The sequence below is a fragment of the Cyclopterus lumpus genome, chromosome 7 (genome assembly GCF_009769545.1).
Source record: "Cyclopterus lumpus isolate fCycLum1 chromosome 7, fCycLum1.pri, whole genome shotgun sequence".
NCBI classification, from domain to species: Eukaryota; Metazoa; Chordata; class Actinopteri; order Perciformes; family Cyclopteridae; genus Cyclopterus; species Cyclopterus lumpus.
In genome coordinates, this window is record NC_046972.1 from 858397 (window position 1) to 930485 (window position 72089).

The window sequence follows — 72089 nt, forward strand, 5'->3', positions numbered from 1 at the left end:
TCTATATTTTCTGTCTGTCTGTCTGTCTCTCTGTATGTCTGTCTGTCTGTCTGTCTGTATATCTGTCTCTCTGTCTGTCTATATTTCTGTCTGTCTGTCTGTCTCTCTGTATGTCTGTCTGTATATCTGTCTCTCTGTATGTCTATATTTCTGTCTGTCTGTCTGTCTCTCTGTATGTCTCTCTGTCTGTCTATATTTCTGTCTGTCTGTCTGTCTCTCTGTATGTCTGTCTGTATATCTGTCTCTCTGTCTGTCTATATTTCTGTCTGTCTGTCTGTCTCTCTGTATGTCTGTCTGTATATCTGTCTCTCTGTATGTCTATATTTCTGTCTGTCTGTCTGTCTCTCTGTATGTCTGTCTGTATATCTGTCTCTCTGTCTGTCTGTCTGTCTGTCTCTCTGTCTGTCTGTATATCTGTCTCTCTGTATGTCTGTCTGTCTGTCTGTATGTCTGTATGTCTGTCTGTATGTCTGTATGTCTGTATGTCTGTCTGTCTGTCTGTATGTCTGTCTGTCTGTATGTCTGTATGTCTGTATGTCTGTCTGTCTGTATGTCTGTCTGTCTGTCTATCTGTCTCTCTATCTGTCTGTCTGTATATCTGTCTCTCTGTCTCTCTGTCTGTCTATATTTCTGTCGGTCTGTCTGTCTCTCTGTATGTCTGTCTGTCTGTCTGTATATCTGTCTCTCTGTCTGTCTATATTTCTGTCTGTCTGTCTATATTTCTGTCTGTCTGTCTGTCTGTATATCTGTCTCTCTGTATGTCTATATTTCTGTCTGTCTGTCTGTCTCTCTGTATGTCTGTCTGTCTGTCTGTATATCTGTCTCTCTGTCTGTCTATATTTCTGTCTGTCTGTCTGTCTCTCTGTATGTCTGTCTGTATATCTGTCTCTCTGTATGTCTATATTTCTGTCTGTCTGTCTGTCTCTCTGTATGTCTCTCTGTCTGTCTATATTTCTGTCTGTCTGTCTGTCTCTCTGTATGTCTGTCTGTATATCTGTCTCTCTGTCTGTCTATATTTCTGTCTGTCTGTCTGTCTCTCTGTATGTCTGTCTGTATATCTGTCTCTCTGTCTGTCTATATTTCTGTCTGTCTGTCTGTCTCTCTGTATGTCTGTCTGTATATCTGTCTCTCTGTATGTCTATATTTCTGTCTATCTGTCTGTCTATCTGTCTCTCTGTATGTCTGTCTGTCTATCTGTCTCTCTGTATGTCTGTCTGTCTATCTGTCTCTCTGTATGTCTGTCTGTATATCTGCCTCTCTGTATATCTGTCTCTCTGTATGTCTGTTTGTCAATATTTATAGTTCTTGCCCTTGTTATTCAGATGAGCCAAGACACTGCAGAGACACGAACACGAACCCGCTCCAAAGGAAGCCGGGGTCAGTATACACACACACACACACACACACACACACATACAAACACACACACACACACACACACACACTGATGAAGTGCATGTGTACATGTGGGCCCCCACGCGTACAAACATGGTATCTTGCTAAGATACTAGCTGCTCAACTGTAATTTTAGGTATAAAATGCACAACACATGTAATTCATGCTTCATAAGCTAGTTGCTGTGTTGACGTCAGTTCTGACAGATCTCTGTTTTGTTGACTTTGACAGACTTCTATTCTAGAATGTCAGGGTTGTCTAGCTGAATGATACTGTGTATCACACTGAGCTGAGACTCTGGTTTCAACATGTTTACTGTACAACACAGAAACATGTGTGTGCATACAGTACATGTTTCTGTGTTACACTTACTATTACAGTAGGATCACTTTCACCCTTGATCCTTCATGTCAAGATATAGACAATAAAATAAAGACCTTCGGTAGTTCAGTTGTACCTCTACAAAGAACATAACGTCATAGATATTCATGACATATACATGTATGTGTAGATTTTGATAATGATGGATCTTTCTTCATGTGTCGTCTCTAACGAACAAAGAAGTTATGATGAACATGACAATCAGTTTCAATCAGCAAGACATGGGCAAACGGTTATTATGCAAATTGTAAACAATTGTACTTACTCTTTTACACATGTGTGCCAAAACAAGTGCAATGGGCCTGAATAAAGGAGAAAGTATGATCTGTTGTGAACAACAAACACATTTAATCAGAGATATTACCTTATTGCTAATGAGAAAATGAACTATATTTTGAATCGGCGCCAAGCTAAAAGCCAATAGAGCCATCGTCCTCTTTGCTGGTTCATAATCCAGTTTGCAAGTGTTATACTCACCTCACGAAGAAGATTCATGACCTCTGTATGAACAAGGATGATTTTCCACGAGTAAAGCCTCCAGAAAATAAAAAGCTGCCTTTTTAAGCTGCAGGCTCTCGTTTGACTTTTATTTCTGCATTTCTTGATTCTCCTGTCACTTTTCTCTCAGTGTCGTCAGACCTCGTGGGACAAGAGATGAAGCAGGAGTTAAAGTGAGTGATTACATGCTTCACGTAACACGTCATGATGTATGAAGTGTGCCTCGTGTGTATGAAGTGTGTATTTGTCTTGCTGTGTGTAGCAGCTGTCCCACCCCTGGATGTGATGGTAAAGGCCACGTCAGTGGAAGATACTCTCGACATAGAAGGTAAGAACCTCACTGTATTGACCTAAACATCTGATCTGATCAGGGCAACTGCTGTATTGTCGACAACATATGTTATATGCTATATTTGATGTTATCATACAACAGAATTACATCTCACAATAACACTTTGGCCAGAATAACAACAAGAAGCCGGTGATTGTGCTGTTTTATATTAGCTTGTTAGCGGTTAGCATTCACGTATATACCCATCCTGCTCTCCTCAGCATCCTGGGATGCCCAATAGTGAAAAAAAGGAAGCTGGAGGAGGCTGAAGCTGAGGAGAACCAGTCTGCTCCCAAGAGGAGGAACCAGCCGGCCACAGAAGCAGGAGATGAAGGCTTCAATGCAGACAGTGATGCAGCAGAAGAGGAGGAAGTGCACAAAGAGGAGGAAGAGGAGGAAGATCTCAAAGAAAAGAAGAAAAACAAAACAAAATGCAGCCCAGAGTCAACAAAAAGTGAGTAAAATCCGACAAGAAAAGTTTCAGTGAAACATTGTGGAGGTCGGGCTGGAACAAGGGAAACGTGGGCCGGCTCTTTCCCTTTGTTTTATTCTAATCACTGTTAGATATCTTTGTGAATCTAAACCTAGACATATTTAATCAAAATCTATTAACTCACCTTAAAAATAGCAACGCTTATAGAAATGTTTAGCAGAACAATGTTGTTGTTGTTGTTGTTGTTCCTATGGTATCAACACCTCAGATAACTAAATTGTCCATAAGCGTGTTAACATGCTAACAATGACAATGTGTACATGCTGATGCAGTCCATGTTTAGCATGATAATAAAGGTTAGCTTGTTAGCATGCTAACAAGGCTACATGTTAATAAGCAGTAAATAGCACAGCTGGTCTGATGGGAATCCTCAAACTTAAGTATTGGACAAATACCAAGTCTGATGATGGTGCTAGATAGAAATGATCATCATTGGGTAACGCTGCCGTGGTAAACAAAAACATTGTACAAAAACTAGGTTAATGATAGGAAAGGGACTTATAGAAAGCTGAGATGCATCATCAGTCAGTTTACAGCACCCTGTTGGACTGTTAGAGGCACGAGTGCTTTTCATTGCAATAATAAAGTGCAGGGGAGAATAGACTCGTCTTTTCCAGTTCCTTGTTGATACGAGGACGTTTTAAGCTCACACTCAGGGAAAAGGATGGCTTGGACTGCATGTTACAGGGAGGAACTTATGGCATGTGAGAGTAGGAGCAGACTCACTGTCTTCACCTCATTAATGCTAAGTCAGATAAGGTCAACTACAAGGTCAGTCACAATGTGACCATATAAGGGTGACTAGGACAACACCAGGGTGACAATAACACATATCTATATTTGAATCCACAGCAGAATGCTCACTGGTGACAACAGAGGACACAGAAACAGCAGTCTGTCCTCCGGTGGAAGTCGGTGACAATGAAAGCTTCACTTCGGAGACTGAAAACGGCACGGAAACAGAGACAACTACAGAGGAAGTGAAGCCAGTAACAGACACTGATGAGCATCAGCAGGAGGAAACAGAGACCAAGGAGGAGGAGCAGCAGGAGGAAGGCCAGCTGGTGACAAAGGAGTCATCAGAGCAACCTGAAGAAGAAACAGGCGTCGCAGAGCTTAAAGAGACAAAAGAAGAGGAGGAAGAGGAAGGAGATGAAGAAAAGGAAGAGGAAGAGCAGCAGGAAAGGGAAGAGAATATTGTTGAAGAAAAGGTGACAGAAAGACATATGATAAGTCAGGAAAATTCTGATCACCAGTACTCCAGTGGAGATTACAACCATCAGGCCAAAGAATCAATAGAGGACAAGATTGAGAGGGAGGCACAGGAGGAGGAGGAAGAGGAGGAAGATGAGGGAGAGGAGAGGGAGATCCACCAAGAGATTGCCACTCCTTACACTTTGAGTCCACGCACTCAGGGGTCTGAGGCTGAGATGTCACTCAGGGAAGAAAAGTTTGAGGAAGAAGAGGAAGACGAAAGGGAGGAAGAGGAGGATGAGAGGCAGGGGAAGGAAGTAGGCAAGGTGGTGGAGGAGGAAGAGGAAGACCCAGACTCCAGCAAAGCCTCTCCGACGACAGTGGTTATAGAAGTCCGCTCAGAGGAGGATGATGACGAGGATGAGGAGGAGGAGGAGGAGGAGGAGGAAGAGGAAGAGGAAGAGGAAGAGGAGTATGAAGGAGATGAGCAGGATCGTGTCTCAGAGGGCTCAGGAATCACGGATGACTCCGAGAACTGGGATATGACCCGGGGGAACCTGGGGCTGCTAGAGCAGGCCATCGCCCTGAAGGCGGAGGAGGTGAAAGGGGGGCAGGAGGCCCGGAGCTCCCCGGACTACCAACCATACAGCACCTCCAGCAAGAGCTCCGAGCCGGCTGCTGTCGCCCGCCGCACCGCTCACTACAGCAAAGGTACTTCCTCTTCCTACTGACAACAGTTCAAATGGTCCTGTTTATTATATGGAATATAATGATTGGTAAATAAAATTCATTAGGTCTAAAAATTATATTCATCAACCAAATCCATTTATTTTGCGTAGAATTGTTCTTCTTTTGTTCTTCTAACTGAAATATAAATACTATAAAGGCTTTTGTGAAGCGGGCTCTTGACCTCTGACCTCACGATATGTGAATGAAAATGGGTTCTACGGGTACCCACGAGTCTCCCCTTTACAGACATCCCCTGAGGAAATACTTGTATATATGTGTTATTTTCAACCTGTACTAAAAGGGGTATTTTAATAATGACAGACATGGAATTACCTAAATTGTGTATGACTGGAGAGCTGAGCCTCTGATGATGTTCTCTGAGCAGTTTACACAATAAATGCTCGACAATTGCTGAAAAATGGAAATATTTGCAGAAACAAGGATTTTGTTTGGTCTTCCTCAAGTCCACATATGATATCTTTGGAGGCATTTAAAAATGGTTACAAATTATGTCAACCCAAAAAGTGCTGCAACAACTTAAGAGGTAATTTTCATCATACTATACTTTCATTATAATGTCCTAAGCCCTTATACACTTTACAATTTTCACAGTTTATTTAAATTAATTAATGAATTTCTATTTATGATTTATGTCCTAGAAGAACTTGACACACAGTGCTGAGCTTCATGTCAAATTCATCTTCCCAGATTTCCGATGATGCATATGTGTCATAATAAGTTGACCTTTTACTTTCCCATGAACACTCCCTTTCACCCATCCTAAAATGGGCAGAATGGTAATAGTGTTGACAGGATCAATGACATTAAAATGGCCCTTACATTAGATCATATGGGCCCCTGAACACCGCTCTTGTGGACAGTGATCTAAAAAATATTGTTCTTATTTCTACGTTATTTACCATGTGTGTGTTTTCACCTTCATGGGATGAAGTCATTAACAGAAAATACTACAAATAAATGCCTCGTGTTTGGTAAATGGTGGCAATGAAAATGCATTCAGAAGCCTATTAATGATGCATAAAAGGTATCGTTATTGATCGCATGTGTGACTCTGAGCCTGGTAGTACTCGGTCAGAACCAAATATTGAGGTACCTCCAACCCTGTTACTGCTTACTGGTGTGCTCCATCTAAATCACACCATCCTCTATTCAGAGAAAAAGGAGGTGAAGTGTCCGACCCCGGGGTGTGACGGGACCGGTCATGTGACCGGGCTGTACCCTCACCACCGCAGTCTCTCTGGATGTCCTCACAAAGACCGAATCCCTCCGGAGAGTGAGTACACGTTCCCTCTCGTGACACTGGAGACCACCAATGTCCACAGTCCCTAGATCTCTATTTGATGTGACAAACAGACCATTGTTTTATACATATTGTTGTGATATTTAACAGCTAGCTTGTTCTTACTATTACTACCAACATTAGTATTACTACCACTACTACTTCATTCTTTTTTCTGAGAAAACACTACACTAATACCTTTATTACCACTGCTTTATTGTAATGTTCTTCTTTGTACTGCTGGTGTGTGAAAGCTTATGCACACTGACCTGAGTATGTGTCTGCTGTGTGTCTGTAGTCCTGGCCATGCATGAGAACGTCTTGAAGTGTCCGACTCCTGGCTGCACGGGCCAAGGCCATGTCAACAGTAACCGCAACACACACCGCAGGTTAATGAAACACACAAGGACACACACACACACACACACACACACACACACACACACACACACACAGTAGAACACATGCACGTATGCTCGACAAGCACAACAAGTGTGGCAGATGTTTCTGTGTCTTCCAAAAGGCAAACATTTGGGACTTGAGAACATTTTGACATTTGTTTGTGATTATTATGAAGATTTTTCTCATAGTTTTGGATTTAGAAATCTTTGCATAATGTCACAGATTTCCATGTTACTACACAGTGTACAGAGGTTCTGTTTTTAATCGTGGTCTAACTGTAGTTGTTGAGGCCTTTGGAGTCAAATTCTGGACTAGGTAGAAAATGAACAGAATATTGAGTGAATCCCAAAAGAGACCCAATCTCACCTAATACTACTAATACATACTTACACGGCCTTTAGAAGGCTTATTAATAATTCAAACACCTGTCTGCATCTGAAATGTCTCCCTATTTCTGAGCGTTTTGTCCCATTAAATGCATTTGGATGTGTCCCGTGTCAGTCTGTCCGGCTGTCCCATCGCAGCAGCGACGAAGCTGAACAAGAGCCAGGACAAGCAGGTCCTTTTACAGGCTGCACCCAGCGAACCCTCCTCCAACTCGGACAGAGTGCTCAGGTGATTCATTGTTTTTCAATCCAGTGTTTTGAAGCATAGACGCACACAAGGTGACATCAACGAAATGCAGTTTGACGTTTTAGCTACGTCCGAGTCACCGTAGCGACGATGCATAACTTTAAGTGTCTCCTCCTCCAGGCCCATGTGCTTCGTGAAGCAGCTGGAGATCCCTCAGTACGGCAGCTACCGGCCCAACACGGTGACCACCACGCCTCGGGCTAACCTCGCCAAGGAGCTGGAGAAGTACTCCAAGGTGTCCTTTGACTATGCAAGCTTTGATGTCCAGGTGTTTGGAAAGCGTATGCTCATCCCAAAGACACCCAGCAGCACTGAAACATCACCCAAAGCCTTCAAATGTAAGATCCACTTCTATTAAATCTAATGTAGTTTTGTTCATGTGGGAACAGAAATGCTTGCTTCTGTCTGTGGATTACATTCTTTCATTAGTATCTTTCACACATGGCTGAATACAGATGTTACATTACAGGACTGGATGTTTTTTAGACAAGGATGTATCCATAAAAAAATATTTTTTCATTGAATTAAATAATCATGATGCCGAACTGCTTAATTCAAGCTCTCAAATCGAAAGGTTGTATCTCTCATTTGGATAACACAACGTCGTACCTGAGTCTCTCTGTTGTCCTCTTCTTCCTAATAATTTAAATAGATTGATCAATTCCTGGACAGTTTTTTATCAAGATTAAAAACCAACTAAAAAACTAGAAAACTGAATGATAACAAATAGACAATAAAGAAGCAGAAAGGGGAGAGGGTATCCTCGACACAGTAAAGAAATGACATCTTAAAAGACAACAGTGAGAAGATGAAGATGGTTGATTGGATGTCAAAATGATCCCATTGGATCTCATGCAGGTGTGTTTGGATTTTCTAAAGAAAGAAATGGATACTCCTTAGATTCTGCCCACTAATCACCACTGTACCTTAAATGTGTTTTAAATTACATTTACAGTTACACATTGTTGTCATTTCAGAGCATGAATTAGTTATTATTGTACTTAGAAATTAGTTTTTAGTTTTCTTCTGCTAGGCTCCGTACGTTACTGTTTGTTTATGACTCCTTTGCTGCCATAGGAGCAGATTCACTGTCTTCACCTCATTAATGCTAAGTCAGATAAGGTCAACTACAAGGTCAGTCACAATGTGACCATATAAGGGTGACTAGGACAACACCAGGGTGACAATAACACATATCTATATTTGAATCCACAGCAGAACATGCACAACATCCCGTCACTGGATGAAAACACATCTGATATTACTGTAACTACTAGAAGCCATATTTACCTATAACTTTATATATATATATATATATATATATATATATATATATATATATATATATATATATATATATTCATTCTGCTCCATTCCTCCACAGCTAAATCATTCCCTAAGGCCTCCTCTCCCAGTCACAGTGTGTCAGGAGGCTTTTCGATGAGCGCCTCGTCCTCCAGCAGTTATGACTATAGCCAAGATGCAGAGGCAGCCCACATGGCAGCGACAGCCATCCTCAACCTGTCCACCCGCTGCTGGGAGAGACCAGAGACCATCAGCACCAAGCCCAGAGAACCCAGCTCCAAGGTGCACCATGTAGACCAGCTGCACAGTGCAAGGCACCCCCATGCTCGTGGATATGTTGCTCACTTTATTTGAATCTGAACCCTGTAGGAGTCTGACATTGAAGTGGATGAGAATGGCACCTTGGACCTCAGCATGAAGAAGACCAAGAAGGAGGGCGTGCAGCCTCCAGAGCCTTCGTCGTCGTCCTCGTCATCCTCTCTACACGTCGGAGCCACACTGTCTCAGAGCCACACTCAGCCGGAGTGGGAGGAGCCGCTGGACTTCACCAAGTCAGGTGGAGTGAAAGAGGAAGACCATGAAGAGGTACACACTTGCAGAAATCACACCACTGAGAGAAGAAACAGGCACATATAAGTGGAGCCATGTTACCGGTGGGTTATCTTTCTCCAGGTGGAATTTACAGCTCCTTCATACACCTCTTCTGATGGTGAGGAAGAGGACCAGGAAAACCTGGAGGACAGGAAGTACCCCGGTGAGGTCACCACCGGCAGCTTCAAGGTCAAGTTTCCACCCAAAGACAGCAAAAAGGAGATTCTTATGTAAGTCACAACTCTTACGACACGTCCAATCAGCACATTGCACTAAGTGTGCATCATATCATGTCTGCCAGATGAACAGCCTTTGGCAGTTGCACAGCCTATTTACAGTCCTTTGATAGGTTCTTTCTATCCCACACACATTCCTCTGATAGGCTGCAGAATGTGTTAAGCTTAAAGCTGATTGGTGGAAGGTTGGTAGGTGAATGATCTGAACTCAGATGAGGATGGCAGCTTTCTTCTACAGTTTAGTGCTCTCATGTATGATTACAACATCTTGATTATGGAAGGGAAATGTTGCTATGCATTGCATTCAGTTGGAGAGTTTTATTTTAATGTGATGCCATCATTAAATGTAATGTTAAACATAATGTTGACATTGCACATTAATTAACAAGATCAAAACAAAAATGAGCATTTCATATCAAAAATGGTTGCTGGCCCCTGTATCCCTATAGAATAATACTATACATACAATATAAATGAATATAGAAACTTTAATGCCGCTTAAAATAACCTCCAGACCTTGAGATGTGGTCCAAGGATCTGAAGCCTGGTGACAGTCAACCACCACCACCTGTTCATCAGTCCAATAAACAATGAAGCAAACTTATGCCTCAATTGTATTTCTCTTAAACCTAATGCTATGTTCATGTCACTTGAGAGTTACTGTAAATGTCAGTTTCCAACTGGTAGACATCTGTGTGTCCTGGAGGCCTCAGCAGGGCGAGTGTTGCCCCAAGGGGATCCTCCCACACCAAGCGGCTGTCCCCAGACGACACAGACTAACAATTTGTGATTTATTGTAAAACTTTGCATAGGGGCCTCCACCGTCTAGGTAATAATTAACACTCTGTCACATTCCATGAGCCACGTTATGATATATTCATGTCAACATGAAACTAAATACAGGAGTCCAAATATCGACGAATAACAAAGTCCATTATTCTATAATGAAACCCAAATGTAATGAACATAAAGCACCGTATTTTTGACAGTATATGTTGAATCCTGATGTAAACTCTCAAATCTTTCCCACCTCTACCATCCAACCCATATGACATAAACACAGCATCTGGTTCAGAGTTGCCGTATTGGAGACAATGATGTTCAATATTGACTAGTTATATTCTTGTGGAATAAGTCAAAAAGTATAGTATAAGTAGAGTGTTTTTTCAGTATAAGCATCCTCTTCCAAGCCAATGGACTGATGTGTGAGTGTGTGTCTTGGCCGTAGATGTCCCACCCCAGGCTGCGATGGCAGTGGACACATCACTGGCAACTACGCCTCCCACCGAAGGTAAGACCTGCACTCTGACTCGGAGACAATAAGCGAAGTATGGTTGCTTTACAAATCCACGGCGCATTACACAGGTTTGCTGATTCTGACCGGAATCGTTTTAGAAGGAAAAAGGGGAGTGACTGGTAAATTTGATCCCATTTTTTCCAGTTGTTTGTGGAAACACTGGAAGAAATCTGCAAAATTACAAGCTCGACGGCCAATTTCTAATGAATATACTAATGTACTAATATAGTGACTGTAAGTGTTGGATCAAATAAGCCACAAGGAGGCCAAATGTGCAGCTGTGTTAAGTAAAATATGTTGGAAGTTGGAAAGCTGGTGGATAAGAGCATAGACTTCTGCTTGAGCCTGTAAAAGCCTCTCCCCATACATCATGGCCTGAACGGAGGCTGGCAGGTAGCAGAGATATGTTTAATATAATTTATGCACTACTTGTATTTCATATCTCAAATTAACCCCTCAAATTAATCATTCTTGCACTTGCTCACGCCTCCAAATTCTGCATGGACATGATTTATAGGCTTTGAGTCGAGTACAGTTCAAGCACCGGCATGACAGGCTGCTCTCTTGCATTTAACCCCTTTAAGAATACATCAGGAACATTCATTCAAAAATATACGTTCTTTCTAGATTTTATGATCTGCAACAAATAAGCCCTTTAAAAAAACTATTTTCACATTATTTGATATGATTGGTGTTCAGATGAAATGGGTCCAAGTCAAATAATCTACTGAAATGAAGTTGATGATGTGGCCTCTTCAGTGCTAATGAGAGGGTACCGCCCGGTCCATGAAGCCTCTGACATGCTGCCATTAGAACTAAAGAGGCAGCAACCATCTTCAGTGGATTGTCTTATTTACACCTGATATCATTCTGCCTGGATGACTGAGATGACTCTACACACACACACACACACACGTACATCGCTCATTATTTTACCTCTCCAACTACTCCACCACTGTAGAGATCAGATCCTAAGTAACTCGAGTCCTCCCTGTGTGTGTGCTGCCCAGTCCTGTCCTGGTTATGTAGTCCAGTTCAGGTTGTGGCTCTTTCCTTCACTCATACTCAGACACCCTGTTCTCAGTCTGGTTTTCTGACGCTCTCTCTCTAACCTATCTTCCAGTCTGTCAGGCTGTCCTCTTGCTGATAAATCACTTCGGACCCTCATGGCTGCCCACACAGCTGAACTAAAGTATGTCTGCTTTCTCCTGTCTCTCACCTCCAACATGTTCACTGAGCACTCAGTCTGCAGCTACAACTCTGTCCCTGCTCTCCTTTTAACACTAATATAAAATAGTCAGAATCAATCATAATGAAATCCAATAATAACAAAATCAAAACCCGAAAACAATGAGCCCTAATGATTTAGTGAGAAAAGCTGGTGTCTGCCTGCAGTCTGCTGATAATGTAGGCGTGTGGAGTGAAAGATGGTCTGTGTGTGTCTCAGGTGTCCCACTCCAGGTTGTGATGGATCAGGCCACATCACAGGAAACTACGCCTCACACAGAAGGTAGGAGCTCCTCTCACGTTCTGCTGTACCTTCATGTCACTCTGGCAGACAGATACTGTGATTGATCCTCTCGGTTCCTCTCTGCTAGTCTTTCCGGATGCCCTCGAGCCAAGAAAGGCGGGGTCAAAACAACCCCCACCAAGGATGACAAGGAAGACTCGGAGCTCTTGAGGTGAGCAGTAGAAGCTCATTGGCTCCTACAACCAAGCAAGGCCTATCTAACGTTAGAAGATTCAATTCAGTTTATTTTATATAGTCCAAAATCACAAATTACAAACTCCCCTCAGAAGGCTTTACAATCTGTACACATACGACATCCCTGACCTTTGACCTCACATCGAATCAGGAAAAACTCCCAAATAATAGAAAAAAACCTTTAACAGGGAAAAAAGGGAAGAAACCTTCTGTAGAGCAACAGAGGAGGATCCCTCTCCCCGGATGGACAGATGAATAGATGTCATGTGTACAGAATGAACAACATTACAAAGTTACATAAACACATTACATGAATATGACAATGTATGAATGGAACTCCAATCCATGAAACAGAAGGAGGTAGAGAGGAGGGGGCGGGGCATCAGCAGGGCCAACACGGGAGGCCGGTTCACCAGCATCAGACACCACCAGGTCCAATGGACCCTATGAGACGTGAAGTCACAACGACTCCGGGGAGGAAGCAGAGTTAATAAGGTGCAATGGAGAGATGTAAATTCATCCATAAGGAGAGAGAGAAGAGGAGATAGGTGCTCAGTGTATCCTAAAACATCCCCCAGCAGCCTATAAGCCTATAGCAGCATATCAAGGGGCTGGACCAGGGCAAACCTGATTCAGCCCTAACTATAACCACTATTAAAGAGGAAAGTCTTAAGTCTATTCTTAAATGAGGTGACTGTGTCTGCCTCCAGGACTGAAAGTGGAAGCTGGTTCCATAAAAGAGGAGCTTGATAACTGAAGGCTCTGGCTCCCATCCTACTTTTTAGGACTCTAGGAACCAAAAGTAGCCCCGCATTTAGTGAGCAGCTCTCTAGTGGGGCAATATGGTACTACAAGCTCCTTAAGATATGATGGTGCATCACCAATCAAGGCTTTGTAGGTGAGGAGAAGAATTTTAAATGTGATTCTTGATTTTACAGGGAGCCAGTGCAGATCAGCTAATACAGGAGTCATGTGATCTCTTTTCTTAGTTTTTGTGAGTACACGAGCTGCAGCATTCTGGATCAACTGGAGGGATTTAAGAGACTTATTAGAGCAGCCTGATAATAAGGAGTTGCAGTAATCTAGTCTGGAAGTAACAAACGCGTGAACCAGCTTTTCTGCATCTTTTTGGGACCAGATGTGTCTGATTTTTGAAATGTTACGTAGATGAAAAAATGCAGTCCTTGAGATTTGCTTAACGTGGGAGTTAAAGGACAAGTCTCGGTCAAAGATAACTAGAGATTCTTTACAGTGGTGTTGGATGCCAGGGCAATGCCATCTACAGAAACCACATCACCAGATAATTGATCTCTGAGGTGTTCAGGGCCAGTAAAATAACTTCAGTTTTGTCTGAGTTTAACATCAGGAAGTTGGAGGTAAGAAGATGGGGGATATAGATTATTAAGTGATTAACAACAGATGCTCACATTTCTTGCAACTTATTCTGGATATCCATACACCCTAGAGCAGTGGTTCTCAACCTTTTTTCAGTGATGTACCCCTTGTGAAATCTTTTTGCAGACAAGTAAACAGCCAAAATCATTTTTGGTGGAAAACAATATGTAATTGTGGTATCAGTGTCTGATTTAATATAGAATATATCAAATTAAGTGTATTTGATAGTGTATTAACTTACACGTATATTGTATTGAATATTTATTATATAACTATTTTTAAAGGATTTTGGAATGGATGCTAATTTTAAATAGACTTTTTAAAATCTCCCCTGGAGTGCCATCACGTACCCCCAGGGGTACACGTGCCCCCATTTGAGAACCACTGCCCTAGAGGAAGAACCCTAGTGTTCTGACCTTTCAGTCAACACCACCATCAGGATAAAGTGTGTACTCATACACGAAAAATACATCGAACAGGCAGGTTGTCATGACAACCCTCAGAACAAAGACAGATCACCGTCAAATATATTGAGCACATTTTTAATTTTAATTTTTTTTTTCAATTATCTGTTATATGTAATTTTTATTATCGGTAAAAAATGGAAAAGAGATCAATGATTTGTACTATTCAGGAAATAGGAGATGTTAGGTCATTTAAAAGTAAATGGGAGAGTCAAATAATCTTATTAAGATGAATTAACTGAGGGGTGTAAATGTGTATTAACTTTCCATTTAAGATATTTAATTAACTCTTTTATTAATGGAAGGAATCGTACATTTGATGACACTTATGTGGAACCTTCTGGGACATAGTATAAAAGTCACTCCTGGTGAATTGTTCTTCAACACTGCTTCTAAAACTATCTGATGTGTCAGTCTTGTGCCGGTCTCTTGACAAACAGTCCAAACAGTCACCCGGTGCCCTCTGCCTGTCTCCAGGTGTCCGGTTCCTGGCTGCGACAGTCTGGGCCACATCAGCGGGAAGTACGCCACCCACCGCAGTGCCTATGGCTGTCCGCTGGCAGCCCGCCGGCAGAAGGAAGGTCTCCTTAACGGCACCCCCTTCTCCTGGAAGGCCTTCAAGACCGAGGGCCCGACCTGCCCGACGCCAGGCTGCGACGGCTCCGGCCATGCCAACGGCAGTTTCCTGACACACCGCAGGTATCTTAATATCTGATGGTCTCAGTATTATTAAACCTAGCTGAGAGTTTTATCTCAGTCATGTTAGAAGGTTAGAGCTCTCGATCCTGATCTGCTGCTCCTCTCAGTCTGTCAGGTTGTCCCAGAGCGACGGCCAACAAGAAGAGAGCCAAGTTCCCCGGAGACGAGTACATCACCGCAAAGTTCAGAGCCAGTGATGGTAAGAGACAGAACTTTATTATTATGTGTGTCCAACAAGTCCCCCAAACTACTATTAATAACAAGACACAGAGACATGAAGACATAAGAAGTCCCTCAGCAACACATGACTCAGAGACAGATGTAATGTCCTCTCCACTCTGGACCTGCACACATACTTGATGTCTGTGATGAACAATGTGTGACACTTGTTTGCTAACTGTGCTCAGTTCTGGACAACGATGAGGACATCAAGCAGCTCAACAAGGAGATCAATGACCTGAGCGAGTCCAACTCAGAGATGGAGGCTGACATGATGACCCTGCACACTCAGGTGAGCTCAGCTGGCTGCCAGGTGAGGGACACCCAATGCCTTTTAGAGTACATCAAGGAGACACTGCCATGTCATGGGAGGCTGTTGGTTTGTAATTGATCAGCTGATACCTGACTGTAGAGACCAGCTTCAATGATGCATTAGTAGAGCTGGATATGGTGCAGTCAGTAAGTTTGTCAGTGGTACTAAAAGTGAAAAGCAGCCCAACACCATGGTTCTGTTATCAAGAGTTCTATGTCTGTCCTTCAGATCTCGTCAATGGAGAAGAACCTGAAGAGCATGGAGGAGGAGAACAAACATATCGAGGAGAGGAATGAGGCCTTATTCCTGGAGCTATCCGGCCTGAGTCAGGCCCTGATCCGCAGCCTGGCCAACATCCACCTGCCCGTCATGGTGAGGATACACAATGTCTTTTGGTTTGCTTAAAAGAGGACATTGTTTTCTCTATTGTATCAAGACAATCTCTCCACACAGTTACATATTCCACATGCAAGTGGATATTTCTTTAAAACATATTAAGCCCAGGTACATTCACTGATTATTGATTGGAGCCTAGTCTCTTCACTCAGAGAACCAAGGTTACAATGTAACCAAGCGTTAAGTTACAGCTGCTCCCATTCTAGAATAGAAATATATAACATAGAAAAATTATACAAAATATATTAACAATACTAAGTATGTAATACATATGCATTATAACAACATACATATGGACAAATATATAACAAATAATGCTGAAAAATGAGATATATGGTTCAGTGTGTAAAAATGCAAGAAAAGAATAAATAAATAAAAATATTAGTTTAAATGAACAGTATAAGAAAACACCTTAATGTAAACTATAGTAGTTTAGAGTAATACAGAATATTAAACAGTTGAATTATTGACCCTTCTCTCTGGAAGTGGGCAGGCAGAGTGTAGGGGGGTTTGGATAGTCCGGTTCAAGTTGATTTTAGATAGTAAAATCAGCTTGAACCAGACTATTCAAATCCCCTACACTCTTGGTCTTCTTCTTTACTGCCTTTGGAGGCGCATTGCGACCACCAACTGTCAATCAGTCTAATAGCATGAAACCAGTGGCAGGGCTGAAACCATTGCTCCATAACTCTACTAGATGACATCAGTGAGCCCTTGACCAGGTAACAGGGTCTAGATGAACATGTAGATCACCCTCAGTAAAGGTTCTGTTAATCCAATAAACAGTTAGCAGTCTATCAGCTGGCTGGTATTGATGCACTGCTGTGTTGTTCCTTCATCAATTACACAGTGAAACTTTTCAATCCACATATCTGCTAATAAGAGAGAGAGAGAGAGAGAGAGAGAGAGAGAGAGAGGTAACTTGAGACTCTCCTGTCTTGACCGGGAATGTGATCTGCATACCAATGACCTTCTCATTGAGGAGTGGGACCCGTGGGGGACCCGTGGGACTCGTGGGACCCGGGCTGACCGTAACCACTCAGTGTAGCTAGCATAGAGAGTGACGCACATGAACGTGGGGCTGATGGACCGATGGAGTCTTTGGGAATACCCAAAGACTGAGTTTTCATTCAGGCCCCTTTTGGAGAGTGACGACGTGGGCATGTGTTGTAACTGAGCCTCTGTCCACTGGCATCTGTGAAGGCCTATTAACGTTTTCAGTAACCAAAGTAAGCTTAGAACCAGAGCACTGCAAACACAGATCAGAGCGTCATATTTTTCACAAAGTAACAGTACAAAAGCCCCTTAAAACTGATTAATAATGAATGGAAAGCACTAAAGCTGTTGGCTGTTACTCATGTAGAGGTGGAAATATCCAACAGCTCAACTGATGATTGTCATGTTTGTATTCTTCTCTTCCTCTTAAAAGACTTTCTAACTTCTGAACTTGTGTGTTCAGCAGGAGCCGCTGTCAGAGCAGAACTTTGATAGCTATGTGGACACACTGACCCACATGTTTACCAATAAAGACTGCTACCAGAACCCTGAGAACCGAGCTCTGCTCGAGTCCATCAACGAGGCCGTGAAGGGCATCGAGGTGTGACGGACAGGAGGACAAGGGGGCGGTGCATCACAGTGACTACACCCATTTTTCTTTCCAAACCCTTTAGATACTGTATGTAATTAATTCTTCTCATTTGGAACGTTGTCATCTGTTCTTTGCATTAGTTTGCTGTTTGCATGTTGCTTTATGACAGTATGAGCGTGAACAGATTAGGGTGTGGACGTAAAGCGTGGTAGCACACTGGAATGAAACTGTTACTGTAAGCAAGGGCATCTCAAGGTCAGGAGTGCAGTATACAGCCTGAGCAGCGCAGACTCTCTTAGTTAGTGAACATATCCCATCTCCACTTAATAATGTTGATAGTATTCTATATGAACATAGTGATGTTGCACCTCCAGGACTAGTTTGTAGATTCATTCTTACTATTGCTGTGTAACTATTTAAATCCTTTGCAAATGTTGGTTTAATAACTTATTCATTCATGTCTGCTGTATTATTTTTTATGTATGCCTATTTATTATTAATTATATATTTATTATTTTTTATTTTTTATTTAAAAAATGCTACCTGAGAAGATTTTAAACGTTAACCAAGAGAAGGGAATCATATTTCCTCTGCATTGTTGAACAAAGAGGAAATATTTTAAGATATCAACTATGAATTGTTTTATATATCTTATTATTTATTTAAAATACTGGGATCTTTTTAAGTGCAAATATTTTGTAACTGAAAGTTTTTTAATCATTTTCTAAAGATTTTTTTTTTTTTGGGTGCTTCGGTTTATATGATTTCCCTTTTTATTTTGACAAACTATTTTGAGTACATTGCAATACACTGGGAATATTGAGCTACACATATTTGGTATTTATTTGGTGATGAAGAACAAAGTGATGGTGAATATTTATTTTGTATCGTCTGTGTGTTAATGATGGCTGTGTATGGATTAGTCTTTAAGTTGCTTTTGAAATAAAGGTTAACCCACAGTATGTGTGGAATGGACTGTCTAATATTGTTTACATGTAGGAAAAAAATAACCCTCCCTAAAGGTTTGTTTAAACGTAAAGTTTAAATTCGACTGATCATCAGTGATGTGTAGAGGATAAAAAATAAATAAACAACAAAAAAATGTAAAAACAAAACCCTCCCTTGGGGTCACAATGTGATTATGAATAAAACAAATTACATTTATACTACTAAATTTTTCAGATATTATGCATCAAATCATGCATTATCAGAAGAAGAAGACGGTGAGGCAAAGGAGGTTTGCTCCCTGGTAGAACCCTCAGACCCGCGACCTAAAGCAAACTTCACGAAAGCTTTAAAGTATATGGTGTTCCACCAATCTGGAAGAATCACGCTTAGTTTGGAGAGATAGTCTTAAAACATATAAAAAGGCTCTCCGTAATGCCAGAGAAGCCTATTACTCATCAGTAATAGAGAAAAATAAGAACAACCCCAGGGTTCTCTTTAGCACTGTAGCCAGGCTGACAGAGAGTCACAGCTCTGTGGAGCCGTGTATTCCTATAGACCTCAGTAGTAATGACTTCATGAACTTCTTCAATGAAAAGATTTGAACTATTAGAGGCAAGATTGATGCTCTCTTGCCCTCAACTACTGCCGATCTGTCAAGAGGAGTGGCCTTGGAAACGGCTGTATGCCCTGGTGTATATTTGGATAGCTTTTCTCCCATTAACCTAGACCAATTGTCTTCAACGGTTTCTACTTCTAAACCGTCTACCTGTCTCTTGGACCCCATCCCAACGAGGCTGCTTAAAGACGTGTTGCCTTTAATTGGCACCTCTCTGCTGGATATTGTTAATGTGTCTTTGTCTTGGCCATGTACCACATTCCTTCAAAGTAGCTGTAATTAAACCTCTCCTGAAGAAGCCTACTCTTAATCCAGAGGTGTTGGCTGACTACAGACCGATCTCTAACCTTCCCTTCCTCTCTAAAATCCTTGAGAAAGTAGTCGCAAATCAGTTGTGTGACTTTCTACATCAGAATAGTTTATTTGAGGAGTTTCAGTCAGGATTTAGAAAACACCACAGAGACAGCACTGGTGAAAATTACAAATGACCTCCTAATGCATCAGATAGGGGACTCATCTCCGTACTGGTCTTGTTAGACCTTAGTGCTGATAAAGGACTCATCTCCGTACTGGTCTTGTTAGACCTTAGTGCTGATAAAGGACTCATCTCTGTACTGGTCTTGTTAGACCTTAGTGCTGATAAAGGACTCATCTCTGTACTTGTTTTGTTAGACCTTAGTGCTGATAAAGGACTCATCTCTGTACTGGTCTTGTTAGACCTTAGTGCTGATAAAGGACTCATCTCCGTACTTGTTTTGTTAGACCTTAGTGCTGATAAAGGACTCATCTCTGTACTGGTCTTGTTAGACCTTAGTGCTGATAAAGGACTCATCTCTGTACTGGTATTATTAGACCTTAGTGCTGCTAAAGGACTCATCTCTGTACTGGTCTTGTTAGACCTTAGTGCTGATAAAGGACTCATCTCTGTACTTGTTTTGTTAGACCTTAGTGCTGATAAAGGACTCATCTCTGTACTGGTCTTGTTAGACCTTAGTGCTGATAAAGGACTCATCTCTGTACTGGTCTTGTTAGACCTTAGTGCTGATAAAGGACTCATCTCCGTACTGGTCTTGTTAGACCTTAGTGCTGATAAAGGACTCATCTCTGTACTTGTTTTGTTAGACCTTAGTGCTGATAAAGGACTCATCTCTGTACTGGTCTTGTTAGACCTTAGTGCTGATAAAGGACTCATCTCTGTACTGGTATTATTAGACCTTAGTGCTGATAAAGGACTCATCTCTGTACTGGTCTTGTTAGACCTTAGTGCTGATAAAGGACTCATCTCCGTACTGGTCTTGTTAGACCTTAGTGCTGATAAAGGACTCATCTCTGTACTGGTCTTGTTAGACCTTAGTGCTGATAAAGGACTCATCTCTGTACTGGTCTTGTTAGACCTTAGTGCTGATAAAGGACTCATCTCTGTACTGGTCTTGTTAGACCTTAGTGCTGATAAAGGACTCATCTCTGTACTTGTTTTGTTAGACCTTAGTGCTGATAAAGGACTCATCTCTGTACTGGTATTATTAGACCTTAGTGCTGCTAAAGGACTCATCTCTGTACTGGTCTTGTTAGACCTTAGTGCTGATAAAGGACTCATCTCTGTACTTGTTTTGTTAGACCTTAGTGCTGATAAAGGACTCATCTCTGTACTGGTCTTGTTAGACCTTAGTGCTGATAAAGGACTCATCTCTGTACTGGTCTTGTTAGACCTTAGTGCTGATAAAGGACTCATCTCCGTACTGGTCTTGTTAGACCTTAGTGCTGATAAAGGACTCATCTCTGTACTTGTTTTGTTAGACCTTAGTGCTGATAAAGGACTCATCTCTGTACTGGTCTTGTTAGACCTTAGTGCTGATAAAGGACTCATCTCTGTACTGGTATTATTAGACCTTAGTGCTGATAAAGGACTCATCTCTGTACTGGTCTTGTTAGACCTTAGTGCTGATAAAGGACTCATCTCTGTACTGGTCTTGTTAGACCTTAGTGCTGATAAAGGACTCATCTCTGTACTGGTCTTGTTAGACCTTAGTGCTGATAAAGGACTCATCTCTGTACTGGTATTATTAGACCTTAGTGCTGATAAAGGACTCATCTCCGTACTGGTATTATTAGACCTTAGTGCTGCGTTCGACACCATTGATCATGACATCCTATTACAGAGACTGGATCAGTCGATTGGCATTTCAGGTACCGCACTAAGTTGGTTTAAATCCTATTTATCAGATCGATCTCAATTTGTATTTGTAAACGATGAAGCCTCAATGACCACCAACGTTAATCACGGAGTTCCACAAGGTTCTGTGCTTGGACCAATTTTATTTACCTTATATATGCTTCCTTTGGGCAATATTATCAGGAAACTTTCATTGTTATGCAGATGATACTGAATTATATCTATAATTATCTGGTGATGTGGTTTCTGTAGATGACATTGCCCTGGCATCCAACACCACTGTAAAGAATCTCTAGTTATCTTTGACCGAGACCTGTCCTTTAACTCTCATGTGAAGCAAATCTCAAGGATTGCATTTTTTCACCTACGTAACATTTAAAAAATCAGGCACATCTGTTGCTCTCCTGAAGGTTTCTTCCCTTTTTTCCCTGTCAAAGGTTATTTTTGGGGAGTTTTTCCTGATCCGATGTGAGGTCAAAGGTCAGTGATGTCGTATGTGTACAGATTGTAAAGTCCTCTGAGGCAAATTCATAATTTGTGATATTGGGCTATATAAAATAAACTGAATTGGATGCCTCATTGGCCCTGTCTCCTTTGCGATGCCCTCTTGCATAATGGTCTGGCCTCCTGCCATGGCCCTGCTGATGTCCCTTCTCTCTTCCTCCTTCTGCTTTATGGATTGTGGAAATCTGGATCGTGGTCCATGCCTACTACAAAGTATTAATACATGTAATGTGTTTATGTAACTCTGTTCATCTGGTCACAACATCTGTTGCTTCTGTCCATCCGGGGAGAGGGATCCTCCTGTTGCTCTCCTGAAGGTTTCTTCCCTTTTTTCCCTGTCAAAGGTTATTTTTGGGGAGTTTTTCCTGATCCGATGTGAGGTCAAAGGTCAGGGATGTCGTATGTGTACAGATTGTAAAGCCCTCTGAGGATAATTTGTAATTTGTAATTTTGGGCTATACAAAATAAACTGAATTTAATAAGAATTATCCTCATAAATGAGAGACTGCTGTCCCCTTCAAGTTGTGCATTAGCTGCCTTTAAAAAAAAAAAAAGTATTGAAATGCCTTTGTATTAAAAAAGGCATGGACCACCGCTATCTTTGACTTGGTGGACTTTTACAGAGGAATCTTCATACAAACTAACGGCCTGTCTGGGCCCTCATCAAAGGCTTCAAGGATCCTATCACCGTTCAATGATCACTCTATTTGGTCATTGTACTCGGAGTTAAGGGAACCATGAAATAAGTCAAAACACAAACCAGTGAAACAGTCATTTACTCATTTTAATGGTTAAAAAAATACTTCTTTGCGCAAAGAGACAACAATAAGTCCCAGTTTGCCGAGGAACCAAAACAATGATACCCACCAAAAGATGACCGCCGGAGGGAGATAGGATGAGGTAAATGTTTTTGAGGAAACAAAACAAAAAAGGCACAATTTACAATCAACCATGCCCCAAATTCACAACAATAATAATAATAATAATAATAATAATAATAATATTATATAAGTACAGCTAAAAAAAAAAATCAGAAAATCTGCAACAACAAAAATACAGACCACTTATATTATACAAGGCAAATCTTGCCTGCCAGGCTCCTCCTGTGTGCTCTACCCTAATCAGGCTTCTGTACAAACTGGAGCCTCCCAGTCCCACTGCTGCTACTGTACAGATAGCAATGCTACTATCTCACCACCAGACACGACACGCACAGTTTGGAGGGCCCGATGCAATCGTCATGGCAGAAGGCACCGCAGCCTTGGCACATGATCATGGCTTTGAGGCGGCATGAGCACTTGAGCGCCACCTCTTCAGCCGTACTGTCAGTAAAGGCCTGGATACTGAGGGTGGTCTGGCTGGAGGCCAAGCGGGGGCGCAGCTGGAGCACACTGTCCGCCATGCTCCGGGAGAAACCGCTATTGTCCATCACTGAAACATTGGCAGTGTAGCTTACTCCTCCAACACCCCCATGCTTGGGGAACTTCCCATACAGCTGGAAGGGAAGAGCAGAGGGGGAGGGGGAGGAGGAGGGAGAGCCGGAGGAGTAAGTAACTTTGCTGTGCTCCTTCTTTGCCATCCTCGCTAAAGTCATCTCCATGTTGAGGAGCCCCTCCATCGCCCCTCCACTCAGGTAGCCGTCCACTGAGCCCCCCGGCTCCTTTTTGGTAATACTCATGGGTTTAATGGGGGACGATTTGGCAAGTGCCTGGCAAGGGGGCCGCACACCTACTTCATTCTTTACTGTGGGTGCAGGAGACAGCTGCAGTTGATGTGAGAGGTGGGGCTGAGTATGTGAGGGCCGCCAGTTGATCTTAATAGTAGGCACCACCTCTGTGGGACACGGGTCTGCACAGGAAGGAGAGGGGCCATTAGGCATGGTTCGGTGGGCCAGCCTGTCTGGAGCGACCCCCGGGGAGGGCTGAGAACCATGTGCGTTTTTTATAACTGCAGACTCCACTGCAATCTGAGAACTAAGCTCTGACTTACTTCTGAAGGATGAGGAGGATGAGGACGGTGGCAGAGAGGTGATGACCGGGACAGCCCCGGGAGCCTGCTGAGACTTGTACTGCGGTCCAGCTGGGGCCTCTTTCAAACAGGACACTGGGCAACCTGTTGGAGACTGGTTGTTGATCCGAGAAGCTGCACCAAGTTCTGGGCTAGAAGACTGGGCTGAAACCTCAGGCCTGTTGCGAGGCCCTGGGGTCCTTGCCACTGGTGGTCTGGCTTGGGGTCCTTGCAATCTGCTGATCTCCAGCCTGTTGGCAGAGTGTGAGGGTAGAACTTTCTCCAGGGGCAGGCTGCCCTGTAGGAGCTGAGTGACCAAAGGGTTGTTGGCCTCAACACTAGATACTGGTCTGACTGAGCTGGCCAGTCTCTTGGAGGCACCTGCAACAGTTGGGTGAGTGACAGAGGGTTTTAAACTTCCACGACACTCCTCTTCAGTAGAGCTCTCTCTGGAGATGTTACAATCCTCCCCAGGCTCCATTTTGACCACGGCGCTGATGTCCCTAAGCCCCTGTGTGTGGGCTGTGGGGAAAGACTGGTGGTTCTGGTAATGAGAGCTACTGTGCTGAGGGTGAGACAGGCCATTGGGGAAGCACGGTTGGATGACAGTCTGACCATGACGGCTGGAAACGTGGGCCTGGATGACTGGCTGCTGGTTCTGAGAAGGAGGGCTGCAGAGGACCAGCTGGCCATTTCTCTTGATGCTCACTTGGGGGGACCAGTCCTCGTCAGGTTGCTGTTGCTCGTCCTCCTGTATGTCATTCTCACAGTCTGAAGCTGTTTCCGTGGAGTCGCTATGTGTCCCAGCCTCGTCGTCTTTCTCTCCACCAGAGTCTGCATGTTGGGGAGAGGATATGTCCATTTTCCGTCTCTCTGAAGCTGAGTGAGAGAATACCTCCTGGGGTTCCAAGTGGTAGGAACCATGCTGGATAACGCCACCCAGCCCAGCCTCCTTCCCTTGCATCTGCTCTTTGGATTTACAGGAGCTTGACAGCGTCTGAATAACATCCACACCCTGAGCCCCGAACCTGGGAAGGGAATCTGGGATGGAAGTCGGAGCCAGTGAGGGTTTTTCAGAACCTTTGTCAGCCATCTCTGATGGGGCAACAGCAGACTTAGGCTCCTCAGGCTTTGGAGAGGGCGAGTGAGCTGCCTCATCTGTGAGCTCATTGGAGGAACTCTGAACACTGGCTGATGTTGTTTCTACTTCCTCTAGAGCCTCTGACCCCCCAGCTGCTTCCTCTTGAGGAGGGCTTGGGGTATGTGGGGGCTCCAAAGACATGGATGTTGAGGTAAAGGACAATGAAGGGGATGGCTGGGGTGTCGGCTCTACATTGAGAAGCTGTAGTTGTGTTCCAGACGAATTCGTGCTTGAAGACAATCCCTGCTCCTCCATCCCACCACCTCCCCTTCTTCCACCTCCCCCTCCTCCTGGTCCCCCTCCTCCTCCTCCGGGCTCGATAGGTCCTGGATGCTCTCGCGCTCTTCGTCCATTGCTGCTATCCGGTAGCCCAGAAGCAGGCCGCAGCCTGACGCCGGCCGGCCCTGCCCCTTCGCCAGTGGCTGCAACAGCAGCAGCGGCCTCGCGCTGGGCCCGGGCTTGCTGGGCCCGGGCTTTGATGTCCGCCAAGGTGCGCGCGCCCCCTGTCCCCGACCGCCGCGAGCCTTCGCCGGGGGGCACGATGCGGGGGCAGATTTGGTAGGTGGGGTGACCTTTGACCCAGGGGGGTTTGATTCTGGACAGTTGAATCTGGGACAGAGACACAAGGACAGTGAATCAAACTTTATCCAGACAACAACTCATTGCTGAACAGGCAAATCTTTGTTATGCACAAAGTCTTACCCGGATAGGCGGCACCTTGGGCTCCTCTGTTGTCGGCTGCAGCTTCTCTGAACGGACACTGTCAATTGTGGTACGAAAGGACTGACGGTCGTCAAGCCGCGGCCTCTTTTCGGGGAAGCTGGAGAAGGCCTGAGTCTCGTCTGGTCTTCTCTTCTGTTCCTTGAGCTGAGCACTGGGCAGAGGGGTGGTGGCTGGGCTGGCTGAGGGGCTACTGTCACGGCTACTGGTGGCGGTACCTCCTGTAATAGAGGTGACCACAGAGGCAGTGTCATCCAGCGGATCGGCAGCGACTGTGGCACTTGACGCTGAGGAGGATGAAGAAGAGTCCAGGCCTGCGACAAACGCTCCCTGTCTATCAGAAGGTGAGGAGGGTGAGGAAACAGGCGAGGAAGCAGACGAAGAAGAAGAGGAGGAGGAGGAGGAGGAGGAAGAAGAGGAGGAGGAGGAAGAGGAGGAAGAAGATGGTGAGGAGGTGGATGCCAGCACAGGTGGAGCCTCCTCTGGGAGCAGGCGGGTCACTGCTTCAGGCTCTTCGTTTGCACTGTTGGAGGCTGGGCTGGGAGTAGGAGTGGGAGTGGGAGTGGGAGTGGGAGTGGGAGTGGGAGTGGGAGTGGGAGTAGGAGTGGGAGTGGGAGTAGGAGTAGGAGTAGGAGTGGGGGTAGGGGTAGGGGTACGGGTACGAGTGGAGGCTGGCAATGTGACTGGCAATGTGACTGGCTCTGGAGTGGTAGAGGCCTTTGGCTCTATGGAGGCACTCTCAGCTGAAAGCTCCACGCCACACTCGGCCTGCAGTACCACCTCCCCAGTAACAACCGCGTTGTCGGACATGGGAGAGCCAATAGAAGCTGCCGGGCTGTCCAGTGCAGCACCACCCTCAGCTGCTTCTGCAGACTGCAGGGCTGGAGGAGTGGCCTTGCAGAGGGTCCGGCGGGCCCGCCGACGTAGGTCAGCCCGTGTGCGTCTCCTCATCCTGCCGTCTCTCCTCCGCCGACCCACGCTGCGTCTCTTGGGCGCACCGGTTGCCACCACAGCTGCATCACTGTCCAGCCCACTGGCTGCAACTTCACTGGCTTCACTCACGGTGAGCTTTAGAGACTCTTCTTGTGTCAGGCCGGACCTACAGGTACACAAACTACGTTTTAGTGCATTGAAGAAACACTGACATGTGTCTTCATTTTGTAGTAGCCTTATCTGATGTAGGTCATACCAGAGTAGTCTAAATTAAATGGAGGACAGCAAAGGAGATGGAAAAACAGCCTAAAACATGCGGTCGAAATTAATATCTACATCACGGCTTTTCTAAGTAATACTATTGATACTAGCAGTCAACTAATAAAGGTTACCTTTAAGAAACCGACCCAAATATGACAAACTAACATGGCTGTTGTGTGAATAGTGGATTCAGACTCGGATGAAATGGGTTGGCTCTTACTTTTGCCCATGGTACTCTTCAAAAAACTTTTCCTTCCACGCCTCTACCTTCTTCTCTTTCTCCATTTCCTGCCGGAAACGCACCTGCATCTCGTGGGTGAACTCACCTAAATGTGTCAAACACATGTGAAGGTTTAAAAAAAGTGTATAACCAGTATAATTGTTGGTAGAAACCTGACTTCGCCACCCTTCAGCTGTTAAAATAAGCAGCTGATTTTCAGTTGCAGTAATGTTCCAAGACAGTGCTCCCAGCAGCGGTATAAAGACCAAACAATCCCTGAGTCAGATCCCTGAATGGACTGATTCACCAAGATCATGCAGAGGTTTTTGTTAGTGTACTTCTACAATGTGTGGCCTACTACTGGAGCCCATTGATGCCATTTAGCATGAATTTCTTTGCTTGCATTTATGATTTCTTCTCCTTCTTCATAATAATTTTTAGATTAGTTTTGGCTTTTCTGATCACTGTCTCTGTCCCCACAGCCCGTCTCACAGTTCTGAGTATTGAAGCCTGGCAGAATTCTCAGTTAAATGTTGCAGCTTGTCCACGATTGACCAATCACGTACCCTCTGCCAGCCTCTCTTTCCAGCTCTGGGAGGCATGGGTGAAGAACTCATTGTTGAGAGCTGAGCTACTCAGTCTAGCCATACCATCTGGTCCAATCTGCAAGAGAGTGGAAATGATGTACAAATAGCAATAAAACTATATTCCAGAGGAATAAAGTGGCCTATACCCCACATCAAACAGGCTAACATACTGCAACAATATCTGACAAAATGCATGTTTCTCACAGATTGCAGATCAGCATTTTGTCAGACTAATGTATGTCAATTACACAGCAAAGTCATATGCAAGCAATGCTTTATGTTTCTGCTTTTGTCTCTTTTAATCAACAACAATTGCTACCTACTTAGCCTTAAATGCCCAATCTGTAATGAATCAGCAGTAAAAAGGCACAGAGCAATACCTGTGATGTTGACTCCTGCACTAAATATCCACAACAATGGTTGTATTTTTTCCTCTTGATTCTTTTTCAATTAATGTGTGGTACTTATTGGGGTATGCTGCATCACTACAGACATCCATGCTGGGGATAAACTGGAAGGACAGAAACAAAACCTACCTGACGGTCCACCTCTGGCAGGAGCTGCAGCAGCTGCTGCTGCGAGTGTGTGGGGAAGGCTGAGAAGGTCCGCACGTTGATGAGGGCTCTGATGTTGGTGTTGACTAGGATGGAGCCTGGTGTTTCAAAGTCTACATCCACCCCTCCCCGACTCCTCTTCATGGGCCCTGACGCAGCAAAACCAAACGTTTAACTTCGCCTCTCAGCCAGATGTTGACATTATCTGAAGGTCTATGCAGCTAAGCACAAAAGACCACACAATGGGATATTTTTCTGCCTTCAGATAGTGCCTTTTAACTTTTCATGAGCACTCTGAATTCTTGCTTTCATTACTTGTGTATTGTTAATGCAGATATTCTCAAGACAAGAGAATGGTTCTTACCTGAAGGGACATGCTCTCCATTCACTTTAAGAGGGGTAAGGACAACACGAGGCATCATGACTGCTTTCTTCCTCTGCCTCCCCGACTGCAGCAACACAAATAGTGGGATGGACAGGTGATCACAGTTCTACATGACACAGTATGTAAAGCAGGACCGTTTTCCTGTCCATCAATTCCAAACGCATTGCACATGGATAACATTTTAAACTTGTCAGGAGCTACACTATTCAGATCCAACTTAAAAACAAACTGTAGACTCTCAAACCCATGTTATGATTTCCACTGTAAACAACAGCTGACCTGTCTGGAGCGGCTCAGTCTGGTCTGGGTGTGCTGAGCATGTTGGGTCTGCTGCGTATCCGTGCGTCCTTGCTGTCCTGCTGCCCTGCTGAGGCGGGTCTGGGGCTGGGTGCTGGGAGTCTGCAGTTCTGTGGAGCAGGATGCGCTGGACGAGCTCTCATCCACCGAGGCTTCAGGTCACAGAGAAACACATTTACAACTCTACATTACATTGTATAACATTAAAGGCTGTTTGTGGTCTGTTCGCACCAGTCTAACAGATAAACGTTTTTATTAAATATTTCTAGAATATATGAGTTAATGAAAGGCTATTTTGGACCATGCATGTTTACAAAATGTTTGCATATACAACATTTTTACAGGTGCTTAGACACATTTGTTCATTCATTGAGGCCACAAATGAGTAGAAACTGGAACTGATTTAAATTGCCAAGACATTCAGTCAAAGAACAATAGACATACTGAACTGTTGAAAGCATCCGGCTGAGCCTCCCCTTGAGTCAATTTACATTCCAACTCTCAGCTATGATCATGAGGTGTAAAGACTGCCTCCCAAAAAATATTAATAAGAAAAAAATCAATACACTTTTAGGAAATGGGCCCCTTATCTTCTAACTTAACTGATTATGAAATGAAATGCTTCAAGATCTGGGTGGCTTACTACCATTACAATTTTCTTGGGGAAAACATGCAAGTGGTTGGAATGAGTTTTGTTCTACAAGGAGTGGATGTAGCTCTCGAGGTGCACCCATTGGGTTGTGGACTGCGGTTTTTAAGCCTCATGTTCATGCTCATGTCAGCCATCGCCACCTGTGATTTTGTCCGTCGCCATATTTGGATTGTGGAGGAGTGTCATTGCGGTAGACACCGTATCCAGCTCTGGTAGAGACCGTCAATCACCTTGTAGCCCCGCCCTAAAATCATACCCTGCTCTATGGTTTATTAGACAGTAGAACTAGAGATTGAAATCATAAGCACATGTTTACAATGTTTACTGAGGGTCGCCCCATGGTGGTCAGTAGAGAGAATGCAGGTTTAAGACACATCAGATTCACTTTTCAGAACCGGATGTTCTACAACAGCACTTGCCTCTCCACATAACTACTAATGGAGGCAGGGACTGCATTACTGCTATCCGGTAGAACTCTGTACTAGTCTGAGTATCTGGTACCAGAAGATGATCATCAACTCTCTGAGTCAACCTTTAGAAAGGTGGATGTATTTATTACATACATTCTCCCCATATGGGTCTCTGCCCGTAAACACATGAGGCCACATGTAGGTCACCACTGACATGACATACTAGAAGGGTTTCTCCATGGGTCAGTCGAGTGTTCAATGAGTGAGGCGAGAAAAGTGGGGAACAAGTCCAATGGAGTCGTTTTCACCTCTGCTTCGTAATGGCAAAAGAAGAGTTGAGTGTTTCATTGCAAGGCTTGACTACCCCACTGTAATGTAAAACCCCCACATGAGAGGCATCTTGTGTGTGGTGTAGTATTACCGTCATTGTCTCCACTGGCAGCGGCGGTGATCTCCGTGGAGTCGCAGCTTTCCTGCTCAGCGGCCTCAGTGGGGCCGACCGAGGCCGACCCCGTGCCTGCTGCAGCTGTGCTGCTGCTGGAAGCCAAGGCGGTGGTGCTGCTGGCCGGCTCAGCTGGCGTCTCCGACTCCGACGTCGCCTTTGTCCACTGGAGGGCGTTTTTCTACAGTGTGAAGAAAAAACAATGTTCTCTCCATGTGTGATGCATCAATTGATTTATGTGGTCGTGCAATAGATAACCTGACTAGTCCTATAAAAAACAACTGAGTCAACCTTTAGTCCGCACTGTCATGAACAAGTCGACCGGCAGATGGACGGCTCCCAATACAGATGTTCACTTCGGAACTTGTGTACTAACCGTCTGATAGACTTTTTGAAATGCAACGTTTTGGATCAATATAGTACTGCCACCAATACTGATGGTAATGTAAAGTGACATACGTGCGTCGAGAGTGAAGAGAAACGTGTTGGAGTACCTTGAGAGTGAACAGGCTCATCCGTCCAGGAAGCTTGAAGAAGATGCTGTCCTTGACTCGGTCTCCCCTCACCTGGGAGTGCAGCATGGTGACCAGGCAGGCCAAGGGTGCTGTACCACTGCACACACAGTTACACTCAGTTACACCTCATGTGACTGGACACAATGAACATGAAGCCACATTCAGATCTGAAGAAGTGATAGTTCTACCTTCCAATTACAATAAAGCTTGCCATCCTGCTCTAAGGAATCACTGAAAGCTAATGTTGGGGGATATGACGACAGACTGCACACCACAGATGATATAAACAGCTCAACTGTCAGAGGTTTCTATTGTGGTATTTATCCCTTTAATAATTATGATTGTATTAGTAATTTGTCAAATCCTTAAGGACTGTTTGACGACAATATTGGATTTCTGAATAAATGTGATTATTTTTGCTATACAGTGTATTGCAGTAGACCAATCAGGCACTAACTGCTGCTTTTATCAATCAACAGTCTCTAAACTTTAATATATATGAGATGTATATTGATATCACGATATAACTACACAACCATAATTGTGTAACATGATACAACACCGAACAGTCAGTGCAATCAAACTGTTACTGGAAAGACTCAAATCTTCCAGAATATTACACAATCATGTCAAACTATTAATAACACTGGTGGAGGAATGTAGAGCCAGGCTCCTTGGGCAAGACACTTAACCCCAAATTGCTCATAGCTGTTCAATGTACATTGATGGGAGGAGCTACCATGCACAGTGCCACCTGCCCATCAGGACTAACTAACATTCATACACTGATGGGAAAAACTTGGGGTTAAGTGTCTTATCAACTTTAGAACACTTGTTCTCTGTCTGAACATTTTATTCAGTCAGGTCAATGCTCATATGGGGAATGATGAGTATTTATGATGTCGTCAGCTTTACCCTGGCATTATCAGTCCAACATGTGCCAATTTGACAATATTACCTAGTGATTTGAATATAGATGTCCCCATCTGTAGCTAACCAATCTTCCATTTACCACTTGAAACCCCACAAAATGTAACTTGAAATAGTACTTTGATTCAGGGGCGTCATTAGGCCTATTGTAAGGGGCTTCAGCCCCCCCAAAATAATTTTGCATTATTGGCTATACACATTTTTTGGGTGATGTCATTAAATTAAACTATTGTTTCTCACATGGACACGTTATTCATAACTCTAACATGCTACATATGTGCGTGCGTTCAGGTTTGTATGTTTTCTCCCCCGTCAAATTACAATCCAATGACCTATCATCATACTTAACAATAGGACCTTGGGGAGGCTGCTGTGCTGACCTCTCACTAACGGAGTTTAGCTCAAAGTCAATGATGCACGGAGTGAACCTGTAAGTCCAGGTAGTTACAGAATGTGTCTGTCTGTAGTTGTTAACGAGTGTTACCTGTTTACATTCAGGTTTACCTGTAAGTCCAGGTAGTTACAGAATGTGTCTGTCTGTAGTTGTTAACGAGTGTTACCTGTTTACATTCAGGTTTACCTGTAAGTCCAGGTAGTTACAGAATGTGTCTGTCTGTAGTTGTTAACGAGTGTTACCTGCTTACATTCAGGTTTACCTGTAAGTCCAGGTAGTTACAGAATGTGTCTGTCTGTAGTTAACGAGTGTTACCTGTTTACATTCAGGTTTACCTGTAAGTCCAGGTAGTTACAGAATGTGTCTGTCTGTAGTTGTTAACAAGTGTTACCTGTTTACATTCAGGTTTACCTGTAAGTCCAGGTAGTTACAGAATGTGTCTGTCTGTAGTTGTTAACGAGTGTTACCTGTTTACATTCAGGTTTACCTGTAAGTCCAGGTAGTTACAGAATGTGTCTGTAGTTGTTAACGAGTGTTACCTGCTTACATTCAGGTTTACCTGTAAGTCCAGGTAGTTACAGAATGTGTCTGTAGTTGTTAACGAGTGTTACCTGCTTACATTCAGGTTTACCTGTAAGTCCAGGTAGTTACAGAATGTGTCTGTCTGTAGTTGTTAACGAGTGTTACCTGCTTACATTCAGGTTTACCTGTAAGTCCAGATAGTTACAGAATGTGTCTGTCTGTAGTTAACGAGTGTTACCTGCTTACATTCAGGTTTACCTGTAAGTCCAGGTAGTTACAGAATGTGTCTGTAGTTGTTAACGAGTGTTACCTGCTTACATTCAGGTTTACCTGTAAGTCCAGGTAAATACAGAATGTGTCTGTCTGTAGTTAACGAGTGTTACCTGCTTACATTCAGGTTTACTTGAGGGAAATAAAAGGGAATAGCTAGCTAGCTATTTCATTAGAAACTGTCTCCATTGAGCGAGTGTGAACAAACTCGAAATACAAGAAATAACTATCGACATCTCTATTTTTTGCATTAATATATATTATATATTTTATTATTTTCCATTGAATGGTATATTTGACACTGAACTAGTTCATCTTTATCTCAGTGATAGTGTCCAAATGAGCATAAAATATCACAATGAATATCACATATACTGAATCAAGCAAAACTAGAGCAAAATCACACTCTCAGATTGAAAAATGTGTGGGGGGTGACACTCCCCTTGGGGCTTAGCCCCCCCCCCTTTTTTGAATCCTACAAACGCCCCTGCTTTGATTACATTGCGTTTCTTTTTTTCTTGAACAGTAAAAATGCCTCTGTATTGTTTTGCCATTTGAAAACATTAAATACGAAATAACAACCTTTGCGCAGGTAAATGTTGATTGCATCTTGTTTTTCTGTCTGATAACTGATATTATGTTGGGAAAGATACAAATAATTTGCATATTGTTTCAAATGAATATAGGCTGAGCATATGAGGAAATGTGTGAGAGTACTTTACTTTAAATTGGGACCCATAGCAAACAATCCATCTATTCCATGTTATCTATTAAAACTGCATATGGCTGCTTTTGACTGGAGTCCCCCAATACATTATTTAAAATGATTCTTCAAAAAGCATGAATTAAAACAGAAAGTGATCATATAAAGTCATTAGGAACACGTTGATTGAAAAAGCCATGAATGATAGAATAAAGCACCAGTGAGATATGACAAAAAGTGTACCTCCGATATGTTTTAATTGTGTATTTTATTATTTACATTGCCAGGCCGTGCATGCTTTACTTCCATGTGTGTGAATGTGAGCGAGCCCCACTGGTTAGCTCACGGCCGTCGCTCTGGACTTCTCTCATACGGCGGTTACAGCATCGTCATAGAAGCATATAACCCTCTGGTTAGAAATAGGTAAACGCCATTTACTCTTTAGCCATAGTTAGCACTGTTAGCATTGTTAGCTGTGAGAGGCCTGCCATGTTGAGAGCAAAGCATAATGCGCCCAGTCTCAGATCCTTTAAAAATGTGAAATGGTGACCGTGACATTTTCCAGAATTACAATATTGGGCATATTGCGTTTGCCTTTACCACGAAAGCACACTGTGCCAAGTGCAAGCACAGATAGGCCTTAGAGGACAAGAGCATGAAAAACAGAAAATAAGTTATTAATATATGGAATGAAGGTCTCGGATCCTCCAACCTACCTCCTGTTTAGGCCATCAGCAGGACAGTTGGTCCATGTAGGAGGAAATAAAAGAACATTGGTTATAACCACACACACGTACAGTTGATGTGTGTGTGCTGCGAGGTCAGTTCACTGACTGCTTAAAACACAAGACACATTTTGTATTTTATTCAATCGAATCAAATACAATGATGAATAATGGACAAATGAGCCACAGTGCCACTGTGCTGGGCCTGTAGTTCTACACTTAAGGTACTGCTCTGCTACAAAACGGGGCGACTGTGGCTCAGTGGTGAGCAGGGTCGTCCTTCAAATCAGAGGGCCGACCGTTCGATCCCCGTCTCCGCTAGCTCATGACGATGTTTCCATGGGCAAAATGTCTCCCGTAGCTGTGCCTACGGTGTGTGAATGTGTATGAATGTTAATTACAATGCTGATGTTTAAGTGAAACCGTAGCTCCTCCCATCAGTGTGTGAATGATGTAATGTAGTGTGAAAGCGCTTCGAGTGGTCAGAAGACTCGAAAAGATCTATACAAGTCCGGGTTAATTTACCATTCAGGACTCCTCTCATTAGTTACAGCACTCAGGTTCAAGAGAACAGCTTGCATCCTAACAGTTGATAACCACTTCAGCCGTAGCGGCTGACACTACTACAGCGTGTGTGTGTGTGTGTGTGTGTGTGTGTGTGTCTGACCGCATTTCCTTCAGCCCCTTGGTCTGGATGACGTGGAGGATTTGTTTGGGAGTCATGGGTGCATCCGAGAAGTTCTCCAAAACCTGGAAAACACCCACATTGTTTTTACCAGACTGACAACATACTTCTGCACTAAGACAAAAACATGAACACATGACAAGTCAAGATCTGGCAAGTGCCTCTCAATTTCTCCAAGAGATTCAACATGATTGACAAGTTAAGAAATGGTATAGCAGACTAACATCTTGTTTTGCTCGCAACATTATCAGAAGCAGGTCAGAGAGCAAGAGAAGCAGTGTTTCAGGAATGAAACACAAGAGGCCTCATTCGGATTAGAGCCCAACGGATACTGAATTTTGGTTGAGGCTGATATGCATATTGATATTTGATTATCCATTTGAGTGAGATATACACATATATACATACACATTTCAACAAATGTGACCAGCATACTGTAGTGAGTGGGACATTTACAGTAGTAAAATAAACTTGAATAAACTACATTTATAAATACATAAGTTTAAGTAGTAAATTAACTAAAAATGATACAAGTACATAAACAATAAGGGAATTTGTAAAAAGTTAGAACAAGTAATTTATGATTAATCTTTTTGTATTTATCCATCATTTACTTGAACTCTTGTTTGTGCCCATTTCACGATTAAAAGGAAAGCCTTTCCATCAGTCATATCAACAGATTGAATCACAATTTCAAATGTCTTGTTACAGCTTAAGCAAACAAATGATTGCGCAAGTATTTGTATCCATGTCCGGTAATGTCATGTTTAATAAGGGATTTAGTGACATCTAGCTAAACACCCCTCTGCTTACACAGCATGTCTGAGAACTGACAAGGCCTTCAGGTAACACCGTCAAAAGCTCCGTCTAGTCAGTGTGTGATTAGTCTGTTCTGCTGTAGAAACATGGTGGACTCTGAAGAGGACCTGCTTCCTATGTAGATATGAAGGGCTCATTCTGAGCTCATGAAAACACAACACTTCTCAGGTTTCAAGTGATTGTACACCAGTGAAAAAAGTTATGAATATAATATTCCATTTCTGTTAATAGATCAAATGACACAAATGTGCAACAAAGCAGATTTAAGAAGCAGCCACGGACATTTTGTATTTAACTTATCCGATGGTTGTTTTTTTTTATATTTATTTTTTCTACACCGTTGTTTGACTTTTGATTGAAATTGTCCTGTACTTGTAAAGCACGTTTCTAGTCTTCCGACCACTCAAAGCGCTTTAACACTATATGACATCATTCACCCATTCATACCCTGATGGGAGGGGCTAAGATTCTATCTGCATATCAGGAGTAACTAACATTCATACACCCTATATTATTACACATTTCAATAGATTTCCAATTTATAATTGAAATCCTGACACCACTACTTGCCAATGGTTAATCATGCATTGCTCTTGATTTGTTTAAGTTTGTTTTTTTAAACATTATATGAAGCCTACTTAACCTACAGTTCAAGAAAATTGCTTTGGATCGTAATGAAATGTAGTGTAAATATGCAATGTAAATGTTATGCTATTGTTATTAACTAATAGGCAAATTGAGATATTGGAACTGGGGAAAAAGGTAGATTGGTGCACGGCTAGTCGAACTCACCGGATGTAGACTTTCTACACCCAAGACGGGAGTAGAAAGCTAAAGGGTGCCCCCAAACCATTCTGCAGCTCTGACCCGGCGCTGTTGGTAACTATGCACAGGATAACCATGGTTCCGTGGCGTCATATTGGATTCATACTTTTAACACAGTTGGGCCATTTAGTCGAAACGGAATTTGTCATGTTTCCTCAATGTAGTACACATGATGGATGCAGTATTTGTAGTCTGTAGTACTTCAATCTTTGTAATTGTAAGATACAGCCATGCTATTTTGTTTCTGATGTGTACAGAGTGGACATTGGCTATGGCAACATCCCCCTGCATTATATCGAGAGGTGAACTAATGTTCTGCCCATCCAATTTGCAAAAATGAGGGGCGAAGAAAATCAAAACTAATTTCAATTGAATGCAGACCAGTCCAACACCACCACTAACCACAAGCTCAATAATAAACATATAGTGAAAGTTTTTGCAGAAAACCGGTCACTATACGCTTCCTAAAAGCAGAATATGTGGCTGGGCTTTCGTACTGAATTGCACTTAAAATTATATTGGTGTACATAATGAAGTAGCTAGGGATGTATATGGTGACCAGCAGCTGTGAGACCTCTACGAGGAATATGAATAAGGACCATGAAACCGAATCCTTCTAATATACTTCAATCGCCGTCTGTATATAATAGGGATGTGCTTTAAAAAATAACCAACTACTCCTTTAATTGACCTTCTAAACCTGAGTGAATACAACTTCTTTCATTGTATGCAGAACCTCCTCGTTTTACAGTGTATGTAAGTGTACACAGCTAGGAGACAGTGACTGTGGTTCTCTTCTCTACCAGCTGCACGAGAAGAAAACAAGGGCCTATCCGGCCAAACAGACCCAAGTAACCAGTGAACCCATTGCCCTCACACTGGGGATGAACAGTAGCCACACCTGACCAGCATGTTACACAATCATACATGGACGTATCCAACAAGTAGCCAACTGTCCAGATTGCCGTGCACTTTCAATTAATTAAGTGTATATTTTGAGTTTTGAAAAAATCCCACCAGTTTGCTATTGGTTAGCGGTTTGCCTTCAACCGTTTCACGTGACAGCACCTCTTTCCTAAATATCTAATGACTTTCTTCCCAATCTTCCCACAGTCTGGCTGCTGTAACGTCCACTAATATTAATGTAACGTATTTGATGTCCCTGCACCATTCCATGCCCTTCTGTATGCACACTAGTGTTCAACGTTAGCTGTTGGCTTTGCTAGCGGTAGCTTGCATTATGGTCAGCATAATCATCTAGCTAACGCAAATAGCGACTGTTGCACAATGGTAGCCGTTTCAGTAACGTTATGAGCGCAACAACATCACGTCGTGTAGACTGGAGAGTTCACGTGGAGTGCGTAAACTCGTCGCGTATCACGACACACTCAGCTTGCTCAGATGGTAATTAGCGTCGGGCTAGCTAGCCTGCTTCCTAGCAAACAAAGAGCTCAAAACAGGAGAGGTGGACGTTAGCGTGCTAGCCAGTGTTAGCATGTTGGGCTACGTCGCTGAGGCTAGCTCTTTATGTTGGCAGCCAGAAAGACAAGCAGCACATGTCTAATGCACCTTATTACATGGACTCCAGACATACTCTGAGCTAACCTAGCTGATACTACAGTAGTGTAGAGGCAGTGGTCGTGAGAAGAATGGACACAACAACACACCTGGATCCATCACGTCACATCACTTCATACATCATTTAACGTTACATGCAACGAGTTAAATGCTCAAAATAGACCGTTTACCATGCGAGCTGCCTCAGCCCAGGTCCGCTCCTTCTTTCTCTTTTGTTTGTCCTTCATTTCCTCTGCGCTGGTGTCTGCGGCTGTCCTGCTGTGTGTCTACAAAGCAACTCTCAATGCGATGGCGGTTTAGCTACTTAGCAAAATGGCTAACTACGTTCTAGGTTAACTGTGTAGACCCAGAACAAGGCGTTCCTTTTACCTCAAGACGATGCTATGGTGTCGGCTAGTATCTGATGATAATTCTTGCTACTGCGTCCAGTGCCTCGTCTAAACTAGCTCAACACGCATCGTCTCTCTGGAGCACAGAAGCAGTGTGAGTGCAGGGCTGGTGCTACTGCAGGACAAGCCTCTTTGGAATGCAACAACCAGGTCAAAGGTCAAACCCTCCGCAGGAATGCAACAAAACAATGTCCGGCCCTCCGCATGCAAATATTACACTTGAACAGATGCCGCATCCACATAATCAAATTATATTGTTTCAGATTGAGCCCTCCATCATCCACCATACATATATTATATCTTAACCAAATATTGTATAACAATAGAGTCCATCTGTGAGACATCTGTTAGACAACACATTGAATACAATGACATTATAAGTCATTACATTATATAACAAAACGGAGGCCTTTTTTTGTCAAGTAGAACAAAGTTAAAGATTTCCAACAAGGATGTTGCATGAGAGTATTTCAGCAGGGGAGTGTATGTACATAGTCCACTGGCTGAAGGATGTTCCTTACTTCATAGTGTTTGAATACCAGCTATTTGCTTCAATAATTACTTGATTATTCATACTCAATAAGAAATAGATTACTTGTTATATCTGAGGTCCAGTGATCCTTTATCAAAGGGAATCCCTCCACACACAAGATGGAGCAAGTTCACATTAAGTTGGTTCTGCAACAATTGTGCAATTTGATGTCATCACCTTTGGCTTTGGGAAATTGAGATGGTTTATAAACAATATGTCCCCTGCCTTCGCCCTATGTCAGCTTGGATTGGGTCTCATGTGCATACCTATTCATTTACGTAGTTTTTTCTCAATATTATCTTTATTAGAAAAATATTTTTGCAGAACTCTTACAGTGTGGTAAAATAGGTATGTAATCTCAGCCCATCCAGACCGTGATGTGGCTGCTAGCAGGATACGTCCCCTGTGATATTATTGGCTGTGTCTAATACATCTCCAATACCCAAAATGACCAAACATGTACAATGTTCTAACAGACGCCTAGGCATGATTTTTGATTCCAGCCTCAATATTTTAATTTCATATTAGCAGAGTAATCAAATCTTGCCTCCACCACCTCAGAAATAATGCCGCGATCCATTCAGTTTTGAGTTTTAAGATTTAAATTTTTCACAGTTGACTTGATTGTTTTCTGTACTTTATTATATTATGTTTTTGTAAATAACGTGGTACATGTTGATTTTGATAATTGCTGTAGAATATACAATAAAGTAAATCATTATTGTAATCTAATTTGTATATATATGGTCTTTGTGTGTGTATTACACCTCAAGAATATTCACGCAAATCCTTCTAATGTTGGGAAATCAATCTGTTTTAAAATGTTCATTGTTCAGTTCAGTTTTTTAATAATCTGAACTCAAGTGAGTCAACATTGGAAATTACTTTTGTGCAACACCTTTCAAAGACAGACCAAATCTTTTCCCACACAGTTGTTTCAATAGTTTTATATTATAAAGTAATATTATGGAGGAAAATGCTACAGAGTAAAACTTAATTTTTTTTTTTTAGAATACGTGTATTAGTCTAATACTTTGGCAATTAGCGAGCTCCTTTGGATTTATATGTGTAGTCGGTTATGGTTGGATTGAAAAAGTCGTCGCAGGTCAAAAATAAAATAGAAAATGGAACCATATTTTAACAGTTATTCTTATTAGTATAATACAAATTGTGTGTGTGTGTGTGTGTGTGGATGGATGGATCGATTGTGATGTAACTCTACCAGAATGCATTTAATTGACTTGTCAAGCAAGTTATTCTTAATACTATAATCAAAATTGTGTGCGCGCGCGCGTGCGTGCGTGTGTGGATGGATCGGGTGTGACGTCACTCTCCCAGAATGCATGGCTTCCAGCGCGGCGCCCAGCAGTCCAGGCCCGGACTCTAAGAAACATCTTTAAAAACTTGTTACAAAATGTCGATATGGAGACGGAATGGCGGCTGGACGGAGAGCTGGACTGAGGTTCTGCCGGTAAGTAGCGTTGTGTCCGTGTCCGTTAACCGGAGCGGGACTTGTACCCTGCTCGGTAACACACACAGGAGTTAGCTCCCGTAAGACGAACTCCGATACAACTTCGTGAAACGCTCATCTTTTGTTTTTTAAACGGCATGCTGGTTTCTCTAACTCTCTTAACTTCACCCGCAGCCACACCGGCACTAGTCTGTGGGTTCTCTCCACGTAGAACCAACGGTACACACACTCAAACATCCACGCAGGAAATCTAATGTCGTCTCCGCCGCCGAAATGTGTGAACGGAGCCGGGCTAGCAGTCCAATGTAGCCCCGGTCTGGTGGTGACCCCGTCCCACCGCTCTCTCACGCGACTAGCCGAGACTTCATCGCTTCAGTCACGCTCATTTCGCCTCTTCGCTCGGTTCCACCGGGATCATAATGTGCTCGGAGTTTAACACCGGGGGGGGGGGGGGGGGGGGGGGGGGGGGGGGGGGGGGGGGGCAGGTAGCAGAAACGGTGTGGGGATTAATGTGGCAGCTCCATGCTGAGGACCCACAAGATGGCACTACCAGCTCCCATCACCCAGCTCCTAATAGTCGTTCAGGCATCTCCTATAAAGACCTGGAGAACATCCACTGGTTCAGACTACTCAAGTGACAGGGGTATGAGTATAATTGAAGACTGGGCCATTTTAAAGTGAAAGTCCTGTATGCAGATATGTCTTGCATAAAATAGTCAAAGTATTTACAACAACTATTACAAGCATGGCCCTGTTCTGAGGTGGTCCAGCTCACGGCAGGTCTAAATACTGGATGCACACTCTGGAGTCAAACAGATTTGATCTTGTTTAAATTAATTTCATATCTCTAGCCAATCACAAGTTTGTCACAAAGGGAATTGCAGTACTTAACTGAACAAGTGCAGTTGTCATGTAGTTTTTTTTTTATTGCCTTCTCCCAAACGGGAGTGAGGTTGTATGATTAGTCTGTTAATATTCAGTATTTTTTATTCTTGATCTACTAACCAGTATAGTGTGTATCAAAGTCGGATATATCTTATTTCTTGGTGCACACGTGCTGTTTATTTTGACTCCACATACACTGTCCAGCAGCCTCAAATACTCAGTGGAATGCCATGTGTGGATTAATCTGTTGCTGTAAATGCAACAACAAATGCACTATTTCTTCTGTTTGAATAACCATTACAAACTACAGTGTCTAGCTGCATAGGAAACTACTGAGCCTTTTTCTAAAGATAGAATTATATATATATGGTGAGGTATTTTTTATAAAAAAGTGCATATGCAAACTTTCACCAGATACTTTATTAGGTTTGCACTCAGAACTACCTCTTTAATTCTTGGTGACATAGATTCAACAAGGGCCTGGATAAAAAGAGAGAGTTTGGTCCACTTTGATGTCGTCAGTAGTTGCTGTAGATTGGTCGGTGGCACACTCCCTTGACAGGGCTATACGATATATCTTTTCAGCATAGACAATGCAATGTGTCCATATGCAAAAGTCACAAGGCAAATTAACCTTGTGCTTCAGGTTTTTTTTTTTGCCGCTTGATCTAAAATTAAAACTTACACGATTCTCATTTTCCATAAGCAATCCAGCGTTTCCTGTTTCTACCCACAGTCTGGGTGGGCTATATAATGAACCACATACAGTATATCTGTACACCTCTCAGTGGGTGGGGTCAACCCGGGGAATTCAGGTCATAGACAGGTGCTCAGAAAGTGTGTTTTTGCATCTCTTGATGTACTGAGGCAAACTAGAAATAACATGGGTACAGTAAAAGTAAAAGCTAGACAGGAATTCCATGGCGATATCTGCCTCCCACCTGACCCGACGTGAAACTTTGAAACTGTTTATACATCTACTTTAACATATACAAAATTAGGATGCTAATTACTGTATATTTTCACATCACAGGAAAAAAGCAAGGTCAGTCTTCGCAAATATTGTGCGGCTGATGATGCCAAACAAACATATTTGGAGCCAATACTGATATTGGGAAGTTAACCATTCTGATCTCAATATATTGGGGGTTATTCTTGCATAAATAAGGTTTGTGTTTAAAACCCCAAGTGAATTTCAATGAACCAATATTTATTCAATAAAATCCAGAGACCCATTAGGATCTGGCCATTTGTGAGACTACCACATCTTAGTTGAATCAATTGGGAGCGTTGATTGAGATTTTCCGTTAAAGATTAGACTGTCTGATAACGTCATTATCCCCATAAAAAATTTGCTTTGAGAACCAATCAGATCCCCGTGTTTGATAAGCTGTATGCCTCACTGTAACTCCTGACAAGTACTCCGAGTACATTAGTAAAATTAGTAATATCACTGTATCAAAACACAAAGTCCTGCATTCAAAATATTACTTTAGGAAAAGTATTGGCATCAAAAGTACTCATTATGCAGATTGGTCCATTTCAGAATAATATGCATTACGGATTATAATAAGCAGCACCACGGATTGTAGCCACCTTGCCCGGACAAGGGAAACCGGGGCACCCTCCCAGAGCCAGACCCAGGAGGGGAGCTCGTCGGCGAGCGTCTGGTGGCCGGGCTTTCGCCCATGGGGCCCGGTCGGGCTCAGCCCGAAAGAACAACATGGAGCAGCAGTCACCCTGTGGACCCACCACCCGCAGGGAGAATTATCGGGGTCGGGTGCTATGTAGACCGGGCGGCGGGCCAGGCGGGAGACCTGGGCGGGCCGATCGCCGGCAGCATAGACTAGCTCTAGGGACGTGGAACGTCACCTCACTAGCGGGGAAAGAGCCGGAGCTGGTGCAGGAGGTGGAGCGGTACCAGCTAGATATAGTTGGGCTCACCTCCACGCACAGCATGGGCTCTGGAACCAAGCTCCTGGAGAAGGGTTGGACTTTGTCCTTTTCTGGAGTTGCCCAGGGTGAGAGGCGCCGGGCGGGAGTGGGGATACTCACGAGCCCCCGGCTGAGCGCCGCTGTGTTGGAGTTTTCCCCGGGGAACGAGAGGGTCGCCTCCCTGCGCCTACGGGTTGCGGGGAGTAAGGCTCTGACTTGTTTGTGCTTATGCACCGAACAGCATTTCGGAGTATCCGGCCTTCTTGGAGTCGGTGGGAGGGGTCCTGGAAAGGGCGCCGCCTGCCGACTCCATAGTTCTCCTGGGAGACTTCAACGCTCACATGGGCAATGACAGAGAAACCTGGCGGGGCGTGATTGGGAGGAACGGCTTACCCGATCTGAACCCGAATGGTGTTTTGTTGTTGGACTTCTGTGCTAGCCACAGTTTGTCCATAACGAACACCATGTTCGAACATAAGGTGGCTCATAAGTGTACCTGGTACCAGAACACCTTAGGCCGGAGATCAATGATCGACTTTGTAATCGTATCATCTGATCTGCGGCCGTATGTCTTGGACACTCGGGTGAAGAGAGGAGCAGAGCTGTCAACTGATCACCACCTGGTGGTGAGTTGGATCAGATGGCGGGGGACTCTGCTAGAGAGACCTGGCAAGCCCAAACGTGTAGTGAGGGTGAACTGGGAACGTCTGGCAGAGGATCCTGTCCGGGAGGTCTTCAACTCCCACCTCCGGAAGAACTTCTCACAAATCCCGAGGGAGGCTGGGGACATGGAATCCGAGTGGACCTTGTTCAAAGCCTCTATTGTGGACGCGGCTGCTCGGGGCTGTGGCCGGAAGGTCATCGGTGCCTGTCGTGGCGGCAACCCTAGAACCCGGTGGTGGACACCGGGGGTGAGGGTAGCCGTCAAACTGAAGAAGGAGGCCTTTCGGGCCTGGCTGGCCCAGGGGTCTCCTGAAGCAGCTGACGGGTACCGGCGGGCCAGAAGGGCTGCAGCTGCGATGGTCGCGGAGGCTAAAACTCGGGCATGGGAGGAGTTCGGGGAGGCCATGGAGAAGGACTTTCGGTTGGCCTCAAGGAAGTTCTGGCAAACCATCCGACGGCTCAGGAAGGGAAAGCAGGGTCTACCCCAGGCTGTTCTCAGCAGGGGGGGGGGGAACTGCTGACCCGGACTGGGGACATCGTCAGGCGGTGGAAAGAGCACTTTGAGGAACTCCTAAACCCGGCCAACATGTCCCCCGGAGAGGGGGCAGCGCCGGAAGACTTTGGGGTGGATTCACCCATATCCCTGGCAGAGGTCGCTAAGGTAGTCAAAAAGCTCCTTGGTGGCAAGGCGCCAGGGGTGGATGAGATCCGCCCTGAGATGCTGAAAGCGCTGGACATTGTTGGGCTGTCGCATGGGGGTCGGGAACAGTGCCCATGGACTGGCAGACCGGGGTGGTGGTTCCCATCTTCAAGAAGGGGGACCGGAGAGTGTGCTCGAACTATCGTGGTATCACACTGCTCAGCCTCCCGGGAAAAGCTTATGCCAGGGTGCTGGAGAGGAGGCTCCGACCGCTTGTCGAACCTCAAATTCAGGACGAACAGTGCGGATTCCGTCCCGGTCGTGGAACAGTGGACCAGCTCTTTACCCTCGCAAGATTACTGGAGGGGTCCTGGGAGTTTGCCCAACCAGTTTACATGTGCTTTGTAGACCTGGAGAAGGCTTTCGACCGGGTCCCTCTGGGGTTTTTGTATGGGGTGCCGGACCCGTTGGCACGGGCCATCCGGTCTCTGTATGCCTGCAGTAGGAGCTGTGTTCGTCTCCTCGGTAGTAAGTCAGACACGTTCCCGGTGGGTGTTGGCCTCCGCCAGGGCTGCCCTTTATCACCGGTCCTGTTCGTGACCTTCATGGACAGGATATCTAGGCGCAGCCAGGGGGCGGAGAGGATCCGGTTCGGGAGTCTCGGGATCGCCTCTCTGCTGTTTGCGGATGATGTGGTCCTGTTTGCCTCCTCGGACCGTGACCTCCAGCATTCACTGGGGCGTTTTGCAGCCGAGTGCGAAGCGGCAGGGATGAGAGTTAGCACCTCCAAATCTGAGGCCATGGTGCTCTGCCGGAAACCGGCGGATTGCTCCCTCCAGGTGGGGCCAAACTGCCTACCCCAAGCGAAGGAGTTCAAGTATCTCGGGGTCTTGTTCACGAGTGAGGGTAAGGTGGAGCGGGAGATCGACAGGCGGATCGGTGCGGCTGCAGCAGTAAAACAGGCGCTGTACCGGTCCGTCTTGGTGAAGAGGGAGCTGAGCCGGAAGGCAAAGCTCTCCATTTACTGGTCGGTCTACGTTCCAACCCTCACCTATGGTCACGAACTCTGGGTCGTGACCGAAAGAACGAGATCTCGGATACAAGCAGCCGAAATGAGCTTCCTCCGTAGGGTGGCCGGGCTCAGCCTTAGAGATAGGGTAAGGAGCTCGGACATCAGGGGGGAGCTTGGAGTCGAGTCGCTGCTCCTTCGTGTCGAAAGGAGTCAGCTGAGGTGGTTCGGGCATCTAGTCAGGATGCCTCCTGGACGCCTCCCATTAGAGGTTTTCAGGGCACGTCCAACTGGTAGGAGGCCCCGGGGAAGACCGAGGACACGCTGGAGGGATTATATCTCCCGGCTGGCCTTGGAACGCCTCGGGATCCCCCAGAATGAGCTGGAAAGTGTTGCGGGTGAGAGGGAAGCCTGGGTCGGCCTGCTGAACCTGCTGCCACCGCGACCCGACCCCGGATAAGCGGGTGATAATGGATGGATGGATGGACGGATTATAATTATTGATGCATTAATGTGTTGATCATTTTAATATTGCAGCTGGTAAAGATTAAGGTGATTTTTACTGCTTGATATTACATCACGGTTCATTCGTTGATTTATATTATGTTTACAAGAGCACAAAACTCTTCATACATTTAGCCTCTTACGTTTGCTCTCCAATAGCACCACATGGATTTAACTCAGAAGGTACAACATGTTGTTCTGGGGGAGCTGGACTCCAAACCCCCTCCAGTCCCAAGTCCACCATGACAGTCTCACAGAATCCTGTGGGAAACACTGCATACAAAACCAAATCTAACTTCACTATTGTTATCACAACAAATACAAAGAAAAGTATTATTGGTACAAATTCACAAACATACGTTAGCTTTTATAGATCATTTTGTCTAAGAATTAAAATCATATTATTTGACATCTGACAAATCTCTCGTATCAATGTATTTAAATACATAAAATAAAGGCTGTTATTTGAAGATAATTCAATATTTATATTAAATAATTGAGTGATGGCGCTCCAGAGGAGGGCGGGGCTTAGGGCTCAACGGGAGCTACTTCTGTCGTTTGCACCTGGTTTGGCTAGAAAAGTCAGACAATGATATGGCTTCACAACTAAATATTTGTTCTTAAAATACAGACGTGAACTATTTGAAATATATTTGTACGCACTATGTCCATGGCACCACATCCTAACTGGCCGCTAGCAACGCAGTTTTGCACAGCACGTCTTCCTGTTTATATAATCCTACTGCTCGCTTTTCTAGCGCTGCAATGGACGAGGAACAGCAAGTTGGTGAAGTGAGGCGATACGATATCTCTGGATTTCACCACAAAAACCTAAATAATGTTCAGCTGGCTGGCGGGAGATCGCCAGAGAGCTGAGTGTATCTGACTTGCTGTTTTAATATTGCAATATCTAATGGACATATCAATAACCTAAAACAATATGGACGTGTGTTTTTTGTTTACAAAGTGGATGCAAAGACAGCAAATACTACTCACCCATTTAAGTGGTTAGGTCTCCAGTCTGATCTTGAGTTGATGGGTATGTGGGTTGTTTACATGACATGGTGTCTCTGCCATCGTTATGGCTGTTTGAGTTATTCCTCTCTCTTTCATTCAGTAAACTGTACAATCACTGGGATCATAACTCTCACGGTTCTGATCATATCACAGTTTTGAGTCACAGATTGGATCAGATCAGCACAAAAGGATCAAATACGATGTTTAGAGATGCACAAGCATGTTTCTTTTTGCCGGGCTAGTTTTTCGTTTCAAACAGCCACCTTCATATAGCTAAACTATTTTAGTAGCAGCATTTTCTCCCCATCTCTCTGATACTTCTGTGTGAGCAGTGAGGTTAGAGAAGGCTGAGCTAAATATTAGCAACATTTATTCTCCATCTCGCTGGCATTGCAGCTTACCTCCAATCACAGGTTGTCATCTCAAAAGTTGGAGCCACACTCGCAACAATACAGCAAGAGGACATTTTCCAAGTCTTTAGCACACTCCTCTGATTGCAGTCATTCCTTAGTTTTGCCTCTAACGCGATGATGTTATCATGACATTGAGACGAAAGGGGTCTATAAATCGCCCCCAGTGCGTGTGTGTGTACTTTCATCACTTTAAATTAATAAATTTGAACACGCACAACATTGCTATAGCTCCATTTGAAGTAACGTTTTTTTTTACCATTACTGCCTTGTTAGGACATGAAGGTATTCTGTCCGATGAAACTTTAGAAACCATTTAGAAATCGTTAACATCATCCAGTGCAAAAATGTAACGGTGCAAACTGGAGCAGAAATGGAATAGAAATCATACTAAAATAGGATCAAATATACCGGAGTGACTAGAATGTAAAAGCCTGCCTCGAATACATCTCTCGCTCTGCGGTACATAGATTTATGTTAAAAAGCTTGTGTTTAGAAACTGCCTAATGAAAAAGTGATTCAAGACATTTAATTAATATAGAAGGAAGCTTTATTTTATTAAGATAATATGTAACAAGGAAATGAAAAGCCATGCTTCCATCCAAGAGACAAGCATTGACCAAACTTCACACCTGCACATTTATACATTTATATAATGACTGTCTGGCACCATCTTGGTTAGGACAGCAAGACATAGTCTTGTATGAGCTGAAGAACATTCCTGCCCGATAGTAACGTATAGACCGCCAAGCTCTTTCACCTCAGGTTTCTTTCTTGACATTGGACTCTTGTGCTCAGATAGACTATTTATGTGCCTCAACTCAGCTGATGAAAATGCACATAATTCACATTTAATTTGTTGCACATTTCTAAAACGGCTTAAAATTCACTTGATCAAATATTTGGGCTGAGGCCATCATGTAAATTGAATATTCAAATCAGTTTATTTTATATAGCGCAATATTACAAATTTGCCTCAGAGGGCATTACAATCTGTACACATACAACATCCCTGTCCCAGGACCTCACATCGGATCAGGAAAAACTTCCAAATAATAGAAAAAACAGAGCAAGAGCAACAGAGGAGGATCCCTCTCCCCGGATGGACAGAAGCAATAGATGTCATGTGTACAGAATGAACAACATTACAAAGTTACATAAACACATTACATGAATATGACAATGTATGAATGGACCTCCAATCCATGAAACAGAAGGAGGAGGGGGGGAGGGGCATCAGCAGGGCCAACGCGGGAGGCCGGCTCACCAGGCATCAGACACCTCCAGGTCCAATGGACCCTATGAGACGTGAAGTCACAACGACTCCGGGGAGGAAGCAGAGTTAATAAGGTGCAATGGAGAGATGTAAATTCATCCATAAGGAGAGAGAGAAGAGGAGATAGGTGCTCAGTGTATCCTAAAACATCCCCCAGCAGCCTATAGCAGCATATCAAGGGGCTGGACCAGGGCAAACCTGATTCAGCCCTAACTATGAGCACTATTAAAGAGGAAAGTCTTAAGTCTATTCTTAAATGAGGTGACTGTCTGCCTCCCGGACTGAAAGTGGAAGCTGGTTCCATAAAAGAGGAGCTTGATAACTGAAGGCTCTGGCTCCCATCCTACTTTTTAGGACTCTAGGAACCACAAGTAGCCCCGCTTTTAGTGAGCGCAGCTCTCTAGTGGGGCAATATGGTACTACAAACTCCTTAAGATATGAAGGTGCATCACAAATCAAGGCTTTGTAGGTGAGGAGGAGAATTTTAAATATGATTCTTGATTTTACAGGGAGCCAGTGCAGAGCAGCTAATACAGGAGTAATGTGATCTCTTTTCTTAGTTTTTGTGAGTACACGAGCTGCAGCATTCTGGAGACTTATTAGAGCAGCCTGATAATAAGGAGTTGCAGTAATCCAGTCTGGAAGTAACAAACGCGTGAACCAGCTTTTCTGCATCTTTTTAAGACAAGATGCGTCTGATTTTTGAAATGTTACGTAGATGAAAAAATGCAGTCCTTGAAATTTGCTTAACGTGGGAGTTAAAGGACAAGTCTCGGTCAAAGATAACTAGAGATTCTTTAGTGGTGTTGGATGCCAGGGCAATGCCATCTACAGAAACCACATCGCCAGATAATTGATCTCTGAGGTGTTCAGGTCCGAGTAAAATAACTTCAGTTTTGTCTGAGTTTAACATCAGGAAGTTGGAGGTCATCCATGTTTTTATGTCTTTAAGACATTCTTGAATTTTAGCGATCTGGTTGGTCTCCTCTGGTTTGATCGATAGATATAATTGAGTATCGTCTGCATAGCAATGAAAGTTTATGGAGTGTTTCCTGATAATGTTGCCCAAAGGAAGCATATATAAGGTAAATAAAATTGGTTCAAGCACAGAACCTTGTGGAACTCCGTGATTAACGTTGGTGGTTATTGAGGCTTCATCGTTTACAAATACAACTTGAGATCGATCTGATAAATAGAATTTAAACCAGCTTAGTGCGGTACCTGAAATGCCAATCGACTGATCCAGTCTCTGTAATAGGATGTCATGATCAATGGTGTCGAACGCAGCACTAAGGTCTAATAATACCAGTACGGAGATGAGTCCTTTATCTGATGCAATTAGGAGGTCATTTGTAATCTTCACCAGTGCTGTCTCTGGGCTGTGGTGTTTTCTAAATCCTGACTGAAACTCCTCAAATAAACTATTCTGATGTAAAAAGTCACACAACTGATTTGCGACTACTTTCTCAAGTATCTTAGAGAGGAAGGGAAGGTTAGAGATCGGTCTGTAGTTAGCCAACATCTCTGGATTAAGAGTGAGCTTCTTCAGAAGAGGTTTAATTACTGCTACTTTGAAGGAATGTGGTACATGGCCTGTTAGCAAAGACACATTAACAATATCCAGCAGAGAGGTGCCAATTAAAGGCAACACGTCTTTAAGCAGCCTCGTTCGGATGGGGTCCAAGAGACAGGTAGATGGTTTAGAAGTAGAAACCGTTGAGGACAATTGGTCTAAGTTAATGGGGGAAAAGCCATCCAATTGTACACCAGGGCATACAGCCGTTTCCAAGGCCATTCCTCTTGAGGACAGATCTGCATTGGTTGAGGGCAAGAGATCATCAATCTTGCCTCCAATAGTTAAAGTATTTTCATTAAAGAAGTTCATGAAGTCATTACTACTGAGGTCTATAGGAATACACTAGGGCTGCAACTAACGATTATTTTAATAATTGATTAATCTGTCGATTATTTGTTCGATGAATCGGATATCTAGGGGCTGAAAAAAAAAGCAGTAATTTCCAACCCTTTATTCAACAGAACTGTGCAGGAAAATGCACAGGTAACAGGTACCGTAAGTTCCGGACTATAGAGCGCACCTATCTATAGGCCGTACCTGCTAATTTTTAAAAGAAAAAATAAATTGCACTTGTCTATAAACCACAGGAAAAGGGGGCGTGGCTTGTCTCCGTAAAAACAGTTATTATTTCCGCTGTCCACCACGGGGGAAATAACCATTAGTTCTCGCACAACCGTATGGCTCTCTCTGATGGTCTTTGCTCTACCGGCTTTTTTTTTTTGCTCCGCGCTCAACTCAACTTTCTTTTTTTTTTGTATACTCAAACATCTCTGCGTCTTATTGGGTGGCGTAATAATCCCCAACTATCGATTTTTATTGATTCATTGTTGCAGCCCTATAATACACGGCTCCACAGAGCTGTGACTCTGTCAGCCTGGCTACAGTGCTAAAGAGAAACCTGGGGTTGTTCTTATTAGGGTCCTCGTGACGACTTCGTCGTAGAGGAACCTACTGTTTTTCGAGAAATTATTAGGGTCCTCGTGACGACTTCGTCGTAGAGGAACCTATTGTTTTTCGAATGATTATTATTATTCTCTAGCAACAAAGTCGTTTTTGGGGCCTTTATCATATCCCAAACGTTCTTAAATTTCACATGCATATCAGGCCTGGCGAAAAATTTGATAATTTGGAGGTCTCGCATTTTAGTACGAATAATTTTCTCTGTAGCCTCCCCTTGTGTCAAAAAGCCCACGGTTTTTGCTAACAATGACCGATTGACTTGAAATTTGGTTCACATGTCCACTTGGACCTCCTCTACAAAAAAGTCAATGGTGGCCATAAAATGCGCCTAATTAGATTTTCCGCCATTTTGAATTTTGTAAAAAACACGTTTTTTCCATTTTATGCTAAACGCTTGGTCTGATCTTTACGAAAATTTCTGTGGTACATTATTGGTTCAATGTCATCAAATGTTGTGAAAAGATTGTTGATATCTCATTGCGTTCAGAAGATATGGGCCAATTAACTTTTAAGGGGTGCGGCCTCATATTTAAAGACACATAACTTCCAAATGACTTGGCCTATCCATACCAAATTGCTAGCATATGTCCACATTGAGTCCCTTAACGTTCCCTATTTTTTTTCATAATATTTGAAGATTAGGGCTCGCTGCAGTAAATCGCTCAATATGGCCTTTTTTGACGTTTTTGGGCGTTGTAAAACAGCAAAGTCCTCCTAGAGCTTAAACCCGATTCATTCCAAAATCGGGCTGTGTGTTCTAGAGACCTTAGCCATTAAAAGTTATAAAAGGATTTAAAAAATATAAAACTGTGTGTAGGGTGCAACTTCAAAGAAATGCCATTCGTCATGAAAACTTAAGTTGTTTTAACTCGGCCATACATGATCTAATCTGCTCCATATTGTCATGTCATGACATACTGCCCCTGAAGACATCTATATGATAATGTTGCATTCTAGTCATAGCGCCACCTAGTGACAACAGTAGGCTACATGTTTTCTACTTTCATACCCTTCTCCTCACAGATTAATCAGATCCCTCTCAGAATGTGTCAGAATAGACTTAAGTCCTTGATGATGCACCTGTGACCTGTGAAGATTGTATGGACTCGTTAAAGGGCGGCGAGTTGGAGCATCGGTGAAGTTTGATCGGCGAAGTCTGATCCTTCGCCGTGACCGAATAAACCAATGTAACATGCTCGAAACGTAACTAAACTTAGCACACACATTTAAAGTCAAAGATGTAGTTACCTGATACGATGTTAATGCTTCAGAATGGCAATATGGCTCGATAGCGCCCCCTACAAACATTAATTTAAGCAGCCCCAGCGCTACGCTTCACCTACATTAATGAAACTTGGTAGGCATATGTAAACGGTACCGGAAGTCAGTTTGTGTGATTTTTCCAGTAATTCTTGTGTATTTCAAGCCACTATACATTACTGAACTCCTGATGAAGGGAATTGATCAGATCCCCTTCAAATGTATTATGTTGATGCATGTTGTCTTGGGCCATACGGTGGGATACAGCAAGTGGTGGGACTGTTTGCAGTACAGTATAATTTCCAGCATCGCTCCGTGCAGGAAAAAACGTCTAACTCACAGACGCTTACTCCGACGGTCGCAGACATTCCCGGGCCGCTTGAGCCGGCGTCCGGCCAGCACCCCCGACGTGGAGGAGGAACGAGGACCCACACATCGCTGCTTGCAGCTTTAATTTTTCTCTATTACTGATGAGTAATAGGCTTCTCTGTCATTACGGAGAGCCTTTTTATATGTTTTAAGACTCTCTCTCCAAACTAAGCGTGATTCTTCCTGATTGGTGGAACGCCATATGCTTTAAAGCTTTTCGTGAAGTTTGCTTTAGGTCGCGGGTCTGAGGGTTCAGTGGGGCTATCGAGTCTAGTGTCATTCTCAGTGAGCCTGTAGCACTATCGACAAGATGATCAATCTGGGACGGACTAAAGTTAGCACAGGAGTCCTCCGTCACATTGAGACGTGGTATTGAATCAAATGCAGAAGGAATCGCTTCTTTAAATTTAGCCTTGCTAATAACCTACAAATACGATTTTTCTGTAGTGCAGTAGACCTTCAATAGCAAAAGTAAAATTGTTCCATAGTTTAACTTTCACTTGGACCTAGAAAATGACCGGACATTCGTCTCTGACTGCTATCTGGGGGTCCATCTCTGGGGGTTGCCCCCTGCTCTCCTCGGTGGATAATGATCATTTTCAGTGTTTTGCAGAGATATATATATATATATATATATATATATATATTTTTTTTTTTTTTTTTTTTTTTTTGTAGCCCAATAGTGTCGAATGTTTGAATTCTTCTTTAAAGTCTGCTCATCCAGCCTCTTCTTCCCCAATAGCATTTTAGCTGAATGTTATTTGCACAAAGTGACACTTCTTTCTGTTTTGCAGGTCTGTAAAGATATTGAGCTGCCTCTGTGATTCAGCCGCTGTGACTGTGGCATTCAGCGCTGCTGAATACTAAAATAGACTGTGGGCCAACATAAGCACTCTTCTCAAGAAACACACAGGCCCAGTCAGAGCTTCCACAGCTCCTCATCACCACAGCCCTTTTGGGGTTGCTATGGCAGCTGCTGTCACAGAAACCAAGTGCTGGACACAGGCTTGCCCCAGTGAGGCAGGACAGACCACTAGTCATTGCCACAAGAGACCATCAAACAGTCAACAAACAGCACTTAGCATTAATTCGAGCACTCTAAGTTAACAAAACGACAAGAGGTCTGTAGGCTGATGGTCAGCTCTCTGGAAGATCCTCATGAGTCTTGCCTGTGTCTGCTCCGGCTCTTGGCCAGAGTCCCTGTGCAACAGCAGAGTCGGTACTGTTCCTTCTGTTAGACAATGTTTCACCAGCAGGACCATCTGAAGAGCCAGCTGCAGGAGAGCCACCCAGCCAGCAGGCAGCTCTTCCACTGCCAGGAGTGTGGGAAGCAGTACAACACCCAGCTGGGTTATAGACGCCATCTGGTGGCAGCCCACAGTGCTGCATCGGGCCTGCCCTGTCCGGAGGGGTTGCCATCTCTGCTGGAGCACCTGGGCAGCCATATTGACAGGCCTCCACCATCAGAGGGCAACTCTAACGCTACTGTGCCAGTGAGAGAGAGGAAGTACTCGTGTGAGCGATGCGACCGCCGATTCTACACTCGTAAGGATGTGCGGCGTCACGCTGTTGTGCACACTGGGCGCCGTGACTTCTTGTGCCCGCGCTGTGCACAGCGCTTTGGCCGCAGAGACCACCTCACTCGCCATTTGAAGAAGAGCCACGCCCAGGAGTCAGGGTTGATGCCACCCTGCACACCCAGCAGCACTCCTGTGGCGACGCCAACCCCTGCCACCCAGTGCCCAGTGAAGGATGAACTGAGCCCTTTGGCGTCTGATATCGGCTCTGTCTCCAAGGAGCCCATGGAGACTTTCTCAAGGGACATGTACAACTCCTACCCCATGGCCAATCCTGTCCCTGGCATGGGCCACCCTCATGGCCTCATGCAGGGTTCCTTGTCCTCAAATATGGGTGTGGCTCGCCACATGCCCCCCCAATCTTCTCACCCCCACCACCACCACCACCTGCAGCCCCCGGTGGCTGCGCAGCAGCAGCCCTACAGCAACATGGCCAGGTACCAGCATGGATCTACCTCATACCCTCGCGCTGACGTGGACAGTTTCCTGCTGGACCTGCAGAGTGCCCCCCCACCTCACCTGAGTGCAGTCAACTCCTCTACCTCTACCTCCCCTCAGAGGGAGGTGCTGGGTGAAGGCGTCGGTGCTGGCGGTGACCCCCACCTGTTGTCCAGGAGCCCCGCTATTTCTTCAACTGAGATGTCCTGCACCACTAACATGGACCTCGGGCCTCTGCTGGGCTTCCTGCCTTTCAGCCTGCCAACCTACAGCCCTCACATGGGAATGGGAGGGTTAGTGATGAGCTATCCACAGTCCACCACCACCACTTCCCCTTCATCCTCTTCCTCTGGGCTGTCCTCCCAGGCACCAGGGCCTTTCACCTTCTTCCAGCCTCCACAGGCTCATGTACCACAAGGCCCTGGAGTCCATAACCACAGCCAGCTACCTCAAGCATACAGCAGTCCTGCTATGAGCACTTCCAGCTCCCCTACCTCACTACTACCAGGCCTTTCAGCAATAAGCACCTCTGTCCGACAAATGTTGCCTTCACACCTGCTCATGGGTAAAACATGAGAATGGCATCTTTATTGTAAAGCAAATGTGTGACTTTAGCCTGTCAATGCTAAGTATGCTATCTTTTTTATTTTTATTTTGTTGAACACAACAAATCACCTCATCAGTATTACCTCATTATTTAAAAAAGGAATCTTGAACATTTGAGGAAATGTAGGTGGTCTCACTTCAACCAAAGTGGAGGACTACTTCTTTTTTGTCATACCTGTTACCAACAGTGGATGCACTTAACACACTCGTCACAGGTGCTGCACCATGCGGAGAGTTATGCGGTTTTAGGTTCTCATGGAAGATGCTACTGTTTTACGGAATGAGACGTTCTCATTTTAGAATATTGGATCATGAGCAGCCTTACAGAGTTGAAGAGAAATGTTGGTGTAAGATGTACTCTACTTCATCTAGTGAGTACAAAAACAATTGAGAATGCAAACAGCACTGTCTGTACTCATATCTTGCACTTAACTCACTAACATTTGCAGTAAAGAGCTTACAATGAGCTTTACATCCACTGATGTGTCCGAGCACGTCAGCAGACGGGAAACGACCATTGATGAAATAACCAAATGTTATCATCAACCATTGTTTGAAGTAGATCTAACCTACGTCTGTCAGAATTTGGCCTATTTTTAAAGTTACAGTAAAATAATAACTGTAAAGCTTGAACAGCAGAGTGGGTAAACCTTAAAAAAAGGTTTTGTTGAAGTTCAGACAGAAGTGTTGCATAGAAACTGTTTCTTCATAATGTTTTGACTGTATTGTTTAATATAATGCCGTTTTTGTGACACTTCATGGTTCACCTGCAAACTGCAAGTAACAACGGCCTGTGACGATTAGGGCTGCACAATATATTTCAGCATCGACATTGCAATGTTTGCGACGCATCATGCTACAACTTTTCTGCTGCTTGATACAAAAGGAAACCTCCCACATTTTCTAATTTTAATGACTAATTCAGTTTCCCATTAAATTGCTACAGTTCACTTGGCAGTTTCATAATGAACTGCATATATTTTACACAAACTAGGGTGTCACGATTTGGATTCTAAATCAAATATTGATTTATTTTTTTGACCTTTCGAAGAGAAAAGCAGATCTCCCAGAATTTTTTTGCCACCATCTCCACCTACTTAGCACGTCCAAAGAAAAGCAGTAAAACACTTCATAGACGACAGCGTAGCTCACCGGTTGCCTGCCCTGCAGCTGCACTTTCCGAGACACCAAGGCCACTCATGGAGTCAGAGATGACGGAAGCAACAGAAGTGTAAAATCTGTTTCCCTTTAAGTCACGTGTTCCAGTTTTGCCTTCCCGTGAGTTATGTAAAGAATACACATTGTTTTGTAGGCTGCAGAAGATTTAGGGACTGCATCAACCAGTCAGGTTGCCCCCAACTCCCCTGTCCAAAAAGTTTAAGCCAACCGTGGATTTTGGAGAATTGCCGTACCTCCCTATCTTAAAGAGTTGGGACCGCGTTGGCCTGGGGGATTCGACTTGGTGGGTCGGAGATGGCCATTCGGTAGTCGCGAGGATCGTCTTCCCAGTGGCCCGCCTCCATGGCGGTGCACCAACGTGTCACGCTTTAATGGCCCGGATGAAGGCGGCTTCAGCTGTGAGCTTTACAGCCACCGCTCCCAGGGGCCGTGGACTTTGTGCTGGCTGAGCCCGCTCTCCTTGCGAGCCCCGGTGGGACCGTCAACTGGGGCGGTGATGTCGGCAACCCACCTGGTCCGTTCTGGAAACATCTCGTTAACAATACATTATAGGTGTGACTTTTCTGCCATGTCATCACCATACATACAAACAACCAATGTTTTATAATTAAATTGTTTAGGCTACTAGAGCACAACATTGTTTACAAAAGCACAACATTGTTTATCTAGCCTTCCTAAAATGCACCAAATAGATGCATTAAACATTTAAAATGTATAAGATTTAGGGTGAATACTTCCGTATTTCTTTATATCACAGTATATATTGCAGAAAAAAATATCCCGCAGCCCTTGGTACCACTGATATTCCTTCAGACGTTTGGACTGCTTTCAGTCCCCAACTCATCGATGTCTCTCCTGCGACGCTCCCAGCATGCTCAGTGTCTTGAGGGCAGCGCAGCAGCTGTTGTGTTTTTCCTTAAATCTCTTTGACCTCGGACATGTGCGTTTGCTGACACTGCTAACCAGGTCACTGGCCTCAGAAGGCTGCCTGGCACATAAAATACATAGAAACCACACTTGATTGAACCTATGGGAACCAGAAGATATAAATAGTTTTGTCATATTTCTAGTTCAACTGTTTGCTTACACCTTGTGTCATAATAAGAAACAAGTGCTTTGCAATATGTGATTGAGCTGTTTTGAGTGGAGGTCATCAAGACCTCCCTCATTTCCATATTTTCCCATAATGGAAGGTGGCAACCCTAGCTTCACAATGTGACCTGGAGCACTTGAACAGCGTTGTCATTGGGCGAAAAGAAAGTCTCGACGCTCGACTGTTACCTTGTTTTGTTCCTTTACAAACTGGATCACTGGATCTGAGCAGGTTGTACTTGTGATCGGCTTGAATTTCTGACTTTATTCCTGCATAGATTCTACAAAGGCCTTCAAGAGCACTTGTTCCTCTTTCCTAGCTTTACGATCACTATTGGTATTGACACGCTCCACACGATTGTGGTCTTGGATCTCAAGAGTATCGGATGTAACTGGGACTAAAAGGTCCCCTTCCCCCCTCCTCTTTTGCTGTAGAGGCTCAGGGAAACCGTTGAGGAGGTGTTGGTCTGTTGAGGTCAGGGTTCCTTTGTCAGTCACAGTGCAGCATGGCAAGAATAATGCCATCTAAACCAGCAGCCTTCCAATAACGATGCCTCCCACTCATGAAATTGGTCAAGTGTAGTGGAGATGGAGGAGTCCTCCAGCTGGAAGTTGTGAGTGATGGATGTGATATTGTAAAGAAGATCTTTGAGAGAGAGAGAGAGAGAGAGAGAGAGATTCAGCTGATTCTCTCTTTCTGTCTTAATTCCAGAACTGTATGTTGAAGGACTTCTTTCAAACCAGCCTCCAAGTGTTGCACCAATGTCTTAAAATACTACTGTTGTGCCTCTCTAAGAGTGTCTAATCTCTGACTGGGTTTAAGCACTAATAACATTTCTAAAAACGGAATGAATTTAATCTGTACCTCAAACACACAGAACTGTGGGTTTCTGTCTTTTATTTGTATTTGCTTCTAGTTATGTTGGCTCTTACCTGTGCCATTAGATTGAAACTTTAAAGGTAGATTTTATCTAGAGAGAGACATTGACAATATAATTCGGTCAAATTTTTTCTACCTCTACCCTTGTCATATATGTTTTTTTTTGCAAAAATCATTAGTAATAGTTTTAACCTGTAACAGTTAGGCATATTGTACCACTGTTGAAGATGGCTGTATGCCTCCAAATTCAACTTTGAAGGACGGGGTACACACGCGTCCTAGTGCTGTATTCCAGAGTCAAACATTGTTCTCTATACTGCCTTTAATGATATGTCTACTTATTTACTACCTCAGAGAAGAGACAGGTGACTGTCCATCTAACTGCAGAGAAAATGTCTGTGTAGAGTTTTATTTTTGTCAGAACAAGCACATGTACTTTGTAGCTCCATAGTTTTTTTACTGAGGTTATTAGCTCACAGAAGAATGGTGTCTAGTGTAACGAGTACCACATGCCTGGCAGTCCTGTTTCCCAGTGGTCGCTGCCTCTTCAGTCTGGAATGTCTACTCTGTTTATGAATCTGGGCCTCAGTCTGAAGGGATTCCACAGTCGCATGTTGAAATGTACAGATGACATTATGGCATGGGATGATCATTTTCTAATAGTCATGGGCTTACAAAAAAACTAATTGTGACTACCGTCTTGCCTTTAACAACGATGTTTTAACCTCGCTGGACGCGTGCGTTCGTTCAGACCGGCTCCTCTTTCATGGTGCTCCACTGCCTTGTTCACAAGAAAGTGACGCTTGGGAGGAAAAGTTCTGACCCTGCTTACTTGTATACATCCCCACAGGCTGGCCAAGTTGCCGTGATGTTGAATTGTTACGATAAAGGTAACAAGTATGACTGACTCCCCAGCTCTGGAGTAGAAAGCGGTTTTCAAATGCGCTTAGGTGATTCAAACAAGGCATACCGAGATCCTTGAAATGACCTGAAAAGGACCTCTTGGGGCTGAGCAAGTCAGTCCGTTTCCGATGGTTTAAACGAACCTTGAGTCATGAACGTGTTGCATTATGTGGAACATGTCATGCTCTAGAGCTGAGGACATGTGCATGATGTGGAACATGTCTGCCTCTAGAGCTGAGGACATGTTTGCATTATGTGGAACATGTCTGCTCTAGAGCTGAGGACATGTTGCATGATGTGGAACATGTCTGCTCTAGAGCTGAGGACATGTTTGCATTATGTGGAACATGTCTGCTCTAGAGCTGAGGACATGTTGCATGATGTGGAACATGTCTGCTCTAGAGCTGAGGACATGTGCATTATGTGGAACCTGTCTGCTGTATAGTTGAGGACATGTTGCATATGAGGAACATGTCTGCTCTAGAGCTGAGGACATGTTTGCATGATGTGGAACATGTCTGCTCTAGAGCTGAGGACATGTTGCATGATGTCGGAACATGTCTGCTCTAGAGCTGAGGACATGTTGCCATTATGTGGAACATGTCTGCTCTAGAGTGAGGACATGTTGCATGATGTGGAACATGTCTGCTCTAAGCTGAGGACATGTTGCATTATGTGGAACATGTCTGCTCTAGAGCTGAGGACATGTTGCATTATGTGGAACATGTCTGCTCTAGAGCTGAGGACATGTTGCATTATGAGGAACATGTCTGCTCTAGAGCTGAGGACATGTTGCATTATGAGGAACATGTCTGCTCTAGAGCTGAGGACATGTTGCATGATGTGGAACATGTCTGCTCTAGAGCTGAGGACATGTTGCATTATGTGGAACATGTCTGCTGTATAGTTGAGGACATGTTGCATTATGAGGAACATGTCTGCTCTAGAGCTGAGGACATGTTGCATGATGTGGAACATGTCTGCTCTAGAGCTGAGGACATGTTGCATTATGTGGAACATGTCTGCTGTATAGTTGAGGACATGTTGCATTATGAGGAACATGTCTGCTCTAGAGCTGAGGACATGTTGCATTATGTGGAACATGTCTGCTCTAGAGCTGAGGACATGTTGCATGATGTGGAACATGTCTGCTCTAGAGCTGAGGACATGTTGCATGATGAGGAACATGTCTGCTCTAGAGCTGAGGACATGTTGCATGATGTGGAACATGTCTGCTCTAGAGCTGAGGACATGTTGCATGATGTGGAACATGTCTGCTCTAGAGCTGAGGACATGTTGCATGATGTGGAACATGTCTGCTCTAGAGCTGAGGACATGTTGCATGATGTGGAACATGTCTGCTCTAGAGCTGAGGACATGTTGCATGATGTGGAACATGTCTGCTCTAGAGCTGAGGACATGTTGCATGATGTGGAACATGTCTGCTCTAGAGCTGAGGACATGTTGCATGATGTGGAACATGTCTGCTCTAGAGCTGAGGACATGTTGCATGATGTGGAACATGTCTGCTGTATAGTTGAGGACATGTTGCATGATGTGGAACATGTCTGCTGTATAGTTGAGGACATGTTGCATGATGTGGAACACGTCTGCTCTAGAGCTGAGGATGTGCTCCAGCTGTGACACTTAGCACATTGAAGCATTCCAGACTGAACGTGGAACAGCGGTGCAGAGGATACCAGGATTCATATCACTAAATGATCATCCAGTACTGTTGGGTTGCTTGCATTTCGGTCGGCTCTGAGAACCACTACAATGCAGGTTTTGACACCTTTTTAACGTAGATATATTTTGCATTATGTGTTTGTATTATCACTTAATAGATTTTAGAAGACAGTGAAAAGAAGTTGTCATTTTTTGATTGTCTGAACATAAAGTAATACAAAATAAATGAATCTTTTGATTTACAGTGTCCCTGTGTTTTATTAAGTGTTTGAAAGTGGTTAAGATTCATAACCCATAGGAGCAGTACAAAACCTGTAACAAAGACACATTTAACCTCCGAACAGCACATGTACATCCACCTGAAGTCGGCTTTCACCAGTTTGTGAATATTCAATTTTTTCATGTCATGAAAATTGAGGGAAAAAGCTTTGAGAAGAAACTTTGATCAACCATGTGGAAGCCAGGAATTCAATATGTTGGTCTAATTCAGTTTGTGGGCTGTTGGCACTGCATGAAGTTCTTACACATATGAATACCTGCATAGAAGCAGTCTGCAAAGGGAAACAGGTAAGGACATATAGAAGCAGTCTGCAAAGGGAAACAGGTATGGACATATAGAAGCAGTCTGCAAAGGGAAACAGGTATGGACATATAGAAGCAGTCTGCAAAGGGAAACAGGTATGGACATATAGAAGCAGTCTGCAAAGGGAAACAGAGGTATGGACATATAGAAGCAGTCTGCAAAGGGAAACAGAGGTATGGACATATAGAAGCAGTCTGCAAAGGGAAACAGAGGTATGGACATATAGAAGCAGTCTGCAAAGGGAAACAGAGGTATGGACATATAGAAGCAGTCTGCAAAGGGAAACAGAGGTATGGACATATAGAAGCAGTCTGCAAAGGGAAACAGAGGTATGGACATATAGAAGCAGTCTGCAAAGGGAAACAGAGGTATGGACATATAGAAGCTGTCTGCAAAGGGAAACAGGTATGGACATATAGAAGCAGTCTGCAAAGGGAAACAGAGGTATGGACATATAGAAGCAGTCTGCAAAGGGAAACAGAGGTGTGGACATATAGAAGCAGTCTGCAAAGGGAAACAGAGGTATGGACATATAGAAGCAGTCTGCAAAGGGAAACAGAGGTATGGACATATAGAAGCAGTCTGCAAAGGGAAACAGGTATCGACATATAGAAGCAGTCTGCAAAGGGAAACAGGTATGGACATATAGAAGCAGTCTGCAAAGGAAAACAGAGGTATGGACATATAGAAGCAGTCTGCAAAGGAAAACAGGTATGGACATATAGAAGCAGTCTGTAAAGGAAAACAGGTAAGGACATATAGAAGCTGTCTGCAAAGGGAATAAGAGGCATTGACATATAGAAGCAGTCTGCAAAGGGAAACAGGTATAGACATATAGAAGCAGTCTGCAAGGGGAAACAGGTATGGACATATAGAAGCAGTCTGCAAAGGGAAACAGAGGTATGGACATATAGAAGCAGTCTGCAAGGGGAAACAGAGGTATGGACATATAGAAGCAGTCTGCAAAGGGAAACAGAGGTATGGACATATAGAAGCAGTCTGCAAAGGGAAACAGAGGTATGGACATATAGAAGCAGTCTGCAAAGGGAAACAGAGGTATGGACATATAGAAGCAGTCTGCAAAGGGAAACAGAGGTATGGACATATAGAAGCAGTCTGCAAAGGGAAACAGGTATGGACATATAGAAGCAGTCTGCAAAGGGAAACAGAGGTATGGACATATAGAAGCAGTCTGCAAAGGGAAACAGAGGTATGGACATATAGAAGCAGTCTGCAAAGGGAAACAGAGGTATGGACATATAGAAGCAGTCTGCAAAGGGAAACAGAGGTATGGACATATAGAAGCAGTCTGCAAAGGGAAACAGAGGTATGGACATATAGAAGCAGTCTGCAAAGGGAAACAGAGGTATGGACATATAGAAGCAGTCTGCAAAGGGAAACAGGTATGGACATATAGAAGCAGTCTGCAAAGGGAAACAGGTATGGACATATAGAAGCAGTCTGCAAAGGGAAACAGAGGTATTGACATATAGAAGCAGTCTGCAAAGGGAAACAGAGATATGGACATATAGAAGCAGTCTGCAAAGGGAAACAGGTATGGACATATAGAAGCAGTCTGCAAAGGGAAACAGGTATGGACATATAGAAGCAGTCTGCAAAGGGAAACAGGTATGGACATATAGAAGCAGTATGCAAAGGGAAACAGGTATGGACATATAGAAGCAGTCTGCAAAGGGAAACAGAGGTATGGACATATAGAAGCAGTCTGCAAAGGGAAACAGAGGTATGGACATATAGAAGCAGTCTGCAAAGGGAAACAGAGGTATGGACATATAGAAGCAGTCTGCAAAGGGAAACAGAGGTATGGACATATAGAAGCAGTCTGCAAAGGGAAACAGAGGTATGGACATATAGAAGCAGTCTGCAAGGGAAAACAGAGGTATGGACATATAGAAGCAGTATGCAAAGGAAACAGGTAATGGACATATAGAACCTGTCTGCAAAGGGAAACAGAGGTATGGACATATAGAAGCAGTCTGCAAAGGGAAACAGAGGTATGGACATATAGAAGCAGTCTGCAAAGGGAAACAGGTATGGACATATAGAAGCAGTCTGCAAAGGGAAACAGGTATGGACATATAGAAGCAGTCTGCAAAGGGAAACAGGTATGGACATATAGAAGCAGTCTGCAAAGGGAAAACAGGTATGGACATATAGAAGCAGTCTGCAAAGGGAAACAGGTATGGACATATAGAAGCAGTCTGCAAAGGGAAACAGGTATGGACATATAGAAGCAGTCTGCAAAGGGAAACAGGTATGGACATATAGAAGCAGTCTGCAAAGGGAAAACAGGTATAGGACATATAGAAGCAGTCTGCAAAGGGAAACAGGTATGGACATATAGAAGCAGTCTGCAAAGGGAAACAGGTATGGACATATAGAAGCAGTCTGCAAAGGAAAACAGGTAAGGACATATATAATCAGTCTGCAAAGGGAATAAGAGGCATTGACATATAGAAGCAGTCTGCAAAGGGAAACAGAGGTAGAAGCAGTCTGCAAAGGGAAACAGAGGTATGGACATATAGAAGCAGTCTGCAAAGGGAAACAGAGGTATGGACATATAGAAGCAGTCTGCAAAGGGAAACAGGTATGGACATATAGAAGCAGTCTGCAAAGGAAAACAGAGGTAGGACATATAGAAGCATGTCTGCAAAGGGAATAAGAGGCATTGGACATATAGAAGCAGTCTGCAAAGGGAAACAGTTATAGACATATAGAAGCAGTCTGCAAGGGGAAACAGGTATGGACATATAAAAGCAGTCTGCAAAGGGAAACAGGTATATACATATAGAAGCAGTCTGCAAGGGGAAACAGGTATGGACATATAGAAGCAGTATGCAAAGGGAAACAGGTATGGACATATAGAAGCAGTATGCAAAGGGAATAAGAGGCATTGACATATAGAAGCAGTCTGCAAAGGGAAACAGAGGTATGGACATATAGAAGCAGTCTGCAAAGGGAATAAGAGGTATTGACATATAGAAGCAGTCTGCAAAGGGAAACAGTGGTGTGGACATATATAAGCAGTCTGCAAAGGGAAACAGGTATTGTCATATAGAAGCAGTCTGCAAGGGGAAACAGGTATGGACATATATAAGCAGTCTGCAAGGGGAAACAGGTATGGACATATAGAAGCAGTATGCAAAGGAAAACAGGAATGGACACGGAAGCAGTCTGCAAGGGGAAACAGAGGTATTGTCATATAGAAGCAGTCTGCAAAGGGAAACAGAGGTGTGGACATATAGAAGACGTCTGCAAAGGGAAACAGAGGTATGGACATAAAGAAGCAGTCTGCAAAGGAAAACAGAGGTATGGACATATAGAAGCAGTATGCAAAGGGAAACAGGTATGGACATATAGAAGCAGTCTGCAAAGGGAAACAGAGGTATGGACATATAGAAGCAGTCTGCAAAGGGAAACAGAGGTGTGGAAATATAGAAGCAGTCTGCAAATGGAAACAGAGGTATTGTCATATAGTAGCAGTCTGCAAAGGGAAACAGAGGTATGGACATATAGAAGCAGTCTGCAAAGGGAAACAGGTATGGACATATAGAAGCAGTCTGCAAAGGGAATAAGAGGCATGGACATATAGAAGCAGTCTGCAAAGGGAAATAGAGGTATGGACATATAGAAGCAGTCTGCAAAGGGAAACAGGTATGGACATATAGAAGCAGTCTGCAAAGGGAAACAGGTATGGACATATAGAAGCAGTCTGCAAAGGGAAACAGAGGTAGAAGCAGTCTGCAAAGGGAAACAGGTATGGACATATAGAAGCAGTCTGCAAAGGGAAACAGGTATGGACATATAGAAGCAGTCTGCAAAGGGAAACAGGTATGGACATATAGAAGCAGTCTGCAAAGGGAAACAGGTATGGACATATAGAAGCAGTCTGCAAAGGGAAACAGGTATGGACATATAGAAGCAGTCTGCAAAGGGAAACAGGTATGGACATATAGAAGCAGTCTGCAAGGGGAAACAGGTATGGACATATAGAAGCAGTCTGCAAAGGGAATAAGAGGCATTGACATATAGAAGCAGTCTGCAAAGGGAAACAGTTATTGACGTAGATGCAGTGTGCAAAGGGAAACAGAGGTATGGACATATAGAAGCAGTCTGCAAAGGGAAACAGAGGTATGGACATATAGAATCAGTCTGCAAAGGGAAACAGGTATGGACATATAGAAGCAGTCTGCAAATGGAAACAGGTATGGACATATAGAAGCAGTCTGCAAAGGGAAACAGGTAAGGACATATAGAAGCAGTCTGCAAAGGGAAACAGTGGTGTGGACACATATAAACAGTCTGCAAAGGGAAACAGAGGAATTGACATATAGAAGCAGTCTGCAAATGGAAACAGGTATGGACATATAGAAGCAGTCTGCAAAGGGAAAACAGGTAATGGACATATAGAAGCAGTCTGCAAAGGGAAACAGGTATGGACATATAGAAGCAGTCTGCAAAGGGAAACAGGTATGGACATATAGAAGCAGTCTGCAAAGGGAAACAGGTATGGACATATAGAAGCAGTCTGCAAAGGGAATAAGAGGCATGGACATATAGAAGCAGTCTGCAAAGGGAAACAGAGGTATGGACATATAGAAGCAGTCTGCAAAGGGAAACAGAGGTATGGACATATAGAAGCAGTCTGCAAAGGGAAACAGAGGTATGGACATATAGAAGCAGTCTGCAAAGGGAACCCAATATGGACATATAGAAGCAGTCTGCAAAGGGAAACAGAGGTATGGACATATAGAAGCAGTCTGCAAAGGGAAACAGAGGTATGGACATATAGAAGCAGTCTGCAAAGGGAAACAGAGGTATGGACATATAGAAGCAGTCTGCAAAGGGAAACAGGTATGGACATATAGAAGCAGTCTGCAAAGGGAAACAGGTATGGACATATAGAAGCAGTCTGCAAAGGGAAACAGGTATGGACATATAGAAGCAGTCTGCAAAGGAAAACAGGTATGGACATATAGAAGCAGTCTGCAAAGGGAAACAGAGGTATGGACATATAGAAGCAGTCTGCAAAGGGAAACAGAGGAATGGACATATAGAAGCAGTCTGCAAATGGAAACAGGTATGGACATATAGAAGCAGTCTGCAAAGGAAAACAGGTATGGACATATAGAAGCAGTCTGCAAAGGGAAACAGGTATGGACATATAGAAGCAGTCTGCAAATGGAAACAGGTATGGACATATAGAAGCAGTCTGCAAAGGAAAACAGGTAAGGACATATAGAAGCAGTCTGCAAAGGGAAACAGAGGTATGGACATATAGAAGCAGTCTGCAAAGGGAAACAGGTATGGACATATATACTGTACAAGCAGTATTCAAAGGGAAACAGGTATGGACATATAGAAGCAGTCTGCAAAGGGAAACAGAGGTATGGACATATAGAAGCAGTCTGCAAAGGAAAACAGGTATGGACATATAGAAGCAGTCTGCAAATGGAAACAGGTATGGACATATAGAAGCAGTCTGCAAAGGGAATAAGAGGTATTGACATATAGAAGCAGTCTGCAAAGGGAAACAGAGGTATGGACATATAGAAGCAGTCTGCAAAGGGAAACAGGTATGGACATATAGAAGCAGTCTGCAAAGGGAAACAGGTATGGACATATAGAAGCAGTCTGCAAAGGGAAACAGGTATGGACATATAGAAGCAGTCTGCAAAGGGAAACAGAGGTATTGACATATAGAAGCAGTCTGCAAAGGGAAACAGAGGTATGGACATATAGAAGCAGTCTGCAAAGGGAAACAGAGGTATGGACATATAGAAGCAGTCTGCAAAGGGAAACAGAGGTATTGACATATAGAAGCAGTCTGCAAAGGGAAACAGTGGTGTGGACATATATAAGCAGTCTGCAAAGGGAAACAGGTATTGTCATATAGAAGCAGTCTGCAAGGGGAAACAGGTATGGACATATATAAGCAGTCTGCAAGGGGAAACAGGTATGGACATATAGAAGCAGTATGCAAAGGAAAACAGGAATGGACACGGAAGCAGTCTGCAAGGGGAAACAGAGGTATTGTCATATAGAAGCAGTCTGCAAAGGGAAACAGAGGTGTGGACATATAGAAGACGTCTGCAAAGGGAAACAGAGGTATGGACATAAAGAAGCAGTCTGCAAAGGAAAACAGAGGTATGGACATATAGAAGCAGTATGCAAAGGGAAACAGGTATGGACATATAGAAGCAGTCTGCAAAGGGAAACAGAGGTATGGACATATAGAAGCAGTCTGCAAAGGAAATAGAGGTATGGACATATAGAAGCAGTCTGCAAAGGGAAACAGAGGTATGGACATATAGAAGCAGTCTGCAAAGGGAAACAGAGGTATGGACATATAGAAGCAGTCTGCAAAGGGAAACAGGTATGGACATATAGAAGCAGTCTGCAAGGGAAACAGAGGTATGGACATATAGAAGCAGTCTGCAAAGGGAAACAGAGGTATGGACATATAGAAGCAGTCTGCAAAGGGAAACAGAGGTATGGACATATAGAAGCAGTCTGCAAAGGGAAACAGAGGTATGGACATATAGAAGCAGTCTGCAAAGGGAAACAGAGGTATGGACATATAGAAGCAGTCTGCAAAGGGAAACAGGTATGGACATATAGAAGCAGTCTGCAAAGGGAAACAGAGGTATGGACATATAGAAGCAGTCTGCAAAGGGAAACAGAGGTATGGACATATAGAAGCAGTCTGCAAAGGGAAACTGGTTTGACATATAGAAGCAGTCTGCAAAGGGAAACAGAGGTATGGACATATAGAAGCAGTCTGCAAAGGGAAACAGATGTATGGCGGATATATAGAAGCAGTCTGCAAAGGGAAACAGAGGTATGGACATATAGAAGCAGTCTGCAAAGGGAAACAGTTATTAACATAGAAGCAGTCTGCAAAGGGAAACAGGTATGGACATATAGAAGCAGTCTGCAAAGGGAAACAGAGGTATGGACATATAGAAGCAGTCTGCAAAGGGAAATAGAGGTATGGACATATAGAAGCAGTCTGCAAAGGGAAACAGGTATGGACATATAGAAGCAGTCTGCAAAGGGAATAAGAGGCATTGACATATAGAAGCAGTCTGCAAAGGGAAACAGGTATGGACATATAGAAGCAGTCTGCAAAGGGGAAACAGGTATGGACATATAGAAGCAGTCTGCAAAGGGAAACAGGGGTATGGACATATAGAAGCAGTCTGCAAAGGGAAACAGGAATGGACATATAGAAGCAGTCTGCAAAGGAAAACAGGTATGGACATATAGAAGCAGTCTGCAAAGGGATACAGAGGTATGGACATATAGAAGCAGTCTGCAAAGGGAAACAGAGGTATGGACATATAGAAGCAGTCTGCAAAGGAAAACTGGTATTGACATATAGAAGCAGTCTGCAAAGGGAAACAGAGGTATGGACATATAGAAGCAGTCTGCAAAGGGAAACAGGTATATACATATAGAAGCAGTCTGCAAGGGGAAACAGGTATGGACATATATAAGCAGTCTGCAAATGGAAACAGGTATGGACATATAGAAGCAGTATGCAAAGGAAAACAGGAATGGACACAGAAGCAGTCTGCAAGGGGAAACAGAGGTGTGGACATATAGAAGCAGTCTGCAAAGGGAAACAGAGGTGTGGACATATAGAAGACAGTCTGCAAAGGGAAACAGAGGTATGGACATATAGAAGCAGTCTGCAAAGGAAAACAGAGGTATGGACATATAGAAGCAGTCTGCAAAGGGAAACAGAGGTATGGACATATAGAAGCAGTCTGCAAAGGGAAACAGAGGTATGGACATATAGAAGCAGTCTGCAAAGGGAAACAGAGGTATGGACATATAGAAGCAGTCTGCAAAGGGAAACAGAGGTATGGACATATAGAAGCAGTCTGCAAAGGGAAACAGAGGTATGGACATATAGAAGCAGTCTGCAAAGGGAAACAGGTATGGACATATAGAAGCAGTCTGCAAAGGGAAACAGAGGTATGGACATATAGAAGCAGTCTGCAAAGGAAAACAGGTATGGACATATAGAAGCAGTCTGCAAAGGGAAACAGGTATGGACATATAGAAGCAGTCTGCAAAGGAAAACAGGTATGGACATATAGAAGCAGTCTGCAAAGGAAAACAGGTATGGACATATAGAAGCAGTATCCAAAGGGAATAAGAGGCATTGACATATAGAAGCAGTCTGCAAAGGGAAACAGGTATAGACATATAGAAGCAGTCTGCAAGGGAAACAGGTATGGACATATAAAAGCAGTCTGCAAAGGGAAACAGGTATAGACATATAGAAGCAGTCTGCAAGGGGAAACAGGTATGGACATATAAAAGCAGTATGCAAAGGGAAACAGGTATATACATATATAAGCAGTATGCAAAGGGAATAAGAGGCATTGACATATAGAAGCAGTCTGCAAAGGGAAACAGAGGTATGGACATATAGAAGCAGTCTGCAAAGGGAAACAGAGGTATGGACATATAGAAGCAGTCTGCAAAGGGAATAAGAGGCATGGACATATAGAAGCAGTCTGCAAAGGGAAACAGAGGTATGGACATATAGAAGCAGTATGCAAAGGGAAACAGGAATGGACATATAGAAGCAGTCTGCAAAGGTAAACAGAGGTATTGTCATATAGAAGCAGTCTGCAAAGGGAAACAGTGGTGTGGACACATATAAACAGTCTGCAAAGGGAAACAGAGGAATGGACATATAGAAGCAGTCTGCAAAGGTAAACATAGGTATTGTCATATAGAAGCAGTCTGCAAAGGGAAACAGTGGTGTGGACATATATAAGCAGTCTGCAAAGGGAAACAGGTATTGTCATATAGAAGCAGTCTGCAAGGGGAAACAGGTATGGACATATATAAGCAGTCTGCAAGGGGAAACAGGTATGGACATATAGAAGCAGTATGCAAAGGAAAACAGGAATGGACACGGAAGCAGTCTGCAAGGGGAAACAGAGGTATTGTCTTATAGAAGCAGTCTGCAAAGGGAAACAGAGGTGTGGACATATAGAAGACGTCTGCAAAGGGAAACAGAGGTATGGACATAAAGAAGCAGTCTGCAAAGGAAAACAGAGGTATGGACATATAGAAGCAGTATGCAAAGGGAAACAGGTATGGACATATAGAAGCAGTCTGCAAAGGGAAACAGAGGTATGGACATATAGAAGCAGTCTGCAAAGGGAAACAGAGGTATGGACATATAGAAGCAGTCTGCAAAGGGAAACAGAGGTATGGACATATAGAAGCAGTCTGCAAAGGGAAACAGAGGTATGGACATATAGAAGCAGTCTGCAAAGGGAAACAGGTATGGACATATAGAAGCAGTCTGCAAAGGGAAACAGGTATGGACATATAGAAGCAGTCTGCAAAGGGAAACAGAGGTATGGACATATAGAAGCAGTCTGCAAAGGAAAACAGAGGTATGGACATATAGAAGCAGTCTGCAAAGGGAAACAGAGGTATGGACATATAGAAGCAGTCTGCAAAGGGAAACAGGTATGGACATATAGAAGCAGTCTGCAAAGGGAAACAGGTATGGACATATAGAAGCAGTCTGCAAAGGAAAACAGGTATGGACATATAGAAGCAGTCTGCAAAGGAAAACAGAGGTATGGACATATAGAAGCAGTCTGCAAAGGGAAACAGGTATGGACATATAGAAGCAGTCTGCAAAGGGAAACAGAGGTATGGACATATAGAAGCAGTCTGCAAAGGGAAACAGAGGTATGGACATATAGAAGCAGTCTGCAAAGGGAAACAGTTATTGGACATATAGAAGCAGTCCTGCAGGGGAAACAGGTATGGACATATAGAAGCAGTCTGCAAAGGGAAACAGAGGT

At 43.7% G+C, this 72089-nt stretch overlaps 3 protein-coding genes across 5 annotated transcripts; 2 read left to right on the top strand and 1 right to left on the bottom strand.

Annotated features, from left to right (window-relative positions):
• The first annotated feature begins 1322 nt into the window (after nt 1-1322).
• On the top strand, nt 1323-17579 carry myt1a (myelin transcription factor 1a). Its single transcript, XM_034537175.1, has 21 exons — nt 1323-1377; nt 2405-2447; nt 2537-2602; nt 2827-3059; nt 3951-5003; nt 6196-6315; nt 6620-6710; nt 7225-7338; nt 7477-7694; nt 8741-8943; nt 9031-9246; nt 9334-9482; nt 10717-10779; nt 11909-11977; nt 12233-12295; nt 12384-12467; nt 14827-15048; nt 15156-15247; nt 15456-15559; nt 15809-15952; nt 17436-17579. Exons 1-21 carry the CDS (start codon nt 1323-1325, stop codon nt 17577-17579), a joined length of 3546 nt encoding a protein of 1181 aa, XP_034393066.1.
• Nucleotides 17580-22568: 4989 nt separating this feature from the next.
• Nucleotides 22569-38906, bottom strand: asxl1 (ASXL transcriptional regulator 1). Of its 3 annotated transcripts, none has more exons than XM_034536811.1 (12): nt 38750-38906; nt 38551-38646; nt 35140-35223; nt 30909-31028; nt 30394-30595; nt 28893-29062; nt 28593-28677; nt 28211-28377; nt 27654-27750; nt 27088-27193; nt 25656-26772; nt 22569-25562 (listed from the first exon to the last, which is right to left on the bottom strand). In XM_034536811.1, the coding sequence occupies exons 2-12, from the start codon at nt 38605-38607 to the stop codon at nt 22992-22994; spliced, it is 4776 nt and encodes a 1591-aa protein (XP_034392702.1). In that variant the 5' UTR covers nt 38608-38646; nt 38750-38906; the 3' UTR covers nt 22569-22991. The 3 variants fall into 3 exon arrangements, with proteins under 3 accessions (XP_034392702.1, XP_034392703.1, XP_034392704.1); XM_034536812.1 differs by having other exon boundaries at nt 22569-23653; nt 23795-25562; nt 38551-38906; XM_034536813.1 differs by lacking the exons at nt 35140-35223; nt 38551-38646; nt 38750-38906 and adding an exon at nt 34465-35133 and having other exon boundaries at nt 30909-31026.
• Nucleotides 38907-40651: 1745 nt separating this feature from the next.
• LOC117733568 (zinc finger protein PLAGL2-like) lies at nt 40652-55814 on the top strand. Its single transcript, XM_034537330.1, is given in 3 exon segments — nt 40652-40772; nt 54071-55780; nt 55782-55814. Coding segments are annotated over 2 exon segments (1296 nt in total). The 5' UTR covers nt 40652-40772; nt 54071-54517.
• Nucleotides 55815-72089: the final 16275 nt, after the last annotated feature.

What these genes read in the sequence shown, in the direction of transcription:
- asxl1 (XM_034536811.1), bottom strand. Translation starts at nt 38,607, where the DNA reads ATGAAGGACAAACAAAAGAGAAAGAAGGAGCGGACCTGGGCTGAGGCA. An exon ending in AGGGGCTGAAGGAAATGCGG is followed by an intron (nt 31,029 to 35,139) that starts TCAGACACACAC and finishes AACTGTGTGTGC; the next exon opens with AGTGGTACAGCACCCTTGGC. An exon ending in GACTGAGCCGCTCCAGACAG is followed by an intron (nt 28,678 to 28,892) that starts GTCAGCTGTTGT and finishes GTGTTGCTGCAG; the next exon opens with TCGGGGAGGCAGAGGAAGAA.
- myt1a (XM_034537175.1), top strand. Translation starts at nt 1,323, where the DNA reads ATGAGCCAAGACACTGCAGAGACACGAACACGAACCCGCTCCAAAGGA. An exon ending in AACCGCAACACACACCGCAG is followed by an intron (nt 6,711 to 7,224) that starts GTTAATGAAACA and finishes GTCCCGTGTCAG; the next exon opens with TCTGTCCGGCTGTCCCATCG. An exon ending in AACTCGGACAGAGTGCTCAG is followed by an intron (nt 7,339 to 7,476) that starts GTGATTCATTGT and finishes CTCCTCCTCCAG; the next exon opens with GCCCATGTGCTTCGTGAAGC.